Source organism: Silene latifolia, chromosome 6 (genome assembly GCF_048544455.1).
Source record: "Silene latifolia isolate original U9 population chromosome 6, ASM4854445v1, whole genome shotgun sequence".
Lineage (NCBI taxonomy): Eukaryota > Viridiplantae > Streptophyta > Magnoliopsida > Caryophyllales > Caryophyllaceae > Silene > Silene latifolia.
Genome location: NC_133531.1, coordinates 140,068,557 through 140,140,208, shown reverse-complemented (window position 1 = coordinate 140,140,208; position 71,652 = coordinate 140,068,557). Strand labels below are relative to the sequence as shown.

The 71,652-nt window shown below is 41.4% G+C and overlaps 5 protein-coding genes and 1 non-coding gene across 7 annotated transcripts; 3 read left to right on the top strand and 3 right to left on the bottom strand.

Moving 5' to 3' along the window:
• Positions 1 to 16,555: 16,555 nt before the first annotated feature.
• On the bottom strand, positions 16,556 to 17,563 carry LOC141587415 (uncharacterized). Its single transcript, XM_074408900.1, has 3 exons — positions 17,290 to 17,563; positions 16,898 to 17,140; positions 16,556 to 16,797 (listed from the first exon to the last, which is right to left on the bottom strand). Exons 1-3 carry the CDS (start codon positions 17,505 to 17,507, stop codon positions 16,761 to 16,763), a joined length of 498 nt encoding a protein of 165 aa, XP_074265001.1. The 5' UTR covers positions 17,508 to 17,563; the 3' UTR covers positions 16,556 to 16,760.
• A 51-nt stretch (positions 17,564 to 17,614) lies between these two features.
• Positions 17,615 to 17,693, bottom strand: TRNAQ-CUG (transfer RNA glutamine (anticodon CUG)). The gene has a single exon. It is a non-coding gene; the product is annotated as a tRNA-Gln (tRNA).
• Positions 17,694 to 19,909: 2,216 nt separating this feature from the next.
• Positions 19,910 to 23,049, bottom strand: LOC141587418 (F-box protein SKIP8-like). 2 transcript variants are annotated; one of them, XM_074408903.1, is made up of 4 exons: positions 22,811 to 23,049; positions 22,399 to 22,598; positions 21,414 to 21,610; positions 19,910 to 20,360 (listed from the first exon to the last, which is right to left on the bottom strand). In XM_074408903.1, exons 2-4 carry the CDS (start codon positions 22,591 to 22,593, stop codon positions 20,108 to 20,110), a joined length of 645 nt encoding a protein of 214 aa, XP_074265004.1. In that variant the 5' UTR covers positions 22,594 to 22,598; positions 22,811 to 23,049; the 3' UTR covers positions 19,910 to 20,107. The 2 variants fall into 2 exon arrangements, with proteins under 2 accessions (XP_074265004.1, XP_074265003.1); XM_074408902.1 differs by having other exon boundaries at positions 22,399 to 22,715; positions 22,811 to 23,046.
• A 6,640-nt stretch (positions 23,050 to 29,689) lies between these two features.
• On the top strand, positions 29,690 to 33,047 carry LOC141587414 (E3 ubiquitin-protein ligase SINAT3-like). The gene is made up of 3 exons (XM_074408899.1): positions 29,690 to 30,225; positions 31,142 to 31,528; positions 32,438 to 33,047. The coding sequence occupies exons 1-3, from the start codon at positions 30,007 to 30,009 to the stop codon at positions 32,783 to 32,785; spliced, it is 954 nt and encodes a 317-aa protein (XP_074265000.1). The 5' UTR covers positions 29,690 to 30,006; the 3' UTR covers positions 32,786 to 33,047.
• A 1,097-nt stretch (positions 33,048 to 34,144) lies between these two features.
• Positions 34,145 to 40,959, top strand: LOC141587413 (protein transport protein SEC23 G). The gene is made up of 5 exons (XM_074408898.1): positions 34,145 to 34,431; positions 34,883 to 35,769; positions 37,584 to 39,264; positions 39,686 to 39,755; positions 40,645 to 40,959. The coding sequence occupies exons 2-3, from the start codon at positions 35,050 to 35,052 to the stop codon at positions 39,240 to 39,242; spliced, it is 2,379 nt and encodes a 792-aa protein (XP_074264999.1). The 5' UTR covers positions 34,145 to 34,431; positions 34,883 to 35,049; the 3' UTR covers positions 39,243 to 39,264; positions 39,686 to 39,755; positions 40,645 to 40,959.
• Positions 40,960 to 41,943: 984 nt separating this feature from the next.
• On the top strand, positions 41,944 to 43,001 carry LOC141585817 (uncharacterized). Its single transcript, XM_074406856.1, has one exon. It carries the CDS (start codon positions 42,018 to 42,020, stop codon positions 42,789 to 42,791), a length of 774 nt encoding a protein of 257 aa, XP_074262957.1. The 5' UTR covers positions 41,944 to 42,017; the 3' UTR covers positions 42,792 to 43,001.
• The last annotated feature ends 28,651 nt before the right edge of the window (positions 43,002 to 71,652 follow it).

Below are 71,652 nucleotides of genomic sequence, written 5' to 3'. Positions count from 1 at the left end.
ACTTCCACGGCCATGCCCAAAGGAAGCCCCAGCACTAAACCCTGACCCAGAAGAAAACCCCTTAGACTGATTGTGGTTGCCTTTCTTGTGATTAGATTGGCCACCACCCTCGCTCTCAGACTTCCTCTTCTCACCACCTGACCTCTCCTGAGCCATCTCCACCAACCTCTCAGCTCTCCCAGCCCTCTCATAGGCTTCCTTAACATCAGTAAGGACTCCCACGGGTAACTTATCCATAATCTTAGGGGTCAACCCTCTCTCAAACCTCAATGCCAAATTCTCCTCACTCAAACCCATATCCTCAGCATACCTAGACTTATCATTGAACTGCCTGTAGTACTCGGCCACAGACATCTCAGCGGTCATCTTAAAACTGTCAAACTCTTCTCTCAACTTACTCCTCACATGCTCCGGTACAAACTCCTTTCTCACAGCCCTACGAAACTCCTCCCAAGGTATAGCAGGTAAGCCTTGGTTTGTATATATCTCCTTAGCACTCACTTTCACTGTATCCCACCACTTGCCAGCTGCCTCCCTCAGATAGAACGCAGCCTGTTCCACTCTCATCTCATCAGGGTAGTGAACCAAATCTAGTATGTTCTCCATCTCTCTAAGCCAACTATCGAGAAGGTTAGGCTCCCCAACTCCCTTATACTCTTTCGGGTTAAACCTCGCTATATAGAGGCTGATTTTAGAATGATCAACCTCCTTCTCCTTATCCTTATCCTTATCTTTCCCCACAGTCTTTAAAGCCTCAGTGAGAGCATCCTGATGCTCCAACATCTTAATGATGTCATCTATGTTCATGAGCTCAGCTCTCGCATACAAAGCAGTCTTCTTGGGCGGCATCTTGAAACTATATATAAGAAAGGGTAGACATAAACACATGTACTAAACCTCAAAACACGAAAACACGCTGCCCAGAACCTACTCGATCGAGTTCCCACACACACTCGATCGAGTAACGGGCTACTCGATCGAGTGCCCAACATACTCGATCGAGTACCCAAACATCAGACCCCAAACAGACCTTCTGATCTCTAACATACTCGACCGAGCGATCGAGTGACCCCCTACTCGATCGAGTACCCCTAGTTACTCGATCGAGTACCCAAAAACACGATTATGGACTCAAATTCGTCAAAAACCCACCCGATCGAGTCAGTCCCACTCGATCGAGTCATGCTAACTCATAAACGCTACCCGCATGCTATGTCATATGCTAACATGCTAAAAACTTTATAAAACCACATATTATATCATAACTAAGCATATAATGCTACGCATCCTTTCGTACGATTTACGAGATCATTATATCATGCTATTAAGTGCCACCTTATAAACATCCAACATGTTATCACTCCAACAACGAGTCTACATATATCATTAACCTTTCTTTCACATTCTCAACTTCTACTTCAATCATCCAACAATTAACACACTTCATCACATTCTTACACAAGTTAACCAAGCAACACATACGACCTTGACATACACCCCCCATGTGACCGGTTCAAAATTGTAGGGCAAGTTCGCGACTTTAGGACGTCTCCCAAGCCTTTGCATTAGCTCCTACAACTTTTACTCCGGGTTCATTTTAATTGACTCCCTATGTTCATTAGGTTCATTGGTTACAGGTTTCAGGATCGTCGCTCTGATACCATTTGTAACACCCCCATACTCCAAGTGTCTTACCAGGACCACTCAGGTATGAAGACATTACCATCTCGGTTACCCGAGGCAATGATAATCAAATAAACAATGAAGAAACAATGTTTAAATATAAATACTTAGTGAAGAGTTACAATTCTCAAAACCAAACAAAAAGTGTAATACATGTTCTCAAACTGACTGTTCTAACTAAAATGTAAATAAACTAATAAGCTACAGCGGAAGACTCCTATCATCATGTCATGGCAATCCCAGCTATCCCAGTACTCATCTCATACCTGCTCAATATCTGCTCACCATCCCCGAATGGATCACCGTAGGTTTACAAAACAACAACCGGGGTCAGTACTAATCTCACAATTCAATATATATAACAACAATAAGATAAACAGACAGCTTAACTATCACACACACACAACCAATTCCAATCATCTCAATCACTGACTGTCCACTGGACCAGCCATGCCAGTGGGGGACCGCAGCCGTACCCACCAAATCCCCGCTCCATATAGTGAGCGATAACCCTGTCCATTAATGTGCACATCCCTTCTGTGGCGGTTTCCACAGAAGGCGAAACTAGGGCGTGAAGCCACTCCCGCAAGTGACCCCACTCAGCCGAGGACACGCCTCGAGAACCATAGACAACAATCACAATCACGACCGTCATAATATAATTACTATATCAAACAATCAATCTCAACACATCAACCAACATCCCATTATGGGACTAATACTGAGTAGGAAATCCTACCTGGAAAGGACACTGTCAGACGGTCTCTACTGCTGTGTCAAAAAGCTTCCTCTATGAAACCTCCTCCTATCATACAACATATAAATGCTACCCAGTTACATACTACTCAAAAACCCCAAATCCCTATATTAGGGTTTAGCCAAATTAAAGGAAATACAATAAAAAGAGTACACAGATCTTACCCTTGACGCAAGGAACTCAACGGTATAACTAACGCTAAGAACTGACCTTCCAAACTCCGGGGATTGCTAATAATGCGATTAGGATGAAGAACTTGCTTGCTTTCTCTCTTAAACAGTAATTTAGGTTTTGCAAAAGTGATTTAGAATAATGACGACAAAGCTTATATACCTTAATCACATAATTAACAAAACCCGAGAAAACTCCTCGTAAAACCGGCTACTCGATCGAGTACCCAAGGTACTCGATCGAGTACCCAAGGTACTCGATCGAGTACCCCCTTTCTCGATCGAGTGCCCCAGCTACTCGATCGAGTACCCAACAGGTCAGAAACTTTTCTAAAACGCAACTTACCCTTACTCGACAGAGTAAGGCCTACTCGATAGAGTACCCCCAAGACTTATAAATACGGAGTATTACAGTGCCAGAGCTTTTGATTGCCCCCGGCCGGTGCTGCCAAGCTTGGTTGATCAGCTGGCCGTTGGCAAGTAGATATCAAGGAGCGTGTCGAAGAAGATTTGTAACTGTATGTCGATTGACATTCCGTGGCTGCATGCTTGACACGTGGCTTGGCATTGATTGGTGGATGTTTCATGGGCTTCGCCATGATTGGTCCGCCTCATGGGCTATGCTCTATAAATAGAGCAGTTACCCCCTCATTTTGGCCATCAAAACTTCGTTTTCTCAAAAAAAATTCCTCTCTCTTAGCTTTTTCGAAGAAATTTCTCTCTAGTCTTCAAAGCGTTACTCGGCGTAACACTTTCTTCCAAGGTAAACAAACAATTTTTTTCCAACTTTTTACTTGTTTAAATAATTGTTGCCACTATGTCTTCTGCTGATGCTATGCCTAGTACCTCTGCGCCGGGGGGCGAACCGTCGCATCCTGATGAGCAGGAGCCACTGGTCGTCACCCCGATAGGGTTCGGGGGCCCCAAGTCTCCTTCTTCTGAAATTGATGAGAGATTTTTGGAGGGTATTGATGATGACGATGATGAGGCGACCCCTTCTGTCGTAAAGGGGCCGCATTTCTCGTGGCACGGCGATGCCTGTTCGATCAATCCTGATCGTGCTTGGACGAACAACTTCGCTAGTTGTTCCGGTTCTGACCTTTTCGAAGATCATTACTCCTTCGGCAGGGGGTATAGAATAATTGTTCCCGAGGGTGATCGGGTGTCGTCATTTGCCCTCCCGAGGGTTGTATCGGCGTGTACATCGGACACACGGAGTATGGGCTCCGGTTTCCTCTTAATGAATACGTTCTTTGCCATAATTAAAGCAATGAATGTCGCCGTGGCCCAAGTGCATCCGTTGGCCATCAGGACGATTGTTGGCTTTGTATGGTTATGTTTTTTTAAAGGGGAGGCCCCAACGGTGAACCTCTTCCGCCCGCTCCACCATCTTCTTGGACTAGCCTAGGTGGCACGGGGTGGTACGAAGATACGAGATCGAGGCGGGTTATGTTACCGTTTCCAAGTTGACATCTTGCAAGGACTGGAAGGGGCGGTGGGTATACGTCGAGGTTCCGGAGGACTATCCGCTGCCCGGTCCTTTCGGAGCGTCAATTTGCGGTGTGAGAATCAAGGGCATGACGATATGTCTCCGGAATAAGCTTAAGATGGACGCCTTGAAGGTCTATCTTAATGAGGACGAAACGCGGCAATGAGGTGTTTGAGGTGAGAAGGATGGCACGCCGAAGGGATGGATGCCCCAGACGCGGATCGTTCTTCGAGGATGAGCTGCTTTGCCACGTCGACCTCATCCGGCCCTCGGCCCGGGGTGAGTGGGTCGGTATGAGGCCCATCTTTGCTTTTTATGTTTCGTATTTGAACCTTGGTTTATTTCTTTTGCTTAATTCACCTTCGTTTCTTTTGCGACCGATTTGGCGGGAATCTGCTGTCTCCATCCTCGAGAGGTTGGGACTTGACGAAACGGAGAGTTGTTGAGCCGCATCCTAAGGCCGCGCCACGTGATCGCGCATCGGCCCCTCACGAACTTATGGAGCATCGATTGAAGGCAATGGATGTGGCGGCTCAGCGCGATTCTTTGGAGGAGGTCACCGTTGTGGAGGGTCCTCCTCCTTCAAATAAGAGAAAAGAGGCAACGCCCGCCGGCTATTCTTTATTCTTGAGGCCGGAAAGAAAAGGGGCCAGCCGGCCCTCTGCCCAAGAAGGCTAAGACTGGTACGGATCTAACCCACGGCTCGGATTTAGCAGGTTCATTGGGCATTCCTGATGACAGGCTCTCTGACATGTCAATGAATGTTGACATGGATGCTTTGTCTGGATTTTTTGTAGATCAGCCGTCGCCGGCTGTCGTTCTCACTGAACGGCAGTTGGAGAAGCAGCCTGTGCAGACGGGCGGTAAGAATGTCACCGTTGACTCCTCATCCCAGAAGGTTTCCCCCGCTCAGCTTACGGTGGAAGGCATAAGGTTCTCCAAGAGGCTGGTGAAGTGGGCTGAGCTAGTCGGCGCTCATATTATGGAGCAAGAAAAGGTCATGGCTCGAGCTTCCCCTACGCTTGAACGGCTTAGTCTCGAGCTTTCCGCCGCTAAGAAGGAGGTCGAGAGGTCGAAGGAGGACTTCCAGGCCGCCAAAAATGATTTCCTCGCTGAGCGAAAGCTTAGGGAGGACGCTGAGAAGGCGGTCCTAGCCGAGAGGGCCAAGGTTGAGGCTGCATTGGCTGATGCCGCTAAGCTGCGGGAGGAGCGGGACAAATTTGAGGGCGGCTATAACGCCGTGGTTGGGCAGAAGGAGAGATGGAAGACCTTGCATTCGGCTGAGGCGAAGGAGCATAAGAACACCAAGGCTATCCTTGTTCAGAGGGAGAAGGACATTGAGACGCTGAAGACCGTCATCATCCCTGACATGTGCGCCCAGTACCGGGACCAAGCTGAAGATGCTACCAGGGATGTGATCAAAGAGCTCCTTCCAGAAGGCAACTTCCCGTGGCAAGAGTTTGAGCGGCTTCTGGATGAGAAGGCCGCTGCTGCGGAGGCCAAGGCTGCAGATGAGGCAAAGGCGGCGAAGGCTGCTCAAGAAGCCGAGGAGAAGGCGGCCCGAGATGCTAAGGTGAAGGAGGCCAGAGAGGAGGCTGAGAGGGCAAAGGCAAGTGAAGCTGTCAAGCTCTCCTCTGCGCTGTCCACCGTTGGTGATGCTGCTCTGCTGCTGGGTGGCGAGGCAAAGAAAGCATAGGGAGACGGGCGGTCGTCACCAAATTCACCCGGCCCTTCTGACAGCTTCAGCTGTTCGGGGGCCAACTATTAAGCCTTTCCTCCCTGCCATCCTTTTTGGCGCTTCAAGTCTTATGTTTGTAACCTTTTGTTGTACCTTCTCTTTTTTTGATAAACTTTGGTAGGTTGTGTTTAGGCTATCCCTATGGGGACGGCCGTCGACTTTGTTTTGCCTAGTAAACATTTTTTCAATAAAGTTTGTTTATTTGCCTTCGGCTTGGCCGAGGCTTTGATCTCATTCTTCATTGAGTTATCTTCTTACGTTTTTAACATATTGAGCGCTTTTTCGTTTTTACCTTCGGCCTGGCCGACGTAGTTAGATTGCGTATCTCAACTGTACTTAAACGTTTTTAAACATGTTAGCATGTCGGTCGCTTCCTCCTCCACTCCCGGTCTTAGCCGAGGCGGTCAGATTTGCGCTTCCCAACTGCTGTTGTAAACATGTCTTCAAACATGTTGGCATGTCGGTCGCTTCCTCCTCCACTCCCGGTCTTAGCCAAGGCGGTCGGTTGCGCTTCCCAACCGCTGCGTTGTGAACATGTTAGCGTATCGGTCGTTTCCCCGTCACTCCCGGCTTTGGCCGAGGCAATCGAGGTTACGGCTCGACGGCGTTCGTATCTATAGACATATTGATCGCTTCCTCTGCCACTCCGGATTGGCGGGCAGTCAGATTTGCGTTCTCAACTGTACTTATACGTTCTTAAGCATGTTGGTCGCTTTCGCGAGTATCAACTGCATTGGTAGTGACTGCCCGGTTGGCGTCTACCTTGGTACGACTACGGAGGGGACTCTTCATTTTGATGGAAAACTTGGATCACTCTTCATTAGATATAATCACGCTTTGGGGTGCCCACAACGGTCTCGGACACCTCCGCCGCTATATGAAGTATTTTCTAAGGTTGTCTGTGTTCCAGTGGCTCATTAGAGGCACTCCCTCCATGTCTGTGAGCCGGTATGTCCCCGACCTCATTTCTTCAACCACTTTATAGGGTCCTTCCCAGTTGGCCGTCATTTTTCCATGGATGTTTCCTTTGTTTGTTGCGGCCGACTTTCTTAGGACTAGATCTCCTACTCTTAAGTCCCTTTTGTGGACCCTACGGTTGTATGCTCTTCTCATTCGGTTTTGATATACTGCCAAGTTGAGCCATGCCGTATCTCGACTTTCTTCGACCAGGTCTAGGGAGGCTCTCAGGCCTTCCTTATTTTCGACTGGGTCAAAGGTTTGCGTTCTAAATGTTGGCACCGCTGCTTCAATTGGCAGGACGGCCTCAGACCCATAGACAAGGTGGAATGGACTGTACCCCGTTGCTTCTTTTTCCGTGGTTCGAAGTGACCACAGGACGCCGGGTAGTTCATCAGCCCACCTTCCCTTTAGATCTTCAACCTTCTTCTTCAACCCGTTCAATATTGTTTTATTAGCTGCCTCCGCCTGCCCGTTGCTCTGAGGGTGGCAAACGGAGGAGTATGCGAATTTGATACCGAGCTTTTCCAGCCAGTTCATCACCATGTCACTCCAAAACTCTCGGCCGTGGTCAAATACCATGACTTGGGGTAACCCAAAACGAGTTATGATGTTCTCCCAAATCACCTTTCTTACGGCCGCCGTGGTCTTGGCAGGTACCGCGACAGCCTCGACCCATTTAGTGAAGTAGTCAACGACGACGATCAGGTATTTCCTTCCTCCGGAGGCCGTCGGAAATGGTCCTAGTAAATCCATCCCCCATTGTGCAAATGGTAGGGGACTAAGTACCGGTTGCAGGTCTCGGGAAGGTGCATGTATTACTGGAGCATGCATCTGACAATTCTTACACTTCTTGGTCTTTGCTCTGGAATCTTTCAACATGGTAGGCCAGAAGTAGCCGGCTCGGAGAGCTTTGTGGGCCAGCGTTCTCGCCCCCATGTGGTGACCACAGATGCCTTCGTGAATCTCTGTCAGTATTAGCTCCGCGTCGGCTGGGCCAACACATTTCAAAAGTGGTCTTATTACGGACCTTCTATACAATTCTCCTTCAAATACCAAGTACCTTGCGGCGATCCTTCTTATCTTCTGAGAGAGACTGCGGTCCTCCGGTAACTCTTTTGTAAGTTTGTATTTCATTATCGGAGTCATCCACGTCGTCTCGGTTTCGATGTCGCCCACCATGCCGACGGTCTCAGTGATGCTTTTAGCATTCCTGATGTCCACCAAAGACGGTTCGTGACATTCTTGATGCTTGAACTAGCAAGTTTTGAGAGAGCGTCGGCTCGGTTGTTCTCGGACACAGGGATGCACTGTATTTGGAAAGATTTCAATTTTGCAGTGTCAGCTTTGACCCTTTCCAGGTACCTTACCATCCCGTCGTCTCGAGCCTCATACTCTCCTCTGATTTGATTGGTCACTAGGAGTGAATCTATCTTCAACACAATATGTTCCGCCCCTGCAGCTCTAGCTAACTCGACTCCAGTTATCACCGCCTCATATTCGGATTCGTTTTTTGAGGCCGAGAAGGTAAACTTCAAGGCGTACTCAAACTCGTCCCCGTTAGGGCTGGTGATAAGGATGCCGGCTCCTGAGCTGTTCGTCGTGGAGGACCCGTCGGTGTATACTTCCCACACCCCGGGATGTGATTCTTCTTGATATGTGCACTCGGCTAGGAAGTCTGCAAGTACTTGCCCCTTTATCGAAGGCCTCGGCTTGTACTGGATGCCAAAACCGGAGAGCTCCACTGCCCATTTGATAAGTCTGTCTGATTTTTCGAATTTTTCTAACGCTTTTTCCAATGGCTGGTCGGGTAAGACCGTCACGGGATGCGCGTCGAAGTAGGGTTTTAACTTCCTTGCCGCAACGACTACGGCGAGGGCTGCTTTTTCGATAAGTGGATAATTTCTTTCGGCGGCCAACAGTGTATGGCTGATAAAGTAGATTGGGTGCTGCTGCTTATTTTCTTCCCGGACGATTACGGCACTGACCGTGGCCGAGGTAACTGCTAAGTATAGATATAGCGTCTCCCCAAAGATCGGCCTGGACGGGGTCGGCGGTGTCGAGAAGGTGAGCTTTCAGTTGCCTGAAAGCTGTGCTCTGTTGCTCCCCCAGCTAAAGTCTTTATTCCCTTTCAGCACCGTAAAGAACGGAGTGCTCTTATCGGCCGACCGAGAGATGAAGCAGGCAAGGGCCTCCATTCTCCCGGTCAGCGTCATAATCTCTTTTCGATTTCTCGGCTCCGGCAGGTCTTGTATCGCTTGGACTTTCTCTGGATTGGCATCAATTCCCCTGGCGCTGACAAGCACGCCGAGGAACTTGCCGGACACCGGAGTTGCATTTCATTGGGTTAAGCTTCATCTTATATTTCCTTAGTGAACAAAATGTCTCGCTCAAGTCGGCCAAGTGCTCGCTGTCAGACTTGCTTTTTACAATAGCATCGTCGACGTAAGCCTCGATGTTTCGCCCTTTTTTATCTTGAAACACTTTGTCCACCAGCCTAGTGTAAGTTGCGCCAGCGTTCTTCAAACCGAACGGCATCATTTTATACATGTATGTGCCGTTACCGGTGATGAATGCGCACTTAGGCATGTCTACTTCGGCCATGAACACCTGATGATACCCTGAGAAGGCGTCTAGCAGGCTTAGCATAGTGTAGCCTGCCGTTACGTCAATTAAACTATCTATTCGAGGCAAGGGATAATAATCTTTAGGGCACGCTTTATTAAGATTGGTGAAATCAACACACATCCTCCACGCCCCTGATGACTTCCTCACCATTACAACATTTGCTAGCCACTCAGGGTAAGTACAAGGCATGATAAAACCCGCCTCTAACAATTTGTCTACTTCGGCTTTGATGGCCTCATCCTTCTCGGCCGAGGAGTTCCTCATCTTCTGCTTGACAGGGCGAGCGGTGGAGAGTACGTTCAGCTTGTGAACGATCACCTCCCGGCTCACGCCTGGCATCTCGGCGGCTGAGTATGCGAAGACATCTTTGTTCTTCCTCAGCAGGTCCAAGAGATCGGCTCGAATTTTGGCTCCCGGGCCGACACCGCGATTACGGTACGCCCTGGGTCAATTTCCACTTCCTCGGTCTGGGCTCCTTCGACCATGCCGACGTTGTTGGTGTTTATCGGATCACCCTCCTGTTGTAATGATGGGCCCTTCCCTTTTTCTGATTTTTTCGCCACTTTGAGGGATTGCATGTTGCACCCCCTGGCAGATACTTGGACATTGACTATTTCGTCTCTTTCGTCCTTTGAGACGAGTTTTTGCGCTTCCCCCCGGTCCGAGACATACATCAATGTCAGGGCCCGGATGGACATCACTGCGTCGGCCTTGCTCAAAGTGACTCGGCCTATGAGAACATTGTAGGCAGACGAACCATCAATGACCACGAACTCAGATAAAACATTCTTGGCCGCATCGGCTTGGCCCAAACATTACCGCGATCGATTGACCCCGGGGTACCAGTACACCGGAGAAGTTGTATAGCGGGTTGGTGCAGGGGCTCAGGTCTTCAATCTTCAGACCGAGATTGAGAAAGCACTCCCTGAACATGATGTTTGTGTAGGCGCCTGTGTCAATCAGGCACCTTTTGACCAAGTGGTTGGCTATGTCTAGGTGGACTACAAGCGGGTCGCTGTGCGGAGCGACGACTCCCTCGTAGTCCTTCTTCCCAATGGTTATATCGGGGATTGTGGAAGCGGGGATCGCTGTTTTGGGCACAAAGTTGATGGCTTGGTATAGCTCATTCAGGTGCCGTTTGTGCCCATTAGCTGACCCACCGTTCTCGTTCCCCCCGATGACAACCTGGATCACTCCCATTCGCTGGAATACTGATTTTCTATTCGCCCCGTCGGAGCTTGTTTCGGGCCTCCGATACATAATTCTTGAGGACCCCTTTCGGATCAGCTCCTCGATGGCGTTCTTCAGATGCCGACAGTTGTCGGTCTTATGGCCGGCTTGGCCATGGTAGTCGCAAAACTGGCTCATGTCGCCGTCCCCCCTCGCCTTGGGAGGCCTTGCCCATTTCTGCCCTTCATTCTTGCTTAGGGCAAAGACCTCGGCCGGTGATTTGACCAAAGGGGTGAGACTGCTGTACCGCTTCTGGGTGTATGGTCCCGAACTCCCCCCGGCGCCCGTCGAGTTACGCTTCCTATTAAATCTCTCAGGCCGTGACCGATTCATGTCACGGCGACCTTCATCAACATTCTCCCGGCGGCTCTTCCTCTCTGGGTGCCCAGATTCGTTGTGGCCTACCCAGGTCTTGTGATAGTCCTCCACCTTTACAGCTCGGTCGGCCATCTTTCTAGCGGTGTCTAAGTTGAGGTCCTCGCATTTGATCAGCTCGTTTTTGAACTCGCCTTTCGGGAGGCCTTTCATCAGTGCGAAGGCCGCCATTTCGGTGTTCAGCTCTCGGATCTGCTGAACCTTTGCGTCGAATCTCTTCACGTAACTTCGTAGAGACTCGTCCTCCCCCTGTCGGATAGTGAGGAGATCCGATGTCTCCACGGCCCTTCTCTTGCTGCACGCATACTAGGCTATGAAGTTATCCCTTAGGTCGGCGTAGCAGTATACCGAACCATTAGGTATCCCCTTGTACCAACTCTGGGCCATCCCATGCAGGGTCGTTGGGAAGACTCGGCACCATACCTCATCAGGCTGCTCCCATACCGACATGTACGACTCGAAAGCCTCGGCATGGTCGGTTGGGTCGCTATCCCCTTTGTATGATAGGGGCGGCAGCTTCAGTTTAGTCGGCACAGAGACTTTGAGGACATAGGCACTGAGGGGCTGTCTGACCACGTGTCGAATGACACGCGGCGATCGGCTCCTCGCAACCCTAGTCCGGCTTCTCTCCATCGGGCGGGAAGGGCTTCTTGTTGTCTGACTTTAGAGAGTCGGGCTTCTTTCATTTCTTCGGGGCGGGCCTCGTTGTTGCCGCGGCGACGCTGTCCTCCCGCGAGTGGGGGAAGGACTTTGGTCTGCCACTGGCACCACGGGCTCCGCCGGCGTCCTAGCTTGCGCGGCTCCTTGTATCGCCCCGGACAAATTGTTCGGGGTCACTTTATGGGCCCTGGTCACCTGTGGGTGCGCTGCCGTCACCGTCGTTGCGGCGGGGATGATCGGCGTACTACCCATCAGGTCCAGGAATAGCTTTAGTTTGGCTGCATCGACCACATGTCCCATGACAGTGACTTGGCCGGTAGGCAGCGGTGTTTCTGGCTCTCTTGGCATCCCGTACGCCGGTTCTATGACCCGGCCGGTGGAGGACTGCCCGATCTCAGAATTAGGGAACGTGTCATCCTGGTAGAATGCAGTTTCGTCGCTCACAATTATTTCTTGTTGTTTTGACATCTTCTTAGCTTGCTGATTGGGTTTTGTTTGGTTTTTTTTTTGTAAGGGAGGTGACTAGCTTTTAGTATCTATTCCCACAGACGGCGCCAATTGTTCCGGGTGTAATTCCGGAGCAGGATTTGTGACCACGTAAGCTTGTAGAATGACGTATTTTGGTTGTCTCTTCCTTTCGCTCTCTCCTGCAACAATGAACAAACTGAGGGCTCGGTTTGGTACCGAGCGAACTCACTCCGACGCTCAAGTCAGTAAATTTAAAGAGATAAGTTGTGTGTTACTTGGCAAAGTATATTGTAGAGAGATAAGGGAGTTTATACCGGATTTTATGTTAGGTTTTTGGGATCCTTTTCTCAATGAGAGAAGTGGAGTATTTATAGACTTTCACCTTTTGTCACGTAGTGGCCAAGTGGCTAGCAGGTGGAAAGATTGTTCTACCCTCGGACGAGGGACCCATGGCAGGCCGGCTGGCAAGGTTGACTCTATGCCGATGGGACTTGGATGTGAGTACGCGGATATGCTTCTTGGCCGGCTAGTTGCCGAGACCGAGACCCAGTGACAGATGACGCGTCAGCGCGTCGGTTAAGGGTTTGTCTAATACGTTGACTTGCTGTCTTTTGGCTTTGACCTTGCTCAATATGTTGACTCGGTCAGCGGGTGCAGAATATGCCCCATCAGGTTTAGTAATATTTATTTTTGTGTGGAAACCATAAGATCATGATTTAAATTATAAAAATAAATTAAGAATTTACTCTCATCATTTAAATCATTCAATTTGTTCATCTAACTCCTCCTTAACCATAAATATAGTAGCTAAAAGGTCTTATATAGTAAATAAAAAATCTAATAATTTGGATTATAAAGTTACTAATATCTACAAATTTATAAATATAATTAAAAAGAAAACCAAAATATCAATCATCATCATCAATATATCATATTTTAACTATATAGTTAAAAGGCTGTTTAATACATTTAATTTTTTTGCCATGTAGGATTATCATAATTAAATTCTATTAATTTATAAGGTTAATATTAAGGCTACTTTAATAAATTTATTAAAGCTCATTATAAGGTTTAGTAAAATTTATTTTTGTGTGGAAACCATAAGATCATGATTTAAATTATAAAAATAAATTAAGAATTTACTCTCATCATTTAAATCATTCAATTTGTTCATCTAACTCCTCCTTAACCATAAAGATAGTAGCTAAAAGGTCTGATATGTAGTAAATAAAAAAAATCTAATAATTTGGATTATAAAGCTACTAATATCTACAAATTTATAAATATAATTAAAAGGAAAACCAAAATATCTATCATCATCAATATGTCATATTTTAATTACATATACAAGATAACTTTTTAAACGACTTTCATGCAAAGTGGAGTTTACATGAAAAAAAATTAATAATAATAATAATAATAATAATAATAATAATAATAATAATAATAATAATAATAATAATAACAATAATAATAATAATAATAATAATTTATTATTATTATTATTATTATTATTAATGCAAACCTTTTACATACCATTTCTCATTTTCCCATATTTATGTTTATATTAAACTTCATAATAATGAAAAATGGATGCTCAAAAGTCATGAACTTGATCTTTATTTACACCTATATTAAATTTGATAATAATGAAAAAATAATATTTAATAGCCATAAAACGCATCCTCAATTTATATATTTTTTATGGAAGGCAAAATTTGTAAGCAGAAAATTTCTTATCTCTATCGTTAGTAGAATGGTATGTGTCACCGATATTATTAACTAATTTTTTTTATTTTTTTATTGGAAGTTTCATTGGGTTATGAAGTGTTCCTCACATTTTCAATTTCGCGTATGTGTTTGTTTTGTTCTCATTTAGGTTCTACCAAGATTATTTATTGTGTTAACTCTTCCAAGGTAAATATACTTACATCTCTACGATTTGATTATCATTCCCTCTTTTTTTCATTACTTAAGGTGAAACTAACTTAATAACGATAATATTGCATAAAACAAATTCCACTATTATTGTATTACTTTTTTTTAATAGGTATGATTTATTGAAGAAAGAAGATTATATGGAGAAGTGAAATACTAAGATTGTTTAAACAACTATATTTTACATAATAACTAAAGATTGGTGACATCAACGTGGAACCGTGGATGATTAATAATTTTTTAAGCATTTATTATATATATTTTGAAATATCACAAAAAGGTGGAAAATTTGAGGGGATGACATAACATTTTTTGTATAATATTGTTTAATAGGTGAAGTATTCGGCAATAATGATCCAATTGTTGTTCAAGTTGTTGCTGCTTTAAAATTTTTAGTTCCGCAATTTATTATTGTATTAGCTTCAATTTTATGGGGGTATGAAATGTTAGTTTTGTCATAACATTTTTAATTGTGTGTTTTATGTTATTTTCAGAATTGTTGATGAAATTTTGATATCTAATTTGTGAGGATGCTCTATTTTTGGGGATCTTTGTTTGATAATATAGTTTTGTTTAATTTGATTATATGAATACTTATATTATTAATTCATTTTAGCTTGCATTATGTTACTTTAGTTTTGATAGGGTATCTTAGTATATCTAATGTATGAAATTTTAATTTCTGATAAACTGTTGTATAAAAGACTAATTGAATTTATACAATCCTTAAAACATGAAAACCGTAAATTGAATTGATCGTAGTATGTTATTGTATTAAATCACTAAAGTATTACACTAGAAACAGAACAACCCGTGAATTTCACGGGTCACAAAACTAGTTTAGATTAATATGGGTGTGTCCTTTTTTGTTTATGAATATGTTGTACGCAATATGTGTGGGTTAGCACGGACAATAAGCGATTAGACTGTCTTGTTTTTGCCAAAAGTGGTAGGCGGGGTTCAGGTCAGTTTTATTAGCTAGGGGAAGAGATGGGGTGATGTTACTGCTGTAGTGCTGTGATACGATTGATAATTGCTTGAAAAGAAAATAAAGGATGTAGCGGTCACAAATGTTCTCCATTAGGCCGAGTATCCCATGTTTGCCATGTTCACAGCATTAGCATTAGGAATTCCCTTAAACATTCCTTTTGTTAATTGTGACAGTCTCAATCATTGCATTCTGACTTTCTGTAATTCCGTAGCATTCAGCTGACAGTAGCTGTAGGTGTATCAGGATACTAAATTATGCAAACCTCTTTGATAAGTCTACTGTTGGAAATCAAATCATTTTATAGCATCCATAATATCTGGCTAGCAAGGGTGGCAGGTGCGGTGGATATGGAACCATCAAGGATAAGTGGTGATTATATTTTAACAGTTTGAACGATGGAGATGGATTGTGCAGGTATGGAGACAGAGAAACTGATACAAATGGTTGATGATTATGCTGCAAAATTGTTAGAAAAAGACAAGCAATTACTGGCTGTTTCGGTAAATCATTTCTCAGCTCTGTTCGGTATAAGATAGGTACCAAGATATCCATACATCTTGTTGTACAGACTTCCCAGAAGTTAATTGTTAAACCTGCAGACGAAGCTGTTGAACAAGTTTTCAGAACAGGAGAAGAAAGAGAATGAAGAGATTGTGGCAGATCTACTGAAGAAAGGGGGAGAAATTGTTGCACTGCAAAACGACAATGCGGAGCTCAAATGCAAAGTAGATTCCCTGCTGAATTACGCAGACAAGCTTAATGAATACTTAAATAAAAGACATGGGGGATTTGCAGATGATATACAACAGCTGCAAAAACGATTGGATTCACTAGGAACAAGGCTAGGAAAAGAGGTGCAAAAACGATTGGATTTACTAGAAACAAGGCTAGGAAACTCTAAGAAGACTATAGATCCGGTAATTTCTTATACTTATTAAATAAGAGTGAATTCTGTTGGGTAAAGATTTGCGAAAACTACAGTATTAAGCAAATCAGGGTCTGCTTATTCTCCACTTGAGGAATATTTTGTATTTTGATTAAAAGTTAAGAATCAGATGAATCAAAAAAATACATGAAATATTTCTTAAAGCAAATCAGGGTCTGCTTATTCTCCACATGAAATAATTTGTTTGAATCGGATTTCAGAATATCACTGAACGACTAAAATCTCTGGAGGAATGGAAGCAACAGCAGGCAGGGATAGAGAAGGCACTACCATCGGCGCTAGAAATCACGACTGTCACTTTATTCTGTGCAACAGCAGTAGCAACGGTGATTGGTATCACGAAGTTGATGACACAAGAATGACGAACTCTTTTGATTCCAAATCTTGGTTACTGGATTGCCTTTATCGTGGTCGGGATCTTTCTTTTTCGTAATAGAACATACCTTGGGTAGGATTTTGAGAGATAAATTTGAGAAGATGAATGTAAGTAGTGGATGTAACTACATAGCTTGTGGATACCTTGGGTAGGATTAATGATTTTGCAAGACAGAAATTACAATGTCCTTTCTTTCTAGATTGATTTCGGTAGCATATCATATATGCTTTGTTCTAGGCAGAGAATCAATTTGTAACATATATATGGAGTTGTATTGCATTTTACAATATTATAACCCTCGGAATAGGGAACTTTTTCATTCTAAGGAGCCATTTCGTCATTCATTTGACCTCGCTAACTCTTGAATTGCTTTCTGTTCTTCCCTTTCTTCCTGTAAATAGCATCACAGGTTTACAAGTGAGATTACTAGGGTGGGTGGGGTCCCTCCCTCATCTAAGCAATTGTAATGATAATTGATATACATACATTACCTTGTCTCTGAGTCATCAGAATCATATATAGAAGCACCTCCTTTTCCCCTTCCAAATGCAACCTCATCCAAGCTTTGACCACGCCGCCTATAACTTCCACCAGAAGCAACAAAACCAGGACAAGGTCTATAAGCCTTAATCGGCCACCAACCGAAACCTGGAAACGTAGCGATGCCACCTTGTATCCTACCCTCCCCATTGCACCCACTTTCTATCTGCTCCTTACCACATCCCTTACATCCACTGCATTTAATCAAGGACTTTAATAAGGACACTTAGCTTTATCAGCCTAACGCCCGTATTGTCATGCACAAATTTTACAGCTTCTAAATTAGATTCTATGGACTGCATTACAGTATGAAGTAAAGATTAGAATAAGAAAAAGAGCATACTTGAAAGGAAGGGAATCAGAGTTGGCAGGATCAGTAGGGGAAGAAGGAAGACCTGAATCTTGGGCTTGAACGACTGAAGTCGACGAAAGACGTGTAAAAGAAGCGAGGTGGCAACTGGTGAAGCTGAGTTGGGAGAATTGAGAAGAGGAGTTGGTATGGAAATGGTCGGACAAGAAGAAGAGAGAAGGAACTGTTGGTGATGATAATATTGTCTTCATTACTCCTCTAAAACTCCTCTCTGTCCTTTGCCTCAGGATTTTGTTTAGATAGTTAGATATGGTTACTTTTTATTCTGTTTAGAAAAATAATATATGCCAAAAAAATAAGGTTCCACCGAGACTTGAACTCGGGTTACTGGATTCAGAGTCCAATGTCCTAACCACTAGAGTCTAGACCATGGAACCATTTTATTGCTCATTTACTTAATTTGTGAAATTTATCTTCAGCTTACGTATGAAATTTATAATAAATTTGCACCAAATAAAAGTTAATAATATCCAGGGGCGGATCCAGGAATTTGAAGTTTAGTGGGCTTAATACAGAATTTCCTTAGCAAAAAAATTCCTTAACAAATCAGTAACAGCCATTCCCGCCATGTGAAAAAATTGACACGGGCATAGGAAATTTTGTGGCTATGGATGGTCCAAAGTCCGTAGCAAATGGAATATAGATTAGTTCGTACTCCCTAGCAAATAAATGTTTGGGACGGATTATCAGTCCCTAGCAAAATATCCGTAGCTAATGGCCTATTTTTTAGTAGTTTGAAAACAGGCCCCAGTTAGTGCTCTTGATATGTATGAAATGTCAAACAAGATATAACAATTATCTTATCCTCTAAGCACCAGCACTTCCATGAATCCCATCCCTAGCCATTCTAGTACAAGCAATCAAGTATGTACAGAGGCGAGTCCATCAATAAAAACACTTATGTTTTAAAATTGTCTCTTTATACAAATTTTTCATAATGTCAGTAATTAAACTATGGAACAAATCAAAGGCAAAATGTGCAACATAACTTGGCACTAAAGTAAGTAAAGTACTCAATATGAATCTCTAAATTTATACTCCGTTACGGCAAGAAAAGTGGCTACTGATTTATTTATTAAATTGTGATAGTTTATGGTGATATTTTATCAATTTTACACTTAGACTGATATGAACGTCTTAAGGAAGACCAACTGATTTATTTATTAAATTGTCCTCGGTTATTTAAATAAGACGGTTTCACACTTTCACTTATTGATAGAGAATACATACTTGTGTGTCTAATGAACACCCTATCAAAAATACTCCACATCAACTTATTATGATTGTTTTTAAATAAAGATAAATAAAGATAATTTATTATATCCAATCATTTGTACCACCTTCACAACTCCCATTTACAACACACATACATTTACTTTCGACTTAAACCAAACGAGCCACCTTCACACGGACCTATCCGTCTTAAATAAGAAATAGATCAAATAGATAGATGAGAAAGAAATTAGAAGGATAAGGAATGATAAAATATTGTCTTATCTATTTATATCGGATAGCACATGATCGATTTTATTCTTAACATGAATATGATAGATTGATTGTTAAGGAGATTAATTTCGAAAAGAAGAATTACAGACCAAACTCGAAGCTTTAAGGATGCAAATTGTGGCTATTGTTTGGCCCACCCAAACAATCAAACATGATGTTAATTATAAAAAGCATGCATTTGTTTTATGTTAATTATAAAAAGCATGCATTTGTTTTCGCTAACTCTCTACACTTGTGTTTAGTGAAGAAAGAAAGCCCAACACCTACAGGAGCATCCAAGCCCAACACTTAACTTAGCATTCTAACTTAGTGAATTTTTTCTTTTTTCATGGGTTGGGCTCAAGCCCAGACAGCCCTTGCAATAGATCCGCCCCTGATAATATCATAGAAGTGTTTTTTCAAAACATTACATTACAGTAAATGAGAATTGTAAAGCTCATAATATCAACCAAGTATTTTAATAATTAGACATGTCAACTTTATGTTTTATGTTCATATGTAAACTTACGGTAGAAATTAATTTCGGTTCGCCTAAAGTTAAATTGTAAAATGTAAATGGAGTATGAAATTTATTCACAAAGCATTTACTCCTAGGTAGCATTTCTTTTAGGGGTTGCATTTCTAGAGCGGTAGTATTGTAGTAACATCTCTTGCACTTATTTTTGGTGGAAGCACAAGGCCGATTATGATCCTAATAGGACTTTAACAACTAAACTAGTTGACACTTGACATCTGCACATCACTTGCGCTTATAATGTGAGATATCCGAAAGGGGACGTCTGTATTTGTTAGTACCACTGTCCACTGGTCCAAGGACTGGTCATGACCAGCTAACTATGAGAATACGAGACTGGCCCTGTTACATATCGCTCAAGTCTGGCAGATTCCATCCAGGTAGCTTTCAGCGTCAGTGAGGCGCTGAGATGGCCAGAAGAATAAGTGGAGGTTCAAATCACCTATCGACTAAAGTTGAACATATACAAACTGCATTGCTGACAGCAGGTAAATGCACCAGCTCTCAGATTTACCTATCAACTTCTACGTCATTTCTAGAGATTGAACACAATGATGAAAACATACAACATGAATGGAAGTGCCAAAACTCAATGGCATATTACGGCGATGCCTCTTCAAGTGACACAGCTGCCAAAACTGAGGTTGTAAATACATTGGGATCATTCAAATGAAAGCAATACCTTTTCCAACTAATTTCTCACAAAAGATAATAGCTTGCACTATTTCCAGTTAATACTAAGTTGATATTATTTACTTCCTTCTACGCTGCTCATGCATGCACAATCTGCAGACCAGCAATCAGCTCCACTGAGCAATGGTGATGGACCATGAACCATCTTCCCTCATGATACTCAAACACATTTGTCACATTGTACACCTTGGATTCCATGTTGTCATAGGTTTTCATAGTAACCCAAGCCATGTCCGACATAACCCTAGCTCGCACATCACGAACCTGAAAACCCTCCGCTTGTTGTTGCCAATTAAATGTAATTCGCCAACTGTCCATAACTGCAGTATATCTGGAATTCGATAAATCAGGGATCAGCTTTCAGAAGTTCAATCCAGAGACTTAAACATAGTGGCATCATGCTTAGTACAGGCCATAAAGATAAACTGATTGTGTGTTTTTGCATTGGAAATATCAAATAATGGTTCTTTCAAATCACAGGCAACACCAACATCAACATCAAGTATAAACTTTAAAGAAGACGAAGCCTACTCCTTTGGTTCTGAAAACAATCAGGAGCATTCACAAATCAACCTGTAACCACTTGCTCTTTGGCTATGTAACATGGTCAAATAACGCAAATTGGCACACTAAATTCTCATCACATTCTTTAGTAGCAAAGTAGGAGTTGGTGGATGCAATTGTGGAGCAATTCATTAACGTCAAAACAGTTTCTTTGTGTTTTTATCACTGGGGTAAAAGTGTAAAACTACAGTCAACCTTCTATCTCGCCATCTGTGGGAACGTTTGAGACATTGGGAGTTGAGGCAATAGCGCTGTTGGAATAAATTTAAGATACAAGTAGGCATTAAAGAAGCCAGTAGAAGAGGATCTGCCTAAGCATAATTATAAGTGTGGCTCCAAGATGGTAGGAAACGGACAAGGAGGGGGGATCCAGCGTCCTTATATTAGGTAATACTCAAGAGGGGGTTGGAAGGAGAGTAAAGAGAATTAGAGGTGGCCAATTTTCTCTCTATCTCTTAATAAATCAAATCCTATCCAGGGACAAGAAATTTGGAAGGAAACTCTTTTCACCCCTTAATCAACCCTTTTCTTCTTTCTTTCTCCCTCCCATCATTCTACCACAAAGGGACAAAGATAGGTAGTCAACTAAAATACTAATGTTTACCACAGACAAGTTCAAAGTAAAAGGGTATTGAACAAACTACACCAAACATGTCAACAGTTAGTAGTATTAGCCAACTACTAGGCCTTAAGGGGAACACAAACCAAATATGACAACGCAACAAGGAGGTGCAGGTGGCTAGAGGAGGGATGAAAGCATTTGAAACATTGAACTAACTCAAACAATATAGTTCCGTAAGCAAACACAAAGGCAATATACCCTGACAAAATCTCTCCTGCATCATGTACACACTTCACATAATCTGCATTAAGCCAGAGACGACTCATAGCTGCAAGCGATCTTTCTCTGATGATGTTAAAAAATTCTGCATTGACATTCACAATGGCTCTTGTAGCTGCATAGTAAGCCTTCCACCCATTAGCTGGTCTGAGAGTATCTTGCTCCACAGTAAAATCCTGAATGACCCACAAACGTGAATTCAAGCATATGCATACAAACAACAAAAGCTGCTGATTTTTTGACAAATCACTCACCCGTATGAAAATGAATTGGCTATAAAGCAATATCATCATGCACGAGCGATATTACCACTAGGTTGATCATAAAAACTGAAAACAGCATAGCCACCTAGCCAGTATAGGATGTACTAATACAACACAAATATCAACATCAGTGATTGGGAGGAAAAAAACCCTACAAAACTACACTAGCACTTCAGTGCAGGCTCATGAATCTAGGGTGGCCTTAATGCCACGGAGAATATTAGTGTAGTTACACACTTACACAAAATAGCACTACTCAATCACTCAGAATGCCAGTGGCTGAGTATTTGTTATCCGTCACAATATGCACGGCCTAAATCTAGTCAAGAAGCTCAACTTACAATTCAAATGCACCAGCAGTAAATCAGTACGGCCGAATACTATAAGATCACACACTCAAACGTGGTACTCATCCGTAGGTAGCCAAAAGGACCCAAGCTTCTACGAGTATCCAGCTAAATCAGATACATAAGCATCGTCAACTAACAGACAATCCCAAATTCTAACAAAACTTTGGCCTCCGGCAAAAGATTCTACTCACGCAATTATTAACATTAGATGATAGTGATGTTCCTGGCACATATAACCGCAATATAACCCGAAAGAATCAGAATTACACAACAATATAAGTATAAAATGAAGGAGTTATATCCGCTTCCTATGCTAATTGGCGAGGCCTAGTCGAAAATAGGGGAGAATACCTTGTGATAAAGAATTTTCCAGGCATCATCATCATTAGCAGCCTTACGCATAAGAGAATTAGTCATTGAAAGACGACAGAGACTCTGATAATCCAAATAACTGAGAGCGTGCGTCGTAATCTCCGGTACTAACTGCTCCATTATCGACGCGCCTGTCTGCTTCTCTGCCGAAACGACACCGTTCGCCATCGCCATAGCCGCTGTTGAATTACAAGTAACAGACCTCAAAACGACGCAGGAACAGGTACGATTGCATACACGATAATCAGTCAAAAACGACGCCGTTGTAAATGAGTGAGCGACAACAGTGAAGAAGGCTACAATACAAATTAAATAGAAATTTAGGATGAACAGTGAAGGCAGCTAAATTATAATTATTGTTAAGAAGACATTAATTAAATCTTAAACGTACCTGAAAAATCCCTAAGATTTATGGGAAAATAATTGGTGAAATTGGGGATTTTGACTGGAAATAATGAAAGTAACCCAGAAAACCCTTGAAACCGTCTTCTTTCAACTGGATTTCACGAGGAGACCAAAAAGGAGAAAAGAGAGCAAAGGATGGGTGAGTGATCGATCTGTGAATAAATTTTTTTTTTTTCTTTTGCCACGGATCAAACCTAGCTAGACCCAACGGCCAACGGGTTTAGCACATGTTCTTGAGACGGTTTTAGATAAATGTTATAAGGGGTTGTTTGGTTGATCAAGGAACTTAATTTTCCTAGGAAAATACAATTTATGGGAATTAAGTTCCCTCATCCAATTCGGATGAATTTCGGAAAAGTGTTTGGTTGCTCATGTAGGAATTAAATTCCACAGGAACTTCCAATGACCAAGGGGGGAGTAGGTAAGCAACTTCCCACATCATGTAGGCATTGGAAGTTTCTGGGACCCTTAGGGTTTTTTTGTCAGAAACTACCTTTTATTTAAGGTCATCTGTGAATAACTACCTTTTATTTTATTTTTTGCTTTCAACTACTTTTCATTTCTTCATTTTGCAAAAAAACTACTCCCTCCGATTCACTGTGATCTTCCACATTACCTTTTGGGGAGATTTTAAGAGGAAGGAGATTTGTGGTGGAAAATGGAGGAAAATGAAAATAAGAGAGAGAATGTGGGGTCACAAGTCATAAAAACCACAAATAATAGACTAACAAGGAAAGTGGAAGAACTTAGTGAATTTGCCATTTTCGGAATTGTGGAACATCTTAGTGAATAGGAGGGAGTATCAAAAAACCACTTTTGGCGGAAAAAATCAACTTTCTGGCGTTGATTTACCATTTCATGTTGAACCTAACTCTTTATAATGACGATAAGGATTGATTCAACCCAACATTAATCACCTCAATTTGTCTATCTCTTACCGAATCAAAGTCCTAATCACCGAAACAAAATCATCATTGATATTAATTATCTTAACCGGGTAAATGATTCTTCAACAATAATGATCTATTATATATGGCCTTATTGGCAAAATTACCTCCTAGATAGTGTTAGCTATTCGAAAATAATCATGGATTCACTCTTATGATCACTTATATGCTACTATCTCATTAGTTTTCTTATACCCACCATCTGTCCATGAAGAGAGAAAGAAGGTACTTTAATATGACTTAGATGGACAGTAGGTTGATAAATCATGAGTAGTTTATAAGGTTGTTGAAATGTATGGGTGAAGGTGAAAGTGGTAGTAAAGGTGACGACGGAGATGGAGATGGAGATTGAGATGGTTGATGCGTTGGTATTGCTTTCAACAAAATTTTGATAAGGTGTTGGACATGGAGAGAAGCTTTTTCGGGTTTTGTTGGGTGAACAAAGGAAGAAATATGGGTTATATGTGTGAAAAAAGGAGAAAAGAGCAAGTCAACGCCGGAAAGTTGACTTTTTTTCGCGGGAAGTGGATTTTTGGTAGTCTTTCGCAAAATGAAGAAATAAAAAGTAGTTGAAAGCCAAAAATAAAATGAAAGATAGTTGTCACAAATGATCCTAAATAAAAGGTATTTTCTGACAAAAAACCCTAAATGTTATTCTAAATGGGTAAATTAAAGACGGTTTTACATTATTTTGGTTTTACTCTTGTTTCTTAAACTAGGGTAGATCCCGCGCAAAAGCGCGGTTTTTTAGATCGTTTTGTATATAGGTCTTAACAATTAAAATAGTTGTATTTAACTGTAAAACTAACAATTTTTTTTTTTTGAAGAGAACCCCGGAGGTTCTACTGCATTACTATTAAATCAAAATTAACAGCATCGTTCGCGATCAAAGGTAGATCCCCCGACCAAACAAACTTACCAACTACTCTAGGGACAGGATGGGCTAAGCATGAGCCACCCCATTGTTCAAACGATGAGTAAAAGACCAAACAACAGAATTGAAAAAAGAGCATAAAGAAAAAATGTCCGCTAAAACTAAATCAAACACGCTTCTGCCAGGACGGGATTTTCGCAGAGCTTCCACCACTTGTAGACAATCGCTTTCCACAATAATCTTTGTATGACCTCTTCGACGAGCTTCCTTGACTCCCTCCAAGACCGCCACAGCCTCCGCAATTCGAACCTCCCACAGTTGTTCCAAAACCAAAGTCGCCCCCCAGATCACCCGACCACGACCATCCCTACACACCATTCCCAAATTCACGCCCATTCCTTCGTGTACCCCCGCGTCGACATTGATTTTCACATACCCTTCCGGAGGAGCCACCCAACCTTTCCTCGCCTTTTCCCTTCCCCGAACTCCCTCATCTTCCCGACTGCTCTTCTTCACGTAGCCCCCTCCCTCAATTTCCTCCATGACAACTCTTATCCTCTTCACCACACCACATGGATCCACTTCCCGCAGCTCAAAAACAACCTTGTTTCGATGTTCCCACAAAGCCCAGCAACCCACCATGAACCATCCACACTCCCGTGGCCCAAACACCTTCCACCGAGATTCAATCCAATCTCTCACACTCCCTCCTCCCACGTCCTCCTCCTCACTCGTCAACCCCAGTTCCTCCCAGACCCTTTGAGCCACCCCACAATCCCGGAAAAGATGTGCACTCGATTCAAAACAAGAATTACAAAAGGAACAAAAAGAAGACTCACCTCGAACTCGAGAAGCGATGTTTGCCCTTGTTGCTAAAGCTTCGCTGCACAGCTGCCAAAAGAAGAGCTTCACGCGAGGCCAAACCGGGATTTTCCAGAGCCTAGTCCAGAGCCATTTCTCTTTCTCCCAATTTGAAGCACCCCCGATCTCCAGAAAATCACTCCCTCCCACCAACAGACGATACGCCGACCTGACAGAGAACACTCCATCTCTTTCCGCACTCCAAAACCAATCGTCACAAGTAGCGGTCTCACTGAGTCGAATGTTCTTGATTCTCTCCCCTTCGAAACTCAAGAAAAGACTATCCACCAGCTGCTCATTCCACGAACGTCCTCCTTCGCTCAACAGACCCGCCACCATCATTCCTTCAAAACCCGGGGGCTGGGGTGAAATAACCCGTCCCAGCTGATTCGCCTCCACCCAAGCATCCCCCCACACTCGTGTCGAAAGGCCGTCCCCAATACGCCGTCTGAGCCCCAAGCCTAGAGTTCCTTTCGCCTCATAAATACTCCTCCAGGTATAGCTAGGATTATTACCAATGTTTGACGACAAAAAATCCCCATTTGGGTAATATCTAGCCTTCATGACTCGAGCCCATAAACTCCCCGTCTCCGTAGTGAGCCTCCATGCTTGTTTGCTTAGTAAGGCCAAGTTAAACAGCTTGAAATCTCGAAAACTCATGCCGCCCATACCCTTCGGTTGACAAAGCTTACTCCACGAGACCCAAGAAATACCTCTTTTCCCCTCCTCGTGCCCCCACCAAAATCTCGACATCATCCTCCGCAGCTCCTCACAAAAATTGACGGGAATTTTGAAAATACTAATAACGTAGGTAGGGAGTGAATTGGCAACAGCCTTTAAGAGAACCTCCTTACCAGCCCTAGACAAGATTTTTCCACGCCAACCTTCCAACCGTTTACTCAGCTTGTCCCGAAGAATATTAGTTAGCACTTTCTTTGACCGCCCCACCACCGTAGGCAACCCCAAATAACGCTCTTGTTCCTAGACTTCAATAATGCCCAACCTCGTTATTAGCAGTTTATGTGAGACTATTTTTTCTAAAAAAGTTATTTATAAAAAATAAGATTTGTCGATTTAACGTAAACAGCTTATAATTTTCTTTATCCATATAAAACATTTTAGTGAATTGTACAACTATTATTGTAATTTCTGTTAGAATATGCGAAATAAAAAAAATATAAAGAAAAAGGTGGAATACATAAACTAAATTAATAATGTGAGTAAATTGTGTATATGTACATATATGAAGAAATTGTTTAATAATATAAGTCAAAATATTAAGACCAATTATGGAAGTTTTGTTTGAGGAAAATTCAATTATGGAAGTTTTATTATTTGAGAAGATATTCAATTACATTATATATACTCATAGAATAACTTCCTAAATTAAGATCTAACTTATAGCTAAAACACTTTAGGCGGGAAAACTCCAAACTTTTCCTAATCTTTTAGTAAAAAAAAAGGATTTTTAATTTTTAATTTTTTGTTTTGATAAGTTCGGTTTAATATGAGTAAGGGTAAGGCCGGTCCGAACTCCAAACTAAATACATTGAAATAATATGTGTTTTTCTAACTTATTCTTTAAAAATTTATGAAATAAGGGTATATTTTTCAAGAAAAAGATAAATTATATTCAATGACTATTGTTTATTATTATTTTTTAATTAGTTTTGGAGCTTATCTTCAACAAACTTTCAATCAAACTATAGTTAGTGACCTAACTGATTATGGTTAGGTGGTTAGAGAATCTGTTATAAATACTGATAGTCTCAATCATCGTAACTTACTTTTGATATTTGAAAAATACTGAGAATTCAATAATACAAACTTTATACATAATTCGTCTTATGTTCTTATTACATTCAATCTCTCTTCATACCTTCATCTCCATTACTTCATATCTTCATCTTATCTTCAACAAACTTTGAGCCTAAAAGAAAAAGTGTACTCCCTCTGTCCCGGTCATTTGTTGTCAACCGAATCCCCTACTAGACGCCGTGCCTCAACCACACAAGTCCCTCCGTGACTCAAGCCATTAATGTGCACATCTTTATTGGAGTGGGAAGGTCCAAGAGGCGACTCAAGCGTAAGACGGTCTCTCAACCATCTTACATCTCCTCAACAACAATACATCCTCAACATATATGATAGTAACAAATACATGAACTACACCTAACATATCATAATCATCCTCTTAATGATGTGATTAACCATTAAACATGTTATAATGCAAATGCCCTAATTATATGAGACTAACTACAACATCAACATAAACACCACATTATTGAAATCGAGTAGGATTAACCCAGCTTCTAGCAATCTCCTAAAGCTACTTGGATCTGGACCGAAACCGCGTCATCCTATACAAATCCATAATAACTATCACAATGTATCCTATACTAGTTTCTACTACAAAATCCTTTATTATCACCCCTTAATTACCTTTATTACACATACCAATTATTACTCAATTACCCATAACGAATTTTCCCAAAAGTTAGGGTTTAAAAGACTAGAAAAGGGTAGATCTTTACTTACTAGGTGAAGGAGATGAAGAGGAAGGTGGAAATTCTAATCCAAGCTTTAATCCCAAGTAGTAGGTGTTTGTGAGGGTTTATAGAGAAGAGAGAGAGTTTGGAGATGTAAGGGGGAAAGATAGAAAAGAATTTAGGGTTAGGAAAGAAAGGGTTTAAATCCCGTGTTCTGAAACAGCGTCACTCGACCGAGTGCCGAGTCCATTCGGTCGAGTGGACTTACTCGACCGAGTAATACTCTACTCGGTCGAGTATACTCTTCACTCGACCGAGTGGGCCCACTCAACTCTATTTGGTCTAATCTAGGTTTAGTGTAAGACTATCCTTCCCTCCCGAGTGATCTCTTATCGGTCTAATGGTCCTCTCACACGTCCCAAGGTCTAAGTACGAGTTCCACAATGGCCGGGTATTACAGCTCATGCCCCGTCTCGAAGCAAATTTGGGACGCTATAGGTATCGACATTAATTGTACCTCGTTTTATAATCCTCCTTTTTTTATTTGGTTATCCATGAATTCCAGCAACGAGGTCACTACTTCCGAGCAAGATTGATCGATTTATTTTGCTATTACCTGTTGGTGGATTTGAAAATGGAGAAACAATGTCGTGTTCGGAAGAGACAACGAAAATCCGATTAATCCACGAGTATTTCTTTATCAACAATTTGAGACGACAAAAAAAGCTTTCGACATGTTAAATATACTAATACCGCAAGCTAGAAATCCTCACGTGGAATTTTTTGTTCGATGGAACCCCTCACCTCACGGTGGCCTTTACTTAACACGGATGGAGTCTCTAAAGGAAATCCCGGTTTGGCCGGTGGTGGTGGACTGGTGGAATCTACAGAGACCGAAACGGGTAATTTTATCACAGCCTATTATTTTTCGTGTGGAATATGTACCTCTATGAAAGCGGAATTATTGCCTCTTCTAACCGGTTTAGAACGAGCTAAAGCTATCGGGTTAACAAAGTCCTTGTTAATATGGACAACAATCCTTGTGTTAGGCTTATCATGGAAGAGCAGCTACTCAGTAATAGTCTCAAATTCATCGTCAAACTTGCAAAAATTTGATACAAGAAGCGAGGTGGATAGTCAAGCTGAAACACACTTATGGAGAAGCTAATAGAGTTGCTGATTTCTTAGCAAATTATGGGGTCACCTCGAGCTTCTTCCCTACGCACCTAGATGCTCCTCTTACCGAGCTACTTCCGATCCTTCGGGAGGATATTTTTGGGGTCGCTATTGCTCGTGTAATAGCAAATAATTAATTCCTCGGGACTTTGCCTCTCAATTGTACCAAAATAAAATAAAATAATTTACTCTTTTATATTATAGGAGTACACTATAAAACAATTTTTCGTATAAAAATTTCACCTTTTCCCCAGTTAATGTATTATACAACTGGTTATTCAATATAGTTGAGCTTTGTTACAAAGTTGTCGAGCTTTGTAAACAAAATTATCGAGTTATGGTACAAAATTATTGAACTTAACAGAATAATTATTAAACTCAATAACTTCGTAAAATAGCTCAATAACTTGTAAAATAGCTCAACAACTATGTGCTCAACAAATTTGAGCTGGTTGTACAATGCTAATATACAACTGATTGTAGGATATTATTTGTGCATTTCCCCCCTTTAAAATTCCAAGGAAACGACAACAAACTTGAACAACGCAAGACATATTCTCCCTCCCATTCTCTCAACCTGCTCATCCTCCTAATTAATCTTCCTTTTCTAAAAAACAATTAAAAATCGAATTCAATAAACAGAAGATTATCCCTCTTTTGTTGTCCAGTTCAATTATTCAACCAACCCCATTATTATAATTTGGCAAATCCCAAATTAATCAGACAAAAAAGTTTCAATCTTTTTGAGTTTTTAGTTAATGGGTATGCACTAATTTTGTTAAAGGAGGATAAAAAAAGGCAGAAAAAAAGGAGAAAAATTGAGGAGAGGAAGAAGATGGAGGAGGAGAAGATTGAATGTGTATCAACAATAATATCAGAGAGATCATATGAGGCAGATGTTAATTACCCTCCTAATCATTTTCATAATCATAATAATCAATCTTCAAAGTATAGGAGGAAAACTACTTCTAGTGTTATTTCTTCAGCTAATACTGTTATTGAACTCCTTGAATGCCCTGTTTGTGCCAATTCTATGTACCCTCCTATCCACCAGGTTCATTTCCCTTTTTTATTGGTTCTGGTTGATGCATTGAATTGTTTGAGGATTGCGGAATTTGATGATTTTTATTGCTTCTGGTTGATGCATTGAATTGTTTACAATTTTCATTTTCTTAAAAATAATTTGTTATCTTTTCTGGGTATGAAGGGAACAAGAGGATAACTTGTGTATGTTGGCTTCAAATTCGGAGTCATATTACCAAAAATTAGATTATACTCCCTCCGTCCCAATTATTTGTATACTTCTGTTCTTCTTCGTGACGGGTATTTTAATCAAAGGTAGACAAATGAATAGGACTAAGGGAGTATCTCGGAATGTTGAAGGAAAGGTGGTCAAGTGAGCTTGTGGTAGGGAAGAAAAGGAGTCAACTTTAGAGTAAAATGTTGATGTGCATAGTGATATCTTGTTATGGTTTGTCTTCCTATAGATTTAAGGGACCTAAAATGTTTCCACTCTTGTACACTCTGATACCATGTCAAGAAACTATCTCAACCAAAAGCTTAAGCTTATGGTTGGAGTTCCAAGATCAGTTTTATACTCTAACAGTAGAAGATAACGAAACGAGCATTATCTGTTTGATAACTATATACTTGCGCGATTGTGACACTAAACTAACTGCAACTTTTGTGAATAGAATTATTCTTGTATTAAATAAGTAGTGTATTATGTTAAGTCCTTGGTAAATACTTTTAGTTTTGGTGTAAAGGGAGCCACAAAGGCAGAATTGAATTTAACAAGATCTGAATTAAGTCCTGAGTACTAATGCTCCTTACTTTACCGGTTTATCTAGCTAACACCTTTGGAAATATCTGAGTTATGGGATGTCAGTAGTTGTGCCTAATAGTTGATGAGTTCAATATTTACCTAAAAGCATATTTTTACGAAACAAAAAAACTTGTCGTTATTGCAGTGCCATAATGGACACACAATTTGTTCAACATGTAAAACGAAGGTTCACAATCGATGCCCCACTTGTAGACAAGAGCTCGGAGAAATCAGATGTCTGGCATTAGAGAAGGTAGCCGAATCTCTTGAGCTTCCATGCAAATATAGATCACTAGGTTGCGCGGAAAGTTGTCCGTACTATGGGAAAGTCAAGCATGAAGCGCTTTGTAACTTTAGACCATTCAATTGTCCATATGCTGGTTATGAATGTTCAGTTGACGGGGATATACCATTCCTGGTTTCTCATCTGAGAGATGATCATAAAGTGGATATGCATGCTGGTTGTACATTCAATCATCGCTATGTTAAGTCTAATCCCCTTGAAGTTGACAATGCTACCTGGATGTTAACGGTAAGTTGCAGTTCTGCTTCTATTTTTCACTTTTCTTGTTCCGTTAGATGTATCTATGAGCACACTACGTTCTCAGCAATTACTGAAAATCAACAATATTTCAATTACGAATAGATAATTTGTTCAAAAATTTGAGAGTTATATTGAAGATATGTGTTTGGATTCTCGGAGTAAGATTACACATTAGTGCATATCATATTGGGAATTTGCTAGTGTTTGGATACTCCCACCTGATCTTGTTTTACTTATATGCAAGTCTGAAGTCTCAAATGGCGATTTAGCTTTGTGGTTACGCAATAGACTTTAAAAAGCATTAGCTACATACCGAATTGAAGTGATTACCTGTTCCAGTTTAGAATGATCTCAGTTAATCTGTGTGTTGAATTTTCTGACATTTTACTTGTACTGAAGTTTACCATTACATGAAGGATTCAGTAATGTAAATAAAAGTTGGAACACCTAAACTGACCCGATTTTACACGTTATTTTCGGTTCAGCGTTAAGCCTGTTTTGTCATTTCAGGTTGGAATGTTGGATTTCAACATGTTTTAACTTTTACGGACCAGGTTAATTTTTGACCATTTTAGTAGGGGTATGGGGAAATCAAAACTTCAAAAGTGCTTTAACTACAGTGTACAAACAAAGGGTTGCCGTGATTTAACTTGATTAGCATAAAATATTTCGTGTGGTAGAGTGGCGAAACTCAGAAGTGCTCTAAGTACGAAGTATAACAAAGGGTTAATACTTAGATTTAGTATGATTAGCATTTAACATTCACTGTAATAGAGCATGACTTATATCACATGTCGTTTCGAACTAGATATTGACAATCATGGCTTATGCTTTCAATTTGATGATTATACAAAGGTTTCATATTGTTTTAATTCATTTACTGCTCTCATGTATCAGGTTTTTCAATGTTATGGCCACTATTTTTGTTTACACTTCGAAGCTTTTCAGCTTGGCATGGCTCCGGTTTATATGGCATTTCTTCGGTTCATGGGTGATGAGACTGAGGCTCGAAAGTATAATTATAGCTTAGAGGTAGGTGGATATGGGAGGAAAATGTCGTGGGAAGGAACCCCACGAAGTATTCGTGATACTCACAGAAAAGTAAGAGACAGTCACGATGGTCTAATTATACAACGTAAGTTAGCACTTTTCTTTTCCGGAGGAGACAGGAAGGAGCTCAAGCTGCGCGTTACTGGAAGAATATCAAAGGACCAGAACTCTGACTTTTCGGTGAACCTTGTATGAGATGGGTCTGACATGTAAAACTCTCCCGAATGCTCATCAATCCTCATTTGGTTATTTAGCTAATGGCTGGTCTTACATGTTAGCTCGTCTCATATATAATCAGGTCTCAACTTTTTCCCGCACTCATGAGTCTGTGTCTTTCGAGCAAATCATGGAAAATGTTGAAGTAGGCAATAGTGTTTCGAGCAAATCATGCATCTGTAATGAGAATGACTCTGAGGCGTATGAGTTATGACCTAAGTAAGTTTTGTAAGGCACAAAATCTGCATTTTGTTACACATTGCTCCTTATTTGCTGCAACCAAATGAAGTTTAGATTGAGCATTGGTATTCCATTTTGGCTGTGAACACAGAAAAGTAGCATAGGAGGAATGTGACTTTAAAAGTCGCTCAAGGAAGTTGTTTATTCCCTTATTATAGCGTAAAATCGTAAATGTACACTACTAGTGATGTAGAATGAAATTTGTGGCTTGCGGCCCTCTTTCGAAATCCGCGAATTTTTTCCCTTTGGTTTTCACTTTTCAGTTCAATTTTTGTACGAACTAGTTCCGTTTCCCTAATGCAGAAAGTGGTTTAAGATCACAACTGAGTAGCTCCGACTCTCTTTTCTCGCAATGCTTAAAATGTGGAAACTTTGAACTTGCGCGCGCTCCTCAAATGAGTTTGGTGTGGTGGACTGAGTAATCAATAGCTTTATTGTGCCTCAACAGAAATTAGGATCATCGCCAAAACAGATCATCACTAATCTTTTTATATACAGTACATTGGTTTACAATGATGGCAAATCAACACCAATAAAAGGTTTTCTCAAAAAAAAAAACACCAATAAAAGGTTATAAACTCATAAACAGGTGGACTCTCAAAAACTACCTTATTACCTTCCTTTAAGGCTAAAGCACTCCATAATTATTATAATTTATTATGTCTCGATTCTTCAGCTTTTGTGAAGCCAAGATAGATACTCCGTATATAACTATAGTAAATTCAATATAGCAAATTTTAATTTGTTATATAACCTAATGTAAATTCGATAGTCCAATACTGAAATATTTATTTCTCATAAAAACAACGAATTTATTATAGAACCGTTTTGTTATATGACTTGTATTGCTAAATTCTACTCCAAAAGTGTCCGACAAACATCTTCCACCAAGGAACAAAGTTTTTAGAGTCTAATGATTAGTGAAATTCTCAGTGTCTTAAGTTTAAGCACTCTAAGACTAATACTATGTTATTGATAACTTGAAATTATATTTTCTACATTTTAAGCATGTCATCTTAATAATAATAAAAAGAATAACGTATTCTAGAGACTTAGTCATTTTTAGTGGAGTAATCGTGAACCGAGTGACCGTTACGTGTGAGTGTATGACTCGAATCATCACAAATTTTTGTTTAAAGACGGAAATACAAAGTGATGGAACATAGATAGCAAAATTAATTGGTAGTCCGACTCCGACAGAGAGAGGATCTTGTAATTGTGTGAGTCACTCCGTTGAAATAAAGAGCGCAGCAGCGAGTGAGCGACACCAGCAAAACCAAAAAGCAAAAGCAAAACCCCCATGAAACTTGATCAAACAGAGGCGATTGGATTGGATTGGATCCCGTCAATTGTTAATCTCATTTCTGATTGCAACTTCCAATTATGTAACGCCTTCTCTATCTCTCTCTCTTTTGTATGCATCCCCAAATCCCTCTCTACTTTACTATCAAATAAATAACTAGTATTGTTTATTGTTTAATTCTACCCCTTTTCATGTTTATTCAGTATTATTATCATTATTATGATAATGATGATCTAGATCAAATTGATGGTTCTCATCATTTTGGAACTACTAATTTAGCAACCCACCTACAATTTCATATTCATATACCCAATTTCCATAAGTATAGTATGTGTAATTGGAATTTGGGTTTCAATGTTTCTGCATTTTTGGCCAAGAAAGGATCTTTTAGTTTGATAGGGTTTTATACTTCTCCTGTTCTCCACTCAAATTTATGCCCTATGTTTATCTGTATAATGTGGGTTATATATACTGCTTTTGTTGGATCTCCTATTGCTACAAGCTTGATTTTTCGACTTGTTGCCATTTTGCAGCGGGCTTAAAATCCGTCATCGGAACCATCAACGATCTAGACAATAGCTAAACCATTTTAGCTACCAATACCTTCTTTATTCATGTTTGTTTTCTGTGTTACTTGAGCCAAGGAAAGTAGCTTATGAAAACACATTGTCACTTTTAGATAATTGGGTCTTGTAAGTAAATGGACTTTACTGAATTAGAGGCAATCGAGGGCCTCCGTTGGTCGTGGAACTCATGGCCAGCTTCAAAGTCTGGAGCTGCGTCACTTATAATCCCACTTTCTATCTTGTGCACACCATTGATGGAATCACCTGAGCTCCCGGTCCTTCCTTATGAGCCTTTGATTTGCGTCAGATGTGCAGCGGCTTTGAACCCTTATGCTCGTGTTGATTACCAATCAAAAATTTGGCTTTGCCCATTTTGCCATCACAAAAATTCCTTTCCGAAGTCATACGCTGGCATTGGTGAGCACAATCTTCCCGCTGAGCTTTTCCCCACATACAGCACTGTTGAGTATCATCCGGGTAAGAACACATTTTCAATGTCAAGCTCAAATTCGAGTTCGAACCTGAAGCCCAGCTGGGGAAATGGTCCATCTTCTTCTTCGTCTCTTTCCTCAATAGCACCCTCTGTAAATTCTTCAACTTCTATGATGGGCTGTGTTGACCCAAGAGCAGCTAACGTGGGTCCGGCTTTTGTGTTTGTGATAGACCTTTGTGTGGCAGAGGATGAGCTGAGGGCGTTGAAAAACGAGCTGTTGCTTGTGTTTTCTCGACTACCAGAGAATGCACTTGTGGGATTGGTGACGTTTGATTCTATGGCCAGAGTTTATGATTTGGGCTTTGGTGATTGTACCAGGGTTGTCTTGTTTCATGGGGATAGAGAGCTCACCTCTGTGCAGGTATTTGCTAGTCTTTAGTCTCTATGCTACTTTTGGTTCCATGTTTGTATTTACCCTTGAACAATTGCTTGTCACTCCATATAATTTAGAAACAGTAGAGTCAGTGCAGATTTTGATTTATCCCAGGTATATGATATCTTCATTATTTAGTGTTTTAGCCTCTTCCGGATAGTATGTTTTGATTCTTGACCCCATCACCTCAATAATGCCGGCTAGAAGTGCTAGTTTTAAATTTTGAGTTGAAAAAACACGACTGAGGGGCCCCTAGGTGCAAGATGCTCTGCTTTATTTATTCTGTTATTTTACCCTTCTCTTCTCCCCTTTGTCCTTAATTTTCAAGTATTTACATGTTAGCCCTCTTTGAAAACGAACGGAAAATATACACGTTTCTTTGAAATCAGTGCGCCTCGTTGCCTCGGGCCTCGTCGCTTTGGGAGCCTTCCCCTCAAGACGCCTCATGCCTTCTGAAATCAAGTTTCAGATTGAAAATGATGTATCTGTGGGCTCTTTATCTTTGTTGCTTGTTTCATCAACTTGACTTTTAGCTTTAGTAAATATTCAGTGTGGGAGGTGCTTTGAGCTATAAAAGCTAGATGGAGGTTCATTTTTTTTTCTTTTGACATCCTTTTTTTCAGCTTGAGCCTTCTTTTAATGAGGAAGCTTGGATTAGGGGGCTCATTTATGGGTTAGAGGAGCATGAGAGACCCTAATTTTGTTTGGAGGGGCATGATATATCTTCCCTTGGCTCTTTGTGTAGTCGTCTGTGGTCCTTCGAAATTACAACCACCAAACCTTACAGTGTGCTTGGACTGACTTTTAGGGTGTGTTTGGATTGAGTGATTTGGAGGGAAAAGAAAGGGAGGGGGAATAAGGGATTTAAAATCCCTTGTTTGGATAGAAAATAAGGGTGGAGGGAAATGGAGGGGGAAAGATTTGGAGGGATTCAATTTCCCTCCTCCAAGCCTAATCAAAATCTCTCCACAATAGGCAAGATTTGAAGGAAAATTGTATCCAAACACCCACACCCTATTCCCCCTCCCCTTCCCTTCTCTTCCTTTCCCTTCCCTCTTTCCCCCTCCCCTCCCTTTCTTTCAAAGGGAGGGGAGGGGGAAGGAGAGGAAGGGAAAGGAAGGGGAGGGGAGGGAGAATGGAGGAGGTGATTTCCCCTCCAAATCTTGCCTATGTCGGTGGGGAAATAGTTTGCCTTATAGGTGGGAAATGGAGGGATTCGTTTTCCCTCCCCTCCCAAATCCTTCTACCTTCATTTTGCTAACCAAACAATGAATTTCTCATCCTTCCAATTCCCTCCCCTCCCTTTCTTTCAAAATCCCTCAATCCAAACACACAATTAGGGAGAAGGGAAGGGAGATGGAGCAATGTGATTTTCCCTCCAAATCTTCCCCATGTTGGAGAGTTTTCGATTAGGCTTGTAAGAGTGAAAATGGATCTCTCCATTTCGATCTAAATACACTTGCTAACTAAATGAAGGGGTTTGTTCCCCCTCCCTTTCCTCTCATAATCCTTTCATCATAATAATTTGAGATCGGCTAACATGAACTCCCTATGGAGCCATGAATGTGGATGGTAAAAAGAATATAACAAAAGGGAATCTGTTGAGAAGTGAGAAAAGTAAAATGGATGGAAGTGGGAGGAGAGAAAAACCGACAGAAAAAATAGGGAGGTGTAACTTAATATGGCAAGCATTTGACATCCTGTCTTCTAGGTTCTTTTGTTGGCAATGGGTTGAGTTTCTTGTTCACTTAGCTTGTTCACTTAGTTGATTATTGACCAATGCTTTGTTAATATTTCATCAGATTCAACAGTTCCTTCAACTCCAGAGTGTGAAACAACCTCATAGTGGGAAGTCAATGGCTGTACAGAAGCAAGGGTTTCTTCTACCAGTATCAGAGTGTGAATTTAGCATCACAACAGCAATAGATGAAATCCACTCTTCAGGGACGTTTGTTCCAGGCCATCGCCCTTTAAGAGCCACAGGATCTGCAATATCTGTTGCAATTGGAGTTTTAGAGGGCTGTATGGTGAAAACAGGTTCCCGAGTGATCGTGTTCACATCTGGACCTGCAACGCTTGGCCCTGGTGTTGTTGTAGAGTCCGATCGTAGCTACTCAATCAGAAATCACCGGGATCTGATTGATGGTCATGCTCCCTTTTTTGAGAAATCTTGCAGTTTTTATAGAAAATTGTCCCAACGCTTGTGTAACGCATCAATAGTACTTGATTTATTTGCTTGTTCTTTGGATCAAGTGGGAGTCGCAGAGTTGAAGGCCCCTGTTGAGAGCTCAGGTGGATTTATGATGCTTGGGGAATTATTTGATTCGGAACAATTCAGGAAATGTTTACACCACCTGTTCAATCTTGACAATGATGGGAATCTGAAAATGTGTTTTGATGCATCTATTGAGGTGGTAACAACTAATGATGTGAAAGTTTGTGGGGCCCTTGGTCCATGTGTATCACTACAGAAAAAGAGTGGGATAGTGAGTGACAATGTAATTGGGGAAGGTTCTACCAACACATGGAAGTTGTGTTCTTTGACCAACAAGACATGCATCACATTCTTTTTTGAAGTTAGTGATAGTCAAAATGCTGAACCTGGGTCTGCTTTCTTTATTCAGTTTATTACCCGTTACCAATATGGAACAGTTGGATCTCGGAGAAGGGTGACAACTGTAGCAAGGAGGTGGGCAGGCAAGAATTCACCTGAAATTTCTGCGGGATTTGATCAAGAAGCTGCAGCAACCGTCATGGCGAGGCTTGCAATCGACAGAGCAAAGAAGCATTATGCTAGAGATGTCATAAGGTGGCTTGACGATAATCTAATACGATTTGCTTCCAAGTTTGGAGACTACATTCAAGAAGACGCATCATCTTTTCGCCTTTCATCCAATTTTTCTTTATATCCACAGTTCATGTATTATCTAAGAAGATCCCAATTTATTGACGTATTTAACAGCACTCCCGATGAGACGGCTTTCTTTAGATTGATGCTAAATCGTGAGGGAGTGGTAGGGACTCTGATCATGATTCAGCCCACGCTATTCCAATATTCTTTTGACGGTCCTCCGATTCCCGTCCTCCTTGATATCTGCTCTGTATTGCCAGATGTAATTCTACTTTTTGATTCGTACTTCTATGTGGTCATCCACTATGGATCAAACATTGCGCAGTGGCGGAAGCTTGGTTACCACAAAGACCCGAGTCATGAGAATTTTAGAAAGTTGTTAGAAGCACCAGAGGTGGATGCAGATCAACTTGTTGCTGAAAGGATGCCTGTTCCTAAACTCATCAAATGCGACCAGCATGGTAGTCAGGCTAGATTTCTTCTTGCCAAGTTGAACCCTTCAGTAACCCAAAAGTCAACATATAGGGAAGGTTCAGAGATCATATTCACAGATGATGTGAGTTTGCAAGTTTTCATAGACCACTTGCAAGAGTTAGCAGTACAGGGGTGATGCAAATTAGTGATCATATCAGGTTTTTATTCTACCTTTCTTTGATATATCTGATATCTTTATTTTTCTCCACAAGTTCAACCAGATGTATGACACATTTGATGCGTGGAAATTATCAAAGTAGGGATACTGGAAAGTTCGTCAGTGTTGGTGGTTTATCTAATAAGTGTGTTGCTGTTTTCTGCTGCAATGCTTTGTGCATGTGAGAGAGCAAAATATATGTATTCTAATCTTATCATTGCCTTTACCTCAATAATTATTTTTTATTTTTTATCGCTGCCTATCAAATATAGAGTTAGAATAACATTCTCGAGCTTCTTCTAGTCACTCGGCTCATATCAAAGTTTTGTTTTGTTTTGTTTTTTTTTTTTTTTTTTTTTTTTTTTTTTTTTTTTTTTTTTTTAATTTGGTCTCTTATGCAGTTTTAATTATGAATTCTTCAGGTGCAGCTCTTTAGACTTCATGGTAGCCTGTGGTAAATGTCTTGATACACAATGGGACTTGAATTTAAAGGTACGTTTATGACATTTGACTATTTGTGGTGCATTTTTTGTTTCATTAACATGTTGAAATTGATAGTAATACTTCATTTATAGCTTATGTAATTGGTAATTGGTTGTCACTTAGTAATCCTTATTCTCTTTTAGTAGAACGTAGGCAAGATTATTCCACGAGGAAACCCTGTTGACTCATGTGGAATACTTCTACCCAAGCTGGACTTTAGGTAATCAGTAGCTTAAGTGTGGGTTGTTTTTTCTATTTAAGTAGGTGCTGAAATTGTAAACGGATGTGTTCAGTAGATTGAGTAATACTGTTATATGTACCCCGAAATTCGCTCCAAAACCACTTATTCTTTCTCCATGTGCCTTAACCATTGGAACATTTCGTGATTGATCTACATTTTTACATCGGATCTGTTGTGCTCACCATAGTATATTTGCTCCCCTAGGATGCCTTTCCACATGCTTAAATGATTTTTACACCGGAAGTCTACAATTTGCTCATAAAACCGAACAATTTGCTCATATTAGGTCGTAGTTTTGTACAGGCTGTACCTAGAAATGATTTGGGGGATTTTGTGAATTATTTTTTGCTTCCTTCCCTAGTGTCGATACATAAAATTAGTTTTGTCACCATTTGTTGCCCGGTGGATGATGGTTGAGAAGGAGATAGAGTGCATCTTATTTTCAGCCTCATGTTATTTTGTTGAATAGCATTCTGTCGTTAGATTGTGGCATGTGTCTAATTGAGAGCATTTTGTCGGTGGATGATGGTTGATAAGACGAGTACAATGTGCAGCGGTGAATCTACATCATGTCTAATATACTGGCGGCTCCGTAGTGTAGCATTGCAACATATTTGGTCTGGTGATATTTTGATCGATTTGATATTTTTTTGACAGGAGAGTATAAGAAAGATTGTGATGATTCTTTAGGGGAAAATATAGTTTCCCTTCAATGCCTCGATGCTCTAGCCGGAACTTACAAGAAGTTTTGTACTAGAACAAAGATGAGAGAGCATAACCAGTGACTTGAACATCGCTTATGCTCAACTTTCAGCTGCTGGTTCAGCAACCTGCCAAACATGGCAAACAGTACACTGTTATTGGTGTGAGTGTCTAATCTCTCTATGTATATGACATGTCGACATTACTCGGGAAAATTTGTTATACGGAGTAGTTTGTATGACCAACAATTTTATATCCGGCTTTGTGTGCTTAATCTCCATCATTTCCAGGTTTCATTTCGATAATTTGTCGACTCCTTACGAGTTTGTTATTGTTTATGTGCCTTGTTTTTTTGTAGACTTCGCCACTAATATTATTTAGGAAAAAAACTAAAGTTGCCTGAGGTAAAGCTTTGAATTGAACTACTACTAAATGTGATGCTCGTAAAAGTACTAATAATAATGAATCTCGATATTATCAAATGATGTAAAACATTTTCTAAAAATTAGTACCCCTACTCCACAAGAAGCACTTGGTATCTCTTCAGACGGCCATACTCCGTTTCAAGGCTTCAGAAGGGGGCCTTATTTGACCATCTTTATGGTCACACAAGACCCGTCTCCGTCTATTTCGTTTGACATGAGAATTTGTGAAAAAAGAATGAAATCTCTCCTCTTTAATCTTTTTCCTATGACAACGGTTATTTCTGACCCCACCTGTTCTGCAATTTTTTTTTACTGCATATTTCTAAAAGGAAAATAAAAGGGCGTCACCCTCTCACATGGGGTGAGTGGAGATCCCTTCAATTAAGAATGGTTGTGAGAAGGTAGCACCCAATTTGGGCGTCATCCGGTGGCGCCCTATCACTATCCTTTCTCAAATTCGTACGGAGTAATTTTTTTGGGAAGGTCAAAAATGTTTAAAATGAATTGAGGGAGTGTATCCTCGGCACGTATTTACGACAAGGCTAATGCATGCATAACTGGTCAGTCTGGTCTTGCTTAAGACGGACTTAAGTTAAAACCTCTTACAACCTCTTTTTATTTTGACCTTCACCTTCATTTTAACCAGCTATAAAAGTCGTTTTAAGTTAAAACCGTCTTAAACAAGTACCGGTGATATAAGTATACAACCCTAGGAGCCAATTTGTGTTTACAAAGCAACAAAAGAAAGAAAAAAGGTCACACATTCACACTCTTTATTTGACCCACTCTGTCCTCTTCTTTTGACTCTTATTTCCCTCCTTTTCCACACCTCAATACTTCCCTTCTCCTTACACTACTACACTACACTACCCTTCCATTCCTCAGAGTTCTCATACAAACACAATGCCAAAACCTTCTAATAATGCACACCGTCTTCCACCACAAGCTCCACCTCAACACTATCCGCAGCGCCACCCTCCACCGCCACGTCATCCACAACAACAACACCCTCCACCACCACATCATCCACAACAAAACCACCCTCCACCACCCCAACCACACCATCCTCCACCACATCGACCGTCAAAACCACCTAAACCTCGCCGCACGACACTCGCCTCATGCATTGTCGCAACTGTATTCCTCATATTCATCATCATCCTAATCTTCATCCTATACTTTTCCCTCTTCAAACCCAAGGACCCTAAAATCAACATCGCCGCAGTCCAAATCCCCGTCTTCAACGTCTCCTCCAACTCAACCACCGTCAGCTTCACCTTCTCCCAGTACGCCTCTGTTCGCAACCCCAACCGCGCACTCTTCTCCCATTTCGACAGCAGCTTACAGCTTCTGTACGCTGGCAATCAGCTCGCCTTCATGTTCATTCCTGCAGGTAACATCTCTGCTGGACATACTGTCTACATGACAGCCTCCTTCTCGGTTCAGTCGTTTCCTATTATGGCAACAGAGGTGGCTGGTAATGTACCAGCGATGGAATTGCAGCCTGTGACTGATGGATTCGGACGAATACAACCGACCATGGAGCTCGAGTCGAGGATGGAGATGGTAGGGAGAGTAAGGGTGTTGTGGTTCTTCACTCATCATATTGGGGTTACTGCTGACTGTCGTGTTTCCGTCGCCATTAACGACGGTTCTGTGATTGGCTTTCATTGTTAGTACTTGTCGTTTTCTACTAGACTTATATAAGACGGTTTTACATGCGTTCTAGTTTTGTATAAGACCAAGACCGTCTTAATGAAACTACAGAAAAAGTATGGAGGATTAGTTGGTGAATAGAAGATAGATAGTGGCTAAAGCAAGTGTAAAAAAAGTCTTTGTTAAACACCGTAATTTTCGGCAATTATTATTAGTGGTTTGTTCACTGCACTGCAACATCCAAAATGTCCGATGCACTCTACTTTATTGTTGAATTGGTTTCATTTGCTAATCAGTAGCATCTTTGCGTTACCTACGAATTGATTATACGTAGCATTGGCGGAGTAAGGCGTGCTGCTAGCAGGGGTGGTCGTCCCCAATCAAAAATGAAAATATTGACACTTTTAGTTGAAATATTCTGTTTTTTTTTTCCCTCTATTTTACTAAATCACCTTAATGGTTCGGTCCCACAAAAAATTATCATCTCTTCTAACGTCAAATCCTGACTTCGCCGTAAATTGATACAGTAGAAGAAGTTGCTCACTCATTTGCTTTGTACTACCATCACCTTTATTTTTAAACGATTTACACGAAAATCGCATCCAAAATTACAACCACCAATGACCAAAACATAACATAATTTTAAAAAAATGATGGGAAATGGTGAAAAATATCCTCGAGAAAACAACATTCCTAGCAACCAAGCACAAATGTCCCCAAACAAACACAAAATCTCATTGAAGACGGCACGTATCCGTCACTTCGGAGTGACGGATACCATTTCCTCTCACAAATGGCCCAAATAGAGGAGAGAGGGCCAAACAAATTAGAAAGGAACGAAAAAGGGACAGTAAACGGAAATGCAGGAAAGTAACAAAAATAATGATGAAATATCAATGGGTTATTTAATGACAATACTTTAAACTATTTGGGTGCTTCTTAAAATACTCCAAACTTTATTTTAACTACCAATATACTCAACTTTCACATCTATTCTCTTTTACTAGAACGAGTGGATGGGCTACCTGCTGAATCGGTTTTTATTTTATCCCTTCTCTTTCTTCCCCTTACTTTATTAACACCATTAATCTTTCTTCCCTAGAACATCAAAACCTCATTGATTTCCTCCAATTAATACTTTTTACCATCTCCATTATTCTTATGACCATCATCTACCTTAAAACTCCTTCATCAGCTTCTATTTATAGGTGATGGGGCATATTCTGCACCCCCTGACCGAGTCAACATATTGAGCAAGGTCAAGGATCAAGAGACAGCAAGTCAACATGTTAGACCGCCTAACCGACGCGACTGTCGGCGGTCCTGGGTCTCGGTGGGCAATCGGCCACCGGGAGACATATCCGCGTACTCATATCCAAGACCCCTCGGCACGGAGTCAGCCGGCCTGCCATGGGCCCCTCGGCCGAGGGTAGAACAGTCTTTCCACCTGCTAGCCACTTGGCCACTTGGCCACTACGTGACAAAAGGTGAAAGTCTATAAATACTCCACTTCTCTCATTGAGAAGGGGATCCACAATCTAACCTAAAACTCACTATTCATCCGTATAAACTCCTTATCTCTCTACAATATACTTTGTCAAGTAACACACAACTTAATCCCTTTAAGTTCACTGACTTGAGCGTCGGAGTGAGTACGCTCGGTGCAAAGCCGAGCCCTCAGTTTGTTCATCGTTTCAGGAGAGACCGAAAGGAAGAGTCAAAGCAAGGAAGGACATCCATTCACCAAGCTTACGTGGTAAACAATACTGCTCCGGAATCTACGCCCGGAACAATTGGCGCCGTCTGTGGGGATAAAGATACTAGAAGCTAGTCAAATCCCTTACAAAAAAAAAAAAACCACAAAACAAAACCCACCCAACAAGCTAAGAAAATGTCGAAACAGCAAGAAGCAATTGTGAGTGACGAAACTGCATTCTATCAGGATGACACAGTCCTTAATTCTGAGATCGGGCCGTCCTCCACCGGCCGAGTAATTCAACCGGCGTTCGGGATGCCGATACAACCAGAAACACCACTGCTTACCGGCCAAGTCACTATCATGGGACATGTGGTCGATGCAGCAAAGCTGAAGCTACTCCTGGACTTAATGGGTAATACGCCGATCACCCCCGCCGCAACGCCGGTGACGGCAGCACACCCGCAGGTGACCAGGGCCCATAAAGTGACCCCGAACAACTTGTCCGGGGCAATGCAAGGAGTGGAGCATACTAGGACGCCGGCGGTGCCCGTGGTGTCAGTGGCCGACCAAAGTCCTTCCCCCACGCGAGGGAGGACAGAGTCGCCGCGGCATCAAAGAGGCCACCCCCGAAGAAATGAAGACAGAAGTCCGACTCTCCAAAGTCGGACAACAAGAAGCCCTTTCCGCCACGGGGAGAGAAGCCGGACTAGGGCCACGAGGAGCCGATCACCACGTGTCACTCGGCACGTGGTCAGACAGCCCCTCAGCACCTACGTCCTCGAGGTTCCGGTGCCAACCAAACTAAAGCTGCCACCCCTATCCTACAAGGGGGATAGCGACCCGACCGACCACACCGAGGCTTTCGAGTCTTACATGTCGGTGTGGGAGTAACCCGATGAGGTTTGGTGCCGAATCTTCCCAACAACCCTTCATGGGATGGCCCAAAGCTGGTACAAGGGGCTGCCCAATGGCTCGGTGTATTACTACGCCGACCTAAGAGACAAGTTCATAGCCCATTACTCTTGCAACAAGAGAAGGGCCGTGGAGACATCCGATCTCCTCACTATCCGACAGGGGGAGGACGAGTCCCTCCGGAGCTACGTGAAGAGGTTCGACGCGAAAGCTCAGCAGATCCGTGAGCTGAATGCCGAGCTGGCGGCCTTCGCACTGATGAAGGGCCTCCCGAAAGGCGAGCTCAAAGATGAGCTGATCAAGTGCGGGGACCTCAACCTGGACTCCGCCAGAAGGATGGCCGACCAGGCCATAAAGGTGGAGGACTACCACAAGACCTGGGTAGGCCACAGTGAATCTGGGCACTCAGGAAGGAGGAGCCGCCGCGACAACGAGGATGAAGGACGCCGTGACAGCAATAGGTCACGGCCTGAAAGGTCCAACAGGAAGCAAAACTCGGCGGACGCCGGGGGGAGTTCGGGACCATACACCCATAAGCGGTACAGCGGTCCCACCCCTCTGGTCAAAACACCGGCCGAGGTCTTCGCCCTGAGCAAGAGCGAAGGGCAGAAGTGGACAAGACCCCCCAAGATGAAGAGGGAAGGTGACGCAAGCCAATTTTGCGATTATCACGGCCAGACCGGCCGTAAGACCGACGACTATCGGCAACTGAAGAACGCCATTGAGGAGCTGATCCAAAAGGGGGCCCTCAGCAAGTACGTAGATGGGAACCCAGAATCCAGCTCCGGCGGGGAAAAGAGGAAATCAGTATTCCACAGGATGGGAGTGATCCAGGTTTTCATCGGCGGGAACGAGAACGGTGGGTCCGCTAATGGGCACAAACGGCACCTAAACGAGCTTTACCAAGCCATCAACTTTGTGCCCACCACAGTGACCCCCGCTCACACCGTCCCCGATATAACCATCGGAAGGAAAGACTACGAAGGAGTCGTAGCCCCACACAAATGACCCCGGTGGTCCACCTAGACATAGCCAACCACCTGGTGAAGAGGTGCCTAATTGATCTGACGCCTATACCAACATCATGTTCGGGAATGCTTTCTCAATCTCGGTCGAAGATTGAGGACCCGAGCCCCGCACCAACCCACCGTACGGCTTCTCCGGGGCGGCCTGGTACCCCAGGGTCTATCGATGCCGTGATGTTTGGCCAAGCCGATTCGGCCAAGAATGTTTTATCTGAGTTCGTGGTCATTGACGGTTCGTCTTCCTACAACGTCCTCATAGGCCGAGTCACCTTGAGCGAGGCCGATGCTGTAATATCCATCCGGCCCCTGACATTGATGTATGTCTCGGACCGGGGGGAAGTGCAAAAGCTCGTCTCAAAGGACGAGAGGGACGAAGTTGTCAATGTCCAGATATCCGCCAGAGGGTGCAACATGCAGTCCCTCAAAGTGGCGAAAAAGTCAGAGAAAGGGAAGAGCCCATCCTTACGACAGGAGGGTGATCCGATGAGCACCAACCACGTCGGCGTGGTCGAAGGTGCCGAGACCGAGCAGATAGAGATTGACCCGGGGAGCACCGTAACTATCGGCGTCGGCCTGGAGCCAAAGTTCAGAGCCAATCTCCTAGACCTGCTGAGGAAGAACAAAGACGTCTTCGCGTACTCAGCCGCCGAGATGCCAGGCGTGAGCCGAGAGGTTATCGTTCACAAGCTGAACGTACTCCCCAGCGCTCGCCCTGTGAAGCAGAAGATGAGGAACTCCTCGGCCGAGAAAGATGATGCCATCAAGGCCGAGGTAGATAAGTTGTTAGAGGCGGGCTTTATCATGCCTTGTACTTACCCTGAGTGGCTAGCAAATGTTGTAATGGTGAAGAAGTCATCAGGAGGGTGGAGGATGTGTGTTGATTTTACAAATCTTAATAAAGCATGCCCTAAAGATTGCTATCCCTTGCCTCGAATAGATAGCTTAATAGACGCAACAGCAGGCTACACTATGCTGAGCCTGCTCGACGCCTTTTCTGGGTACCATCAGGTATTCATGGCCGAAGAAGACATGCCTAAGTGCGCATTCATCACCATACACGGCACATACATGTACAAAATGATGCCGTTCGGTTTGAAAAACGCTGGCGCAACTTACACTAGGCTGGTGGACAAAGTGTTTCAAGACCAAAAAGGGCGAAATATCGAGGCTTACGTCGACGATGCTATTGTAAAGAGCAAGTCTGACGGCGAGCACCTGGCCGACTTGAGCGAAACATTTTGTTCACTAAGGAAATACAAGATGAAACTTAACCCAATGAAATGCAACTTCGGTGTCCGGGCCGGCAAGTTCCTCGGCGTGCTTGTCAGCGCCAGGGGAATTGATGCCAATCCAGAGAAAATCAAAGCAATTCTAGACTGCTTGAGCCGAGGAATCGCAAAGAGGTTATGATGTTGACCGGGAGGATGGCGGCTCTTGCCCGCTTTATCTCTCGGTCGGCCGACAAGAGCACCCCATTCTTCAAAGGGTTGAAGGGGAATAAAGACTTTTGCTTTGGGGAGGAACGAGCACGCTTTCGTGCAACGAAAGCTCATCTACAAACTCTCCCGACCACTGTCCCGGACCGACGGCCGGGGAAACTCTATATCTATACTTAGCAGTTACCTCGGCCACGGTCAATGCCGTAATCGTCAGAGAAGAAAACAAGCAGCAGCACCCAATCTACTTCATCAGCCATACATTGTTGCCCGCCGAAAGAAATTACCCACTGATTGAAAAAGCAGCCTTTGCTGACGTCATTGCCGCAAGGAAACTAAAACCTTACATCGACGCACATCCCGTAACGGTCTTAACCGACCAGCCATTGGAGAAAGCATTGGAAAAATTTGAACAATCCGGCGAGCTCATCAAATGGGCGTAGAGCTATTCGGCTTCGGCATTCAATACGAGGCCGAGGCCCTCGATAAAGGGCAAGCACTTGCGGACTTCCTTGCCAGAGTGCACATACCAAGAAGAATCACACCCCCGGTGTATGGGAGGTTTACACCGACGGCTCCTCCACGACGAACGGCTCGGGAGCCGGCATCCTTATCATCAGCCCAAACGGGGACGAATTTGAGTACGCCTTGAAGTTTACCTTCTCGGCCTCAAACAACGAATCCGAATACGAGGCGGTGATAACCGGAGTCGAGTTAGCTAGAGCGGCGGGGCGGGGAACACATTGTGTTGAAGACGGACTCACTATTGGTTACTAACCAAGTCGGAGGAGAGTTTGAGGCTCGAGACGACGGGATGGTGAGATACCTGGAAAAGGTAAAAGGCGACACGACAAAAAATTGAAATCTTTCCGGATCTAATGCATCCCTGTCCGAGAACAACCGAGCCGACGCTCTCTCTCAAAACTTGCCGGTTCAACCATCAAGAATGTCGGTCGAACCGTCTTTGGTGGATATTAGGAATGCTAAAAGCATCACCGAGACCGTTGGCATGGTGGGCGACATAGAAGTCGAGACGACTTGGATGACTCCGATAATGAAGTACAAACTTACAAAAGAGTTGCTTTAAAACCGCAGTCTCTCCCGGAAGATAAAAGGATCGCCGCAAGGTACTTGGTGTTCGAAGGGGAACTATACAGAAGGTCCGTGATAAGACCACTTTTGAAATGTGTCGGCCCGGCCGACGCGGAGCTCATTCGACGAAATTCACGAAGGCATCTGCGGACACCACATGGGGGCAAGAACGCTAGCCCAAAAAGCTCTCCGAGCCGGCTACTTACGGCCTACCATGCTGGAAGATTCCCGAACTAAGACCAAAAAGTGCAAGAACCGCGCCGGATGCATGCTCCGGTGATACATGCACCTTCCCGAGACCTGCAACCAAGATTTCTCGATCCGTTACCATTTGCACAATGGGGGATGGATTTACTGGGGCCATTTCCGACGGCCTCCGGAGGAAGAAAGTACCTAATTGTCGCCGTTGACTACTTCACCAAATGGGTCGAAGCTGTCGCAGAACCTGCACCAAGACCACGACGGCCGTGAGAAAGGTAATCTGGGAGAACATCATAACTCGTTTTGGGTTACCCCAAGTCATGGTATTTGACCACGGCCGAGAGTTTTGGAGTGACTTGGTGATGAACTGGCTAGAAGAGCTCGATATCAAGTTCGCATACTCCTCCGTCTGCCACCCTCGGAGTAACGGGCAAAGGAGGCGAAACTAACAAGACAATTTTGAACGGATTGAAAAAGAAGGTTGAAGATCTAAAGGGAAGATGGGCTGATGAACTACCCGGCGTCCTATGGTCACTACGAACCACGGAGAAAGAAGCAACGGGTGCATCCATTCCACCTTGTCTATGGGTCCGAGGCCGTCCCGCCAATTGAAGCAACGGTGCCGACATTCGAACGCAAACCTTTAACCCGGTCCAAAATGAGGAAGGCACGAAAGCCTCCCTAGACCTGGTTGAAGAAAGTCGAGATACGGCACGGCTCAACTTGGCCGTTTACCAAAACAGAATGAGAAGAGCATACAACCGAAGGGTCCACAAAAGGGACTTAAAAGTAGGAGATCTAGTCCTAAGAAAGTCAGCCGCCACCAACAAAGGAAACATCCATGGCAAAATGACAGCCAACTGGGAAGGACCCTACAAAGTGGTTGAGGAAATGAGGCCGGGTACATACCGGCTAACCGACATGGAGGGAGTGCCTCTAATGAGCCACTGGAACACAGACAACCTCAGAAAATACTTCATATAGCGGCGGAGGTGTCCGAGACCGTTGTGGGAACCCCAACGCATGATTATTTCTAATGAAGAGTGTTCCAAGTTTTCCATCAAAATGGAGTGTCCCTCCCATAGTCCTACAAAAGAAGACACATGTACACAGCAGACAGCGCCAAAACCTCGATCACCTCGGCCAAAACCGGGAGTGACGGGGGAACGAGCCAAAATGCTAACATATATACAACAGCAGTCAAAACGTTAACTCAGTTGCCCCGGCCAAAGCCGGGAAGAAACGAGGGAACCACGACTTGCCCTCGGCTAATTAAGACCGAGCTTAAGAACGTATAAGTACCGTTGAGACGCAAATCTGACACCTCGGCAAATTAAGACCGGGCGTGGACGAGGACGCGATCAATAATCGTCTATAGATACGAACACTGTCGCGCCGTAACCCTGATTCCCTCGGCCAAGGCCGGGAATCAGCGGGGACACAACGACCGATACGCTAACATGTTCACAGCGGCGGTTGGGACACGCAAATCTGACCGCCTCGGGTGGTGGAGGAAGCGACCGACATGCCAACATGTTTAAAAACGTTAAGTACAGTTGAGATACGCATTCTAACTGCCTCGGCCAAGCCAAAGGCAGAAACGGGAAAAAGCGCTCAATTAATAACGAAAGAACACAACTCAGAAGAAAATGAGATAAAGACCTCGGCCAAGCCAGAGGCAAAGTAAACAAACTCTTATTAAAAATGTTTACAGGTTACAAGGAAGAAGTCGACGGCCGTCCCCATAGGGATAGCCTAAACACTACCTACCAAAGTTTACAAAAAAGAAGGAACAACAAAAGGGTACAGACATAAAACTTTGAAGTGCCAAAAGATGGCAGGGAGGAAAGGCTCAATAGTTGGCCCCCGAACAGCTAAAGCTATCCGAGATGCCGGGTGAGTCTGGTAACGACCGCCCGTCTCCCTATGCCTGTTGCTGCTCACCACTGGCAGCCGCAGCAGCATCATCTTTGATAGGCGACCCAGAAGGAGATCCGGCAGCTTCGCGTGCCCTTGCCCTCTCGACCTCTTCTTTGGCCTCCTTCGCCTTGGCATCCCGGGCCGCCTTCTCCGCAGCCTCCTCCTCCTCCTTCTTCACCTTTGCCTCCTCAGCGGCCTTCGCCTCCGCGGCCTTCGCCTTAGCATCAAGCTTGTCATCAAGCAGCTCGTCAAATCTCTGCCACGGGAAGGAGCCTTCAGAAAGAGCTCCCCGATCACTTCCACTGCGGCTTCTTCGGCCAGTCCGGTATTGGCGCACATGTTAGGAAGGATGACGCTTTGGAGCGTCTCAATGTCCAACTCCCTCTGGGCGATGATAGCCTTCGTATTACGAAGCACCTTCCCCTGGGCCTTAAACATGGACTTCCATTCGTCCCTCTTCTCAGCAGTGAAGTTGACGACAGCCTGAAGCTTGTCACGTTCCTCCAACAGCTTAGCAGCTTCAGCCCCCGCAGCCTCAACCTTAGCTCTCTCAGCAAGGACCGCCTTTTCAATGTCCTCCCTAAGTTTTCGCTCAGCAAGGACCGCCTTTTCAGCCTCAGCCTTGGCCCTCTCAGCTTCCTTCTTCGCAGCAGCGAGCTCAAGCCTTAGCCGCTCAAGCTGTGGGGCAACTTCAGCCATGACCTTTTCTTGCTCCATAATATGAGCACCGGCCACATCAGCCCACTTCGCCGGCATCCTGGACAAACTTAGGCCCTCCGACCTAATCTGGGCGGGGGTAGGCTTCAGGAAGGAGGAGACGACGGTGGCATCTTTACCACCCGTCTGCGCAGGTCACTTCTCAATACGCCGTTCAGCAGGACCGTTAGACGGCGGCGGTTGATCTACAAAAAATTCAATCAAAGCATCCATGTCAACATTCATGGACATACCAGAGAGCCTGTCATCAGGAACGCCTAATGAACCGGCTAAGTCTGAGCCACAGGTTAGATCTGTACCAGGCTTGGCCTTCTTGGCCGGAGGACCCATTTCTTTGCCGGCCTCGGTAGCAATAGCAGCAGTAGTAGCAGCAGCAGCGGAAGCAGCGGCAGCAGCAGTCTCTTTTCTCTTACGTAAGAGAGGAGATTCCTCCGCCAAGGTGACCTCCTTATCGGTAATATCGACGATCTCCACAGTCTCCTTTTGGACTGCAGGGATTGGAGGTGGAACTGAAGTTGACGCCGTCGCCGCCGAAGACACTGCTTTTCGCTTTCGGCGCGGTATGTTACCGGCGACCTTCGCCTGGGCCGCCGTCACATCTAGGACCTTCAACTGCTGGTCCATGAGGTCGTTTGGCGCCGGTCTGCGATCACGTGTATCGGCCTTCGGATGCATCTCAACAACGTTCTTGTCTTTGTCAAGTCCCATCTTCTTGAGGATTTCCTCAGACAGATCCGGGCCAAAACGGTATGTCAAAGAAAACTAAGCGAAAAGAAATTTTTTTTGAGAGAATGAATTTGGAAGGCCAAATTCAGGGGCTAACTCTCCTATTTATAGGGCAAAGCCCACTCAATCCGACCAATTAGGGCAAAGCCCATGAAGTGTCAACCAATCAACACCGAGACACGTGTCAAGCATGCAGCCACGGAATGTCAATCGTCACAACAGTTACCAATCTTCTTTGACACGCTACTTGGCGGAATACCAATCGACGTATCTTCTTCAACACGCTCCTTGTTATCTACTTGCCAAACGGCCAGCTGATCAACCAAGCTTGGCAGCACCGGCCGGGGGCAATCAAAGCATCCGACACTCTCAACCTTGGACCCGCCGGCCAGCGACATCTTCTTTTCCACATTTGATGTCCATTACACATCCATGTGGAGGGGGGATATGGTACGGCCTGAACAGAAGCAAGCCGAGGAAGAGGAAGTCGGGGGAGAAAATTCAACTTGCGCATAATACGCTCAACACTCATCGAAGGTCCATACCACGGCATAGACTACGCTGGGGGCAAATTGATGGGGCATATTCTGCACCCCCTGACCGAGTCAACATATTGAGCAAGGTCAAGGATCAAGAGACAGCAAGTCAACATGTTAGACCGCCTAACCGACGCAGCCTGTCGGCCGGTCACTTAGGTCTCGGCTGGGCAATCGGCCAGCCGGGAGACATATCCGCGTACTCATATCCAAGACCCCTTGGCACGGAGTCAGCCGGCCTGCCATGGGCCCCTCGGCCGAGGGTAGAACAGTCTTTCCACCTGCTAGCCACTTGGCCACTTGGCCACTACGTGACAAAGGTGAAAGTCTATAAATACTCCACTTCTCTCATTGAGAAGGGGATCCACAATCTAACCTAAAACTCACTATTCATCTGGTATAAACTCCCTTATCTTTCTACAATATACTTTGTCAAGTAACACACAACTTAATCCCTTTAAGTTCACTGACTTGAGCGTCGGAGTGAGTACGCTCGGTGCAAAGCCGAGCCCTCAGTTTGTTCATCGTTTCAGGAGAGACCGAAAGGAAGAGTCAAAGCAAGGAAGGACATCCATTCACCAAGCTTACGTGGTAAACAATACTGCTCCGGAATCTACGCCCCGAACAATAGGAATTAGCAGAAAGCGCTTAAAGACGGAGTTATTTGCATCTGATTTGGTAATTAATGGAAAACATAAGATTCGGTATTCTGGATTTGTACTGCTTTTATGGATATTTTGTTAGAACTTTAGTGTTTGGTATTTTAGGTACTTAATGGGAAACATAAGAATTGACTTTAATTCATATGAACACAATGAAACCTTCTCTAACTACCAACTAATTTCTGCATTTTAATTTAGCGTTACACTTGAATCCCTAATTCTAATTTGTTCTTATAATTATCATATCATTTGAAAGCAAGATAAAGTTTGAATCTTCAAAGGGTTTGCATTATGTTGGTGCTCTTTGAAACTTCAGCAGGATTTGCCCTTTTCAATGTTTTAGATGAAGGAAAGCTTTCTCAAATCGATACAAGCTATTTCTTTTTTGGTTTTTTGGTGTTATTTTTGTGTGTGTAAATTAAAGATTACAACTTTTTTTTTTTTTTTTTGGTTTGTTGCGTTTTACAGGATTTATAGAAGGAATTTCTTTCTACTACTGATGTAACTAAAAGGGTCAATTATGTGACTGTTATTTATTTTTAAAAATTTGGTTTAGTGTTAATTTTTCCATGTAATTTGGAAGAAACCCATTTGTTAATCACGATGTTCCTCCGATCCCATCTTTTCTGGGTTTTCTGAATTTTTTTAGAGTAGAGAAGATAAAGATCATCTATAATGAGAAAGGTGGGACTTTTTACCTGCTATCACAGGTTTATAAAGGGCCAATTATATTAAAAGCAAATGAGTGTAATAGTTGGTTATATTGGTAGTTAAATTATAGTTTGGAGTATTTTGAGAAGCACCACAATAGTTTGAAGTATTTCCATTAAATAACCCATCAATAAATTCACTTTGGTACCTTGGTTAGGAAAACATGTATACTTAGTTACTTAGGCAGTATGGTAGATTGGGGCAGGTATGATCAATAAACTAAATCTTTTTAAGATTGTTATGCATCACTAGTGCTTTGCTCGCCTTGATGTCGTTCTTGGTCATGACGAGTGAGTCACCCGTGGTTGCATTAACTTATATACATTACTTGTGCTTTGCTCACCTTGATGTCGTTCTTGGTCATGACGACTAGCGAGTGAGTCATCCGTGGTTGTTTATATGGCTTATATGCCTTGTTTGGTTCATATGCCATCTTATATGATATGATATATTTTGATACGACTCCATATAGTAATAAGGAGTTGTTGTTTGTTTAAATTATCATATTTCATTATTATTATTATTTCTTTCATATGTTTATATGAGAGTCCTTCACATGTTTATTTGTTTATATGATACTATTGTGTAATATGGCTGGGAGGACACCTATTTACTCCCCAGTGACTGTGGCATTCATGTTTCATGAATGACAGGTTGCAGATGAGTGCTACTTGAGGTTTTGAGATGAGTGAGCTAGCGAACGTTGCTAGAGGTTGCCTAACAACGATTGATCTTTAACGTTGTATCATGAGCTTATCCTTTTGGACTTAATTATTTATTCGTATCGAGGGATTGTGATCCCTTGTTTATGCTTGTATTTTTATTAAAACTTTTCTTAATGTTTTAAGTATTCAACTTTGTATTTTAGTGACACTTGCGGTTTATTTATTAAAAAGTTTTAAAAACTACGTACTTTCCGATGCAATTACAAGTTTTAATAACCTCCCTCTTTGGAAGACAACGTGGTCTCTCAAACCTTAAAATACAACAATCGGTCGTAGCCCACAGGGATACTCTAATGTCATTTGTAAATTGTAATACTCGGCTGTTTACGAATTTAACGTTAATCGCCATATCATCTCATCAAACAATGGCCTGCTAATCTTATAAGTCAACACACGTCCTTTCAGCGTATATTAATTTCAACCATACAACATGATAAAATCCTTCATAAACTACGCAATTTACCCATACATACTAATCTCATCACTCAAATAACCCACACCGTTAACTATGTAAAGGGACGTCACTAGGGCGAAAATTAGGCACTGTCCAACACCAACACACTCTCTAGTTGGTGTGTGTGTGAAGGGTGATTTATTGGGGGTGGGCCCGTGGGGTACCAGTAGTCTCACCAGTTGTGGCGTGTAGATGATGGTGGTGTAGTTGTGATTAATATACGAGACCCGCCTTTCCCTTTGGGTAAAAGGGGCTCATTTTGTAAAAATAGAGAGTAAATGAGTACCCACTGGGTGGTTGAGTGGAAAATATGTACCAAGATTTAATTTTTATACCACGGTGCGTGTATAGGCTATAAAAAATTGAACCACCTCAAATAGTGAAGCGGATATAAGAGGGTTATTTGGCGCCTCCCGTCCCAACAACGTATTCAAATGTTTCTATGGCTCGCTGCTTATGTACGCCTTATGGTTAATGTTAATAGGTTTCGTAGAAACATGGGGGATGACCTCCTTTGTCCTCGGTGCAATTTAGAGGAGGAGACAACACAGCACTTGCCCGTGTCGGATTTGTGCCGCCCAAATACCCGGAATTTGGCGCCACGGCCCGTCTCTTACCCCGCAGCGTCGGACACGACCACCTCGTTTTCTTCATTGTGCCTATGCCAGATGTGTGCCGCCCGCCTGACCCCGAAATGCCTACTCTACTCAAAATCATGAGCCAGAATGACTAAAACAACCCAGATTGACCCGACCCAAACAACTCAATTCCCAGGTTTGGTATCAAAGAACTATTTTAGAGTATATTAGAACCGTCTTACAAATGTATTTGGGAGGGACTTATATATTTTGCACATTTATAACTTAATATTAATTTTTGCCGGATGCCAACCTAAAGTTAACGCGACACTATTTGACTCAAACGCCCACTAATTAGAAGGGGTGCCAAAAAAATAACGTTAATGAAAGGTAATCAAGCAAATTGGGCAGCACAAATAGCCAACACCATTCATATATCACCGTACAAAACTGGGAACTCTTCAAGATTTGACATAGTTTAGTAAGACAAAGTATAACCTACCTTTTCTAAAGCCCCTGCACTAGAAATTACAAGCTAATCACCAAGTTAGGTACGCTTTTAAATATAGAGACGGCCTCCTTTAAAAGTCGTCCACTTACTTAACACCCTTTCCCATAATTATACGGAGTAATTATTTACTCTTAACGAAAATCCCAAAAGCACTAAAATAACACACTAAAGCAATTGCAACAACTGAATTCGAGTCCCTCCTTTTAAGTTATTTCCATACGTTTGTTCAAAATTCTTTTCACGTAATTTATACAAACATTATGGAAACGACTTGAAATGAGACACTACGTTGTACAAAGAATGGATATACTCTTTTGCCCTTTTCAATATGGCCCGCCTACATTTGCAAAATATACTCAATCGAGCTCTCATTTTTCATAACCAAAAATGTATGAGCTTAATCGTTGTGTGGTGACGGTTGTTTAGAGGATTAGGATGCAATTAAAAGTAAACCAAATATACACAACACCTAATCAATTTTTTTAATTATTATCATGCCAGTCCCCGAAAAACAGCTGTCAAACCTTCAGTGTACCATCATAGTCATTGCACTTTTGGAGGCTACCATTTTCAATCCATGTCCAGGCTACGGAAATCTCCCTCAATACCAAACAACCACGAATAACTGTCAATAGTATATGATCTTGCCAAGTCGAGCCCCTGTTCACCTAAAAACGGCAAAACAAGAGTTGAATCTCACGAGAGGAGACAACATAACAACAAAATATTAGAGAGCATGAGATTAATAATTATGAGTGTACCTTATCAAAGATTCCCATGACCTATGCTAGGTCATTGTAAGAATATGGAAAATATTCTTATTAATATTAGTAATATTGTAAATATATGATCTTGATGTTTTAGGTAATGTAAATATATTAGTCACCTAATATTAGGAAATAGTTAGGAATGATAGGTTTTGGAGATCTACTAGAATTGTATAAAGAGTCATGATGTACGTTTGTTTTGTTCATCAAGCATAATAACACAATTACATCTCATTCTCTCTTCATATTTTCACATGGTATCGTGAGCCTTAAACGATCCAGCAAAAATAAAGATACATAAGTCAGAAACGTTCACCATGCCTGGTGACGGAGGAAAAGGCGGGAGTGGTCCAAAGACGATTCCCATAACATCGCCTCTTTATCTTCATCCCTCTGACAATCCTAATTTGAATGTCACGCAAATCGTATTTGATGGCAGTAATTATGAAATGTGGGCAGATGCTGTCAAAAACGGTTTGGATGCAAAAAATAAGTTAGCCTTCATCGAAGGCAAAGTTAAGCAACCGGAGATGGGTGGAGATGAAGAAAGTCTTGAGGCGGTTGCCTGGAGACAATGCAATGCAATGTTACGAGCATGGCTTCGGAATGTTATTGACCCAAAACTACATCCAAGTATAACCTTTACGCAACCCGTTAAAGATGTGTGGGACGAGTTGCGTGACAGATACTCAGCGGGCAATGCACCGAGTGTACATCAATTGAAGAGTGATTTGAATGAATGTAAACAGGGAAAAGATACAGTGGTAGAATACTACACGAAATTAAAGACAATATGGGATAAATTGGCGAATTACAGCAAGATTAAGTCTTGCACATGTGGAGCAGCAGCTTCAATAGCGAAAGAGCGAGAGGAAGAACGGGTACATCAATTTTTAATGGGATTAGATTCGAAGTTATATGGCAATTTTCGAACTAATCTGTTGATGGAAGACCCAATAGCTAGTCTGAGTCGTGTTTATGCCGTGACTTTGAGAGAAGAAAGGCATGCTTCCCTTACCAAAGTAAAGGAGGAGAGACATGAGGCAGCCATGGCAGCGATAACATACGGAGGCGGAAAAGGACAGGGGCAGATGGCAAAGATGGACAGTGATGACGAAGTACCGCTCCCTCAATGCACTCACTGTGGAAAATTCTACCACACGGAAGACAATTGCTATGATAAACACGGATATGAGGTGGTGAAGGAAAGAGAAAGAGGACGAAGAGGAGCAGGGTCTTACCATGGCACTGGTACCCGTGGCAGAGGCAGGGGGCGTGGACAGAGCAGCACGCATCAGGCCAATGCAATGACGGGAGGATCTACAGGAAAGCAGAATGACGCGACAAAGACGAACATTCCCTTAACTGATGTAGAAATAGAAAGGCTCCGGATTCTGATAAGTGAAAGCCCAGAAGGAAGCGACAAATTACAAGGTATGAAAGTTACATTTGATGTCGAGTGGTTAATAGATAGCGGGGCGTCTCATCACATGACAGGTAGACGAGACTTGCTAAAAAATTCATGGGTCAAGGGCCTGTCAAGCGTGAGCTTACCCGATGGACGAAGGGTTGAAGCAAGCATCCATGGGGAAGTTCAATTAGGAGAAAATTTCATTTTGAAAGATGTCTTATATGTGCCTTCGCTTACATGTGACCTCATTTACGTTCAACAGTTAATTCGTGAAAACAATTGCGTAATAACATTCTATCCTGATTATTGTGTAATGCAGGAACAGACTTCGAGGACGGAGATTGGGCGGGGTGAGCATCGACAAGGGGTTTATTATTTTCGAAATAAGAAGACGGAGTCAGTAGCACGGACTGATGTTGCAAAGGAGAGTAGATTATGGCATCAAAGACTTGGGCATCCATTCAAGAGTATTCTTTCTCGTTTTAATAATTTAATAGGACGAAATTTATCTTGGAATTCCGATGCAATTTGTGATTCTTGTTGTAGAGCGAAACAGACTCGTACCCCATTTCAACCCAATAATAAAAGATGCACTGATTTGTTTGGACTTATACATTGTGATATATGGGGAAAGTATGGGGTTGCTAGTTTGACACGAGCACATTATTTTTTGACCATTGTTGACGACCATAGTCGAGGAGTATGGGTATACCTAATGAAAGAAAAAAGCGAGGCTGGAGATTATATGAAATTGTTTTGTCAAATGGTCAAGACCCAATTCGATAAATGTGTCAAAATCATACAGAGTGACAATGGAAACGAATTATTATCGGGGACAATGCAATGTTATTATGAAGAAAATGGTATTGTGTTTCAGACTAGTAACATAGATACACCCCAACAGAATGGCAGAGTTGAGCGAAAACACCGTCACATCTTAGAAAAGGCAAGGGCATTACGATTTCAAGTGGGTTTACCCTTGCAATTTTCGGGAGAATGTATATTGACGGCGGCATACTTAATAAATCGCACACCCACACCTTTGCTAGAAGGAAAGACACCCTATGAATTCTTGTATCGTAAAAAACCCAATTTTGATAATGTTAAAATTTTTGGATGTTTATGTTATGCACACAATAAAGAGAAACCACGAGACAAATTCGGGGAGCGGGGAAAGCGATGCACATTTATAGGGTACCCACATAACAAAAAAGGGTTGAAAGTTTTTAACCTTCGCGAGAAGAGAGTTTTTGTATCCCGAGACGTCGTGTTTTATGAACATTTTTTTCCCTATTTAGATGCAAGCACTGGCAGTAATTCACAGACTGTTTATGACAGTCCCAATAACACCCAAGCCCATACTGATTACACCATTGATCACGAGGTGTCTACCGGTGTAAGGGGGAGTGATGGGTCAGGGGGAGAAGGATATGGCAATCATGAGGAAAGTGAAGGGGAACAAGTGACAGGGGAGTCATTAAACACTCGGGATCACACTGATGCAGCGAGGGAAATGCAGCATTCTAAAACAGCTGCTGAAACAGCAGGGCCAGAAACAGGTGCGAGTATTGATGCTGAGGAAGAAAGAATGGGTCGAGGAGCACGCAATAAATTTGAGCCAGCGTGGAAGAAGGACTATTTTTGCAAATCCACGAGAATAAATACCCCGAACTCGACTGCTCACCACGCACAAAATCAGTCTTCCAAGTCAGGTACGCGTTACCCATTAATCGATTATGTTATCACCGATTGTTTTTCAAATTCTCACAGGGCATTTCTGGCCACCATTGATGGAAACCGTGAGCCTGGCCATTACCATGAAGCAGCTAAAGACGAGAGATGGCGAGTGGCCATGAGAAAGGAGATTGATGCTTTGGAGGCAAATGGAACTTGGAAGGTTGTCGACTTGCCAAAGGGAAAGAAACCCATCGGGTGCAAATGAGTATACAAAATAAAATACAAGGCAGACGGAACAATAGAACGGTATAAGGCAAGGCTTGTAGCACAGGGTTTTACCCAAGTTGAAGGAGTTGATTTTCACGAAACTTACGCTCCAGTGGCAAAAATGACAAGTGTGAGATGTATGTTGGCAGTAGCGGTCATCAAGGGCTGGCATATTGAGCAATTAGACGTTAACAATGCTTTCTTACATGGTGACCTTGATGAAGAGGTTTATATGAGGGTACCACAAGGTTTCGAAAATGAGGCAGGGAACAAGGTATGTAAACTTCTGAAATCTATTTACGGGCTGAAACAAGCTTCGCGTAATTGGTTTGCAAAGTTAACGGTGTCAATGAAGTCTTATGGGTTCACTCAGTCCCTGGCCGATTACTCACTGTTCACATATAATCGAGATGGAAAATTCATTGGAGTCTTGGTCTATGTAGATGACATGATTGTGGTTAGTAATGATAGTAGTATTTGTGCTCATTTCAAGCAATTCCTAGACAAGAAATTTGGAATAAAAGATTTGGGAAAATTGAAATACTTCCTAGGAATAGAGGCGGCACACAGTGTAGATGGTTTGTTTTTGAATCAAAGAAAATATGCCATGAACATCATAGAAGAAACAGGTATGAAAGGCGCAAAGACGGTCTATACGCCAATGGCACATCGGCATAATTTGGGGTTGGCAAAAGGGTACGTGTTGCGAGACATAATGAAATACCGTCGTTTGGTCGGAAGGTTAGTTTATTTGACTATTACGAGACCTGATCTTGTATACTCAGTTCATATGTTGTCTCAGTTTGTGAACGAGCCAAGAAAAGAGCATTGGGATGCGGCTCTAAGAGTGGTACGATATATTAAAAGAAATCCAAGTAAGGGAATTATATTCAAGAAGGATTCGAACTTGCAGCTACAAGGATACTGTGACTCAGATTATGCGAGTTGTCCTATGACTAGAAGGTCGCTCAATGGGTATTTCGTTTCACTTGGGCAATCACCAATATCATGGAAGGCAAAGAAGCAAGTGATGGTGGCTAAATCAACAGCAGAAGCAGAGTATAGAGCTATGAGTGTGGCCACAAGTGAATTGATATGGATTAATTCGTTCCTAGCATCGCTAGGAATTTTTCACACCAAGCCAATGAATTTATTTTGTGATAATCAAGCGGCTATACATATAGCACGAAATCCAGTTTTTCATGACAGAACAAAGCACATAGAGATAGACTGCCACTTTGTGCGACATCATTTGGTTTCCAATACAATTAATACTTCCCATGTCAGAAGCAAGGAACAGATAGCAGATTTATTTACAAAGGCACTCGGAGGAGAATCATTCGATCATCTGCAATACAAGTTGGGTCTCGGTTTACCAAGAGCTCCAACTTGAGGGGGAGTGTAAGAATATGGAGAATATTCTTATTAATATTAGTAATATTGTAAATATATGATCTTGATGTTTTAGGTAATGTAAATATATTAGTTACCTAATATTAGGAAAATAGTTAGGAAAGATAGGTTTTGGAGATCTACTGGAATTGTATTAAGAGTCATGATGTACGTTTGTTTTGTTCATCAAGCATAATAACACAATTACATCTCATAATCTCTTCATATTTTCACAGTCATCCTCGAACTTGGTTTGGCTCACTGCCAACTGTAGATGATCTTGACAAGTCGGGTCACTGTCCACCTAAAAACGACAAACAAGAGTTGAATCTCACAAGAGGAGAAAGAATGACAACGAAATATTAGAGAGCATGAGATTAATAATTATGAGTGTACCTTATCAAAGATTTCCATGAACTCTCGTAGGTCATTCACGAACTTGGTTTCGCTCCCCAGGAATTCATCCACCAGTGTCTCCAAATCGAGAACCTCGCCAGTATAATGGGAAAATCTTTTAGCCGATTCATCGTCACATTCAGAAACGGCCTGCATTGAACGATTGCAAATTTACACGAATTTCTACATTTTTTATAGTTAATACTCGCCTTGTGCTCAAAATTTTTTAGAGAAACTTCCAAGAACCCAGGTACATGCCAGATTCTACACATTTTAGTCGAACATTCCTGACTATTTTACAAGTTGAATCTCACTAGAGGAGAAGGCTTGTCAACGAAATATTAGAGAGCATGAGATTAATAATTATGAGTGTACCTTTGTCAACAGACACTAGCATCAACAACAAGATTACGTTACTACCTTTAACGCTTTTGCATATAGCAACATAATGGGTCAAATATAACGATTGAAGCAAAAACACTAAATACAAGTCTTAAAAGTTACATGAAAGGTTTAGAACCTCTAATTTCACAGCAATCCTTGAAGACAATTCATTAACTGCAGTTTTAACACTCCCAATACGCATAGACCTGAAAGAAAATTTGAACGATTAGAAGATGTACCAATTCCATTCTAGTTCTAACATCAATTAAATTACTGACAAAACATTTAGAAAAAGCATATTTTCTGCAACCTAACTTTTTAATTTCAATATATGTATAAATATATTAATTTGAGTTCAGCGACCGCACTGCCAAAAACATTGTACTAGGAAAAGATATAAGACCCCAACTTTAAATTTCCGAAAGCACTCTACCATTCCCCTTCAGTTTATCATTTGCCAATTTCAATCCAAATTTCATACTTTCTACCATTCCCATTCGGTTTGCCGCCTTCAAGTTTCATTTTAACTTTCATTTATCTTCACTTTGAAGAAGATAGGTACAAATTGGATAGAAAAAGCAATATTGTACTTGGATGAAAGTAGGGGTAAACAGTAAAACTCAAGTAGGGGAAGATGAAATTAAAGGGATGGACCTTTGAGAGCGACTAGATAGGATGATTAAATTGGTAGAATCTAACATTCAAAGATGATGAAATCAATAACACTGGTTTCATAATTAAATTAAATCACCAACATTAAAATGAAATTAGATATATTTCTTAATAAGAAAAACAACAAACAAAAATGAACATTGTACCAAAACCATTCATATGTTTTACCTGTCAAGGTCCTAAATCCAACTTGGTGGTGGCCATAATGAATCCGAGTAACGAGGGTGCCATTTAGTAGCATGACCAGTATTATCCAAGTCCCATACATTGACATCAATACGAGAATTTTTAAGTTTACAGAAAACCCAGTCGCCTGAAGTATCAACCACATAATAAGGTTCGAAACCACCCAGACATGAGCCCAAGATGCAGTTCTTGAGATAGTTTCCCAAATCTTGAGCTGAAGCGAAAAAGGAGAAATGAGTGCTGAACAAAAAGCAACGATCACCAAGACTAGTTATCTCACGCCATTTCATCGTCCCTTCATTTAGCTCATACACCTTAAAAGTAGCTAAATGAAGGGACGATGAAATGGCGTGAGATAACTAGTCTTGGTGATCGTTGCTTTTTGTTCAGCCCTCACGCCATTTCATCGTCCTTTCATTTAGCTCATACACCTTAAAAGTAGCTAAATTAAGGGACGATGAAATGGCGTGAGATAACTAGTCTTGGTGATCGTTGCTTTTTGTTCAGCACTCATTTCTTCTTTTCCGCTTCAGCTCAAGATTTGGGAAACTATCTAAAGAACTGCATCTTGGGCTCATGGCTGGGTGGTTTCGAACCTTATTATGTGGCTAGCAATAGGATCAACAAGAGTAGTCATCTCGGATGAATGACAGTGAATCTGAAAAACCCTCCCCTCACGATCTACTGCCATAACCCGACCCTTAAATTCCACAATGTCATCAAACTGAAACTCTTTACCATCATGTTTAGTCTCCGATTTACAAATTCCATCATTATCTGTTTCATTCAACCTATACATCTCCAATGTCTCATCTTTGTAAAGAGCAATAACATCAAACCCATCAACAAACTTAACCACCTTACGAAGACTTTTCGGCATAAAAAACGGGAAGTCAGGACTAGAATCTAAAGAACAACTAACGTTGTAAAAATGACCTAACTCGCGAGATCAAATAAAGCTTAAGGAAATTATTGGGTAGATCAAACGAATAAGGTGTAAAAGGTATTCTGATAGTTAACCTGCCGTCAGAAAATTCGTCAACAAGAAATATCCAAGAATCGAAGACTAAACATGATGGTAAAGAGTTTCAGGCTTTCAGCAGGGTTGTCCCCGAGATTTCGGTGACCCGGTTCAAAAATTTAATATGAGGCTCATATTATCCAAATTTTTGTTAAAGACTATCTGACATTTACCCAAATTTTCATAGACTATACAATAAATATTTTTCGTACCGTAGACACGAATATCTGTTTCATATGAATAAATGTCAAAAAACATTTTTATTTTTGTTATGCATAAATTTTTAGAAATCATTGTTTTATTTATTATCGAGGTCATATAAAGATAGTGCATATGTAATGGGGGATTTTAGGATAGTAGTCGCAAATTGCAAAATTAAACTGAAAATATTAGAATGAAGTTTATATACTAAAATAATTTGGAGCTACAAATTTTACCAAAGATACTAAGAAAGGAAAGAAATAGAATAGAGTTAAAACCCCTCCCCAAGAATTATTGAAAAAATAAATGGTAATGAAATGTAAGAAAACTAGGTAGAAAAAATGTACATAAGTTAATGGAATGTGGGCCCAACGACTTTAAAAAAAAACAAATGCTCAAACTAGGAGTCAAACACACAATGCAATGGGAATTGACTCAATAACCATTATGCCATGAATAGTATTATGTTACTAATTGTATTAAAAACTATATGTTTTTAAACAAGCAAATGATTGGGCCCCCAAAATTTTGAGGCCTAGTGCCATTGCACATAGTGCGCCTAGGGTTAGACGGGCCTGAGTTTCAGTTTCGATGTCAAATGATAATCGGTCTGGACGAAAATTTTGGTGACGGATAAGACAGCAGAAGAAGCAACGCTACTCTCTTTAATTAGAAAGGAATGTAAATGAGGATTAAAAGGGATAGAGAGAGGTAAGGAAGGTTCAAGAATAGAGGACCTAGAAAAAGGGAGGCAAGACGAACGCCATGAAAAGCAGACTGATCTGAATCTGGGGACGGAGATTGAGTCTGAAGGTAACGACTTAGCAATGATGGATAAGAGTTCTCGAGGGAGGCGTGACCAATCGTCTACCATTTTTGTGTTATCGTCTACCATTTTTATGCTATCGTCTCTCTCCATCTGTGTTCTTGGGAAACCGACTGCAGTATGTCGGCTATATAAAGGAGAACTAGTTTTATTGCCCGTGAAATTCACGGGTCTAGCTATGTTGGGGTGTTAGATTGTTAATGTGTTATGCAAACCCAATACTGAGGACAAAAAGGCCTTGTAAGAAAAAAAAAATCTATTAATCAATACGTATATTTGTATAATGTCACTAATATTGCTATGTTTATTAGTGTTTTACCACGATTATTGTTATTATTGTTGTTGTTGTCTTTGATTTTTTTTAAGTCTTTTTTTATTAAACTCCCTCCATTCCAGTCATTTATTTTATTTTATTGTTCTTTCATTAAAAACAGTTGAGCTACTTATATAATTCAACCAAAAATAATTTTTCAAAATAGAAATTTTTATATTTTTATTTGCGAACTACTCCCTCATATTCTCTAACATCTTCCACATTTTCTACAACGACCAATTTACTAAGATCTTCCAAGTTCCTTATTAGTCTATAATTTGTGATTATTAGGACTTATGACCCATATTTTCTCTCTTACCTTCCATTTCCTCCATTTTGCAGCACAAATCTCAATTCTCTTAAAAACTACTCAAAAAACAATGTGAAACATAATAGTGAATAGAAGGGAGTGTAATTCAAGGTAGATTAATCGGTCAACATTGTGTTGAAAGAATATGGTGCGGATTATAAACGTTGAAAGAATAAATATTATTTTATCCGTAAAATTTATTCTAAAAAAAAATTCAAAATTTATTTAGTATTTATTTTGATGTTTAACGATTGTTTAATTAGTTTGAAAATGAAAAGCCAATTTTAATGATTGTGTTTAATCCTATAAACTCTTACAACAATTTATCTTTTTTTGCTAAAATAAAATAAAATAAATGCATAACGATGTGGTTTGCAAAAATTCTGTCAAATGGAATGTGATGCTTTATCATGTCTTTTTTTAGTATATATTAGTTTAATTTCTCGTGAAAATCACGTAAATTATTTTTTACTACTTTTGTAATAGTTTGATATTCACATAATTATGTTGAGTTTTGTGTGTGTGTGTGTGTTATTGTAACCTATTATTCTTTTATTCTTATTTTGGCTTTTTTTACGGAATAATATAAATTTTGCTCGATGACTGAATTATATTTTTCTTAGTCCAACTCTATCAAAATGATAATAAGAAGTGTTAATCATAGGTATATACTTATTTTTATTTTTTTTCTGTACGTTTGGAAATAACAATGATATTTTATAAAGTTAATTATTATTTTCCCTCATTTTCTATTAACCGTTGTAACGTTTAATCAAGTAAAAACAATTTAAATGAGAAGGGTGTAATAGACAAAGCAACATCAATACTCATGCAACATTCTTACATTAAAATAAAAAGGTATACTATTTCTACAAAGAAAGTATAAATTTATTTTTAAGTCACTTGATAAAAAACATAAAAAATACTATATTTACACTAAATTTGCTTTGGTTGATGCATTTGTAACATGTTGTTAATATCAGTCTCAATAAATTAAATACACATTAACAGTTATGAATATATTAAAAATATCCCAAAATATTCCATTGCTATTAAAAATGTGAGACTAAAAAAATTTATACAATTTGATCAAGTTAAGGTTTTATTCAACAAAGTTGGACCTCCATTCGGCATAATGGATAATTATATTTGATTATCGACAATCTTAAGTATCTTCTACAACATTCGATAACGGCAATAGCGAATTATACAATACGAATACGTGTCATGTTGTTCTCTTTTTTATTCTAATTCCCTTTTATCTCTTAATTTCTCATCCATTAATTTGATTCCAACTCACCACAAAAGAAAAATATGATTTTTTTTTTTGAAAAATCAAACCAAAATAAAATATATAGGTGAAAATAGACAACCTTTTATGTTCTTTTTTTTCTAGGAATGTGTTAGAGTTCTTATCAATTGATCAACTTTTTAGGCAAAATTTTATCGAATTGATATCATAATTATAGAATATGAAAAGTTTGGCATTAAGTAGAGATATTGTGGTTATGTGTGACACCCTCATTCATTGCGGAAAAGTAAACACGTAATTCTAGAATAAAACTGCATGGATATGTTTGTAATAGGTTCATTTGGGTAAAAACCTGTAATTTTTAAAACCTGAACCTGTTATAAAGATATCCAAATTGAAAGGTGTCAAAACATACAAGGTCTAAAAAGAAGTTTCATAACATAACCATCGCTACAGTCGCGAATAACAAAGTTATACAAGCAAATGTAAAGAGGGAGACATATGTCCCTAAAATGTATGTGACATAAAAACTCGTATAAAAGTCTCTACAAATAAAACCAAATCTAAGTAAGTCCCAAGATTACTTTGTTCGCTAGCTCGTCCATGAACCCCATATAAGCATCACCATACCTATCGATCGCATTTTATACAAATACGAAAGCCACAGTCAGTGGGGAGTAACTCCGAGTTCTCCCAGCCACGAAATGTCATAATTAATATAACATGTAAACATAAGAATATGAATATGAATAACACATAGCCTTGGCATATAGATGCTAGACAATCGTGTTTATCATGTGAACAACAATATAACAACACATAGTTCTAGCATGTGAATACTAGACCGACTCATACTACACTATCATGTGAATCACATAACATCCAGGAATCCAAACTCTATTAACCATAGCCGGCTTGCATCTCACCTTCTATGATTCATAGAATCATCAAACAAGAAAGGACAATATACCTAGAGACAGGCATAAGTTCCTAGTACAGTCAATAGTCACTCTGTAACTCGAGTATATACCACGAGGTAAGGTAAACACCCTAGTCCTAAACCTGCGCAGACCTAGCGACATGCGGAAAACTACCGCATCCAAGACCCATGATAACAACACATGAGTACCCCTAAAGAGTCCACCAAAGGGTTGGCTAGTACTTAAGCTGACTACATACTTCTAAGAGTACGTCAGGAAGTCATACCCTAACTTAGATATAAACCCACCAAGCTAAGACACAAAGGCTATTAAGCGGTGAACATACACTCGTCAAAAACTATAAGGGCCTATCTATGACGATGGTCTAAGATACCAACACCACACAAGACAAGTAGGACACCCACTTAACCATAAGAGGGGCAAAGAGTCCAAACTGGCAACATAAATACTTATACTCAAATCAAGGACTCTAGGATAACATCCTTCCTTGTGAAAGACTACAAAAATGTAAATTCAGCTGGCAATCCAACAATATCCACAATCTCATTAGTAATCCAAAACTCAGCGAACCGTTAATCTCATAATTCATGAGGACAAGCTAAAATGGCAACAAGGTAAGAAGACTCAAGTATAAGGCAACCAATTCATCCAACAACCAACATATAAAAAGACAATCATACTCAAAGACAAATCCTCGACCCTAGTCCCGCGACGGGTCATCGGTCAAATCGAGGCTGGCCGGTTTAAACCTAGCTTGACCAAACTCATTTGGTCAAATTGGCTCAGCTCAGAGTCTTGGCCCATTTTGGCCCACATCACGGAATTTACCACAATGTCATACTCTTGCCATTTTTAATTTCTATCATGTGAAAGCTATTGACATAGAGAAAATATGCCAACTTATAAAATAACCAATTCAACGAAAATATTAGCTTAAACAATATCCTACATGCCAAAATACCAACATACTTCAAAACATGAACCATAGGCCCAAAACATCAAACAATAGACCCAAGACCCGACCCAAAGTGACGGGTCAAAATCCGGGCCGGACCCACAGGGCCTGTCGGGTCTGCCGCGCCCCTTTGTGTGCTGTTTTGGGCGGTTTTTCCGCCCTTTTTCCTACCAAAATCCGTTTCAAGCTCAATTTAATACCGTCTCAAGCAACAATCAACAATACTCATTTCGTTTCAATACTCAAGTATATGAAATAACCACAAATTAGTAAACTTTAACAACACAAGTCATGTGAAAAACGAAACTAACACATTATCAATCACCTAAACACTTAACAAACAACAAACACAACATCTATGTGACATTAAATCGTCGAGTAACTCGGAATAGTTACCTTAAGCTAGCAAAGAGACAAGAAATAACTTGAGAAAGCTTCTAAAACCCAAAATTACTCTTCATCCTCAACCACATATGAGTCACCTAACTCATCTTCAAATTCTTCACCTATAAGAACAACAAAAACACAATTATTAAGCTTAAATTCGAAACCCTAAAAAATGAGCCTTAAAACAAAAATTGAGGAAAATGAAAATAAAGCTTACTAGGAGATGAGGAATGAAAAGAGGATTCCAAGCATATAATTTTTATGAAATTTGGTGGAGAAATGGAGGAATTATGAATGATTTAGGGTTTATAAGAAGGATTTTTGGTAGGTTTTTGGTGTTTGAGAGAAGGAGGAGATAAATTGAGAATGGAGGAAATGAAAATTGAAAGAGGAGACAAATGGAGGGGGGTGGCCGGTCCATATGGCATGGGGAGGTTGGTCAATTGTTTACGTTTTGGGTTTGCTTCGACGGTAATTAGAAATATTCGTCGAACGCGATTTCCGAGAATATTAAAGTTCTTAAACACGATTTTACTAAAAGATTAAGTACTCATATGCCCAATATCCAAACTCGTTTACCCAACGACCGTAAGAAATGGGAAAATCCCAATATTACGACTTTTATCAGAAATCTATTTTATCAAAGTAAAAGGTTTAAATATAGTTTAAATTACTTTTAAACATTTATAAACTATCAAAAGTGATTACATTACTTCAAACTAAAATAAAATTATATTTTATCAAATTATTATTATTTCAAATAAATTAATATTAAATTAAAATGGATTAAAATATTACTTTTAAAATATAATAAAGGTCTTCAAATTTACGGGGTGTTACATTATGAAATGAAGTAATGCGTGGAAGATGATGGTTTACATACACTACTACAAATCTAGGCAACTACAACGCCCCTTTAACAACGATTATTCACGAAAATCACAATAGACGTTGTAGAATGTATGGCGCGAATTTTACTAAAATGAATTACAGCGGGTATGGTTATAAAAACCGTTGTTATAAGTTTTAACAACGGGTAACACATGCACAACCGTTGTTAATAATTTGGCGCAAAATTGACGCAAAGTTAGTGAAAAGTAATCACAACGGTTACTTTTGAAACCCGTTGTTAAAACTTATTTGACAACGGTTGTTGTTTTACAACCGTTGTTAAAACTTATTTGACAACGGTTGTTATTTTACAACCGTTGTTAAAACTTATTTAACAACGGTTGTTGTTTAATAACCGTTGTCAATACCTTCCATACTATAAACCACACAAACACAAATCACTTTCTGACCACAAAATACAAACCTTAATACCCAAACACAAACACAGCAGACAAACACAAACACAAACACAAAACACACACTTTCTCATCGTCTCTTTCTCTCTTTCTCATCGTCGCTTTATCTTCTCGCCGTCACTGTTGATTTCATCGTCTCTTACTTTCTCTAATTATCAGGTAAATCTCGCCGTCACTTTTGGTTTCATCGTCTTTCATCGTCATTATTTTCTTTTTCTAATTATTTCATTTGCATGTGTATGTGTTTTTATCGACCATTATGTTATTTCTTTAAGTATTATTCGCTTAATTAGCTAGTAAAACAAATTAAAT

Coding starts and splice junctions, on each gene's coding strand:
- LOC141587418 (XM_074408903.1), bottom strand. CDS start 22,593: ATGGCGATGGCGAACGGTGTCGTTTCGGCAGAGAAGCAGACAGGCGCG. Junction 21,611..22,398: donor GGAAAATTCTTTATCACAAG/GTATTCTCCCCT, acceptor TGGGTCATTCAG/GATTTTACTGTGGAGCAAGA. Junction 20,361..21,413: donor GCAGGAGAGATTTTGTCAGG/GTATATTGCCTT, acceptor ATCGAATTCCAG/ATATACTGCAGTTATGGACA.
- LOC141587415 (XM_074408900.1), bottom strand. CDS start 17,507: ATGAAGACAATATTATCATCACCAACAGTTCCTTCTCTCTTCTTCTTG. Junction 17,141..17,289: donor TCTGATTCCCTTCCTTTCAA/GTATGCTCTTTT, acceptor GATTAAATGCAG/TGGATGTAAGGGATGTGGTA. Junction 16,798..16,897: donor TCTGATGACTCAGAGACAAG/GTAATGTATGTA, acceptor TGCTATTTACAG/GAAGAAAGGGAAGAACAGAA.
- LOC141585817 (XM_074406856.1), top strand. CDS start 42,018: ATGCCAAAACCTTCTAATAATGCACACCGTCTTCCACCACAAGCTCCA.
- LOC141587414 (XM_074408899.1), top strand. CDS start 30,007: ATGGAGGAGGAGAAGATTGAATGTGTATCAACAATAATATCAGAGAGA. Junction 30,226..31,141: donor TGTACCCTCCTATCCACCAG/GTTCATTTCCCT, acceptor TCGTTATTGCAG/TGCCATAATGGACACACAAT. Junction 31,529..32,437: donor ATGCTACCTGGATGTTAACG/GTAAGTTGCAGT, acceptor CTCATGTATCAG/GTTTTTCAATGTTATGGCCA.
- LOC141587413 (XM_074408898.1), top strand. CDS start 35,050: ATGGACTTTACTGAATTAGAGGCAATCGAGGGCCTCCGTTGGTCGTGG. Junction 35,770..37,583: donor GAGAGCTCACCTCTGTGCAG/GTATTTGCTAGT, acceptor ATATTTCATCAG/ATTCAACAGTTCCTTCAACT.